This window comes from Salmo salar, chromosome ssa23, assembly GCF_905237065.1.
Source record: "Salmo salar chromosome ssa23, Ssal_v3.1, whole genome shotgun sequence".
NCBI lineage: Eukaryota > Metazoa > Chordata > Actinopteri > Salmoniformes > Salmonidae > Salmo > Salmo salar.
The window spans coordinates 35,539,219-35,611,307 of NC_059464.1; the positions used below are offsets into that span (position 1 = coordinate 35,539,219).

General features: G+C 44.5%; 2 protein-coding genes across 4 annotated transcripts; both read right to left on the bottom strand.

The window, feature by feature from the left end:
• Nucleotides 1-9,341: 9,341 nt before the first annotated feature.
• On the bottom strand, nucleotides 9,342-53,660 carry LOC106584496 (fibulin-1). 2 transcript variants are annotated; one of them, XM_014169869.2, is made up of 17 exons: nucleotides 53,385-53,660; nucleotides 48,673-48,781; nucleotides 45,768-45,900; nucleotides 44,473-44,620; nucleotides 44,070-44,135; nucleotides 43,844-43,936; nucleotides 43,532-43,669; nucleotides 42,843-42,980; nucleotides 40,902-41,045; nucleotides 40,494-40,619; nucleotides 40,120-40,245; nucleotides 39,692-39,811; nucleotides 39,413-39,544; nucleotides 38,854-38,977; nucleotides 34,289-34,434; nucleotides 32,640-32,777; nucleotides 9,342-10,299 (listed from the first exon to the last, which is right to left on the bottom strand). In XM_014169869.2, exons 1-17 carry the CDS (start codon nucleotides 53,437-53,439, stop codon nucleotides 10,160-10,162), a joined length of 2,076 nt encoding a protein of 691 aa, XP_014025344.2. In that variant the 5' UTR covers nucleotides 53,440-53,660; the 3' UTR covers nucleotides 9,342-10,159. The 2 variants fall into 2 exon arrangements, with proteins under 2 accessions (XP_014025344.2, XP_014025345.1); XM_014169870.2 differs by lacking the exons at nucleotides 9,342-10,299; nucleotides 32,640-32,777; nucleotides 34,289-34,434 and adding an exon at nucleotides 37,479-38,248.
• A 2,418-nt stretch (nucleotides 53,661-56,078) lies between these two features.
• On the bottom strand, nucleotides 56,079-69,227 carry LOC106584497 (transcription intermediary factor 1-alpha). Of its 2 annotated transcripts, none has more exons than XM_014169871.2 (18): nucleotides 68,277-69,227; nucleotides 67,870-67,988; nucleotides 65,621-65,768; nucleotides 65,244-65,376; nucleotides 64,923-65,039; nucleotides 64,645-64,759; nucleotides 64,074-64,220; nucleotides 63,787-63,901; nucleotides 63,064-63,464; nucleotides 61,874-62,023; nucleotides 61,278-61,377; nucleotides 60,893-60,947; nucleotides 60,641-60,776; nucleotides 59,990-60,348; nucleotides 59,536-59,674; nucleotides 59,302-59,376; nucleotides 58,519-58,674; nucleotides 56,079-57,269 (listed from the first exon to the last, which is right to left on the bottom strand). In XM_014169871.2, exons 1-18 carry the CDS (start codon nucleotides 68,605-68,607, stop codon nucleotides 56,997-56,999), a joined length of 3,069 nt encoding a protein of 1,022 aa, XP_014025346.1. In that variant the 5' UTR covers nucleotides 68,608-69,227; the 3' UTR covers nucleotides 56,079-56,996. The 2 variants fall into 2 exon arrangements, with proteins under 2 accessions (XP_014025346.1, XP_014025347.1); XM_014169872.2 differs by having other exon boundaries at nucleotides 68,346-69,226.
• Nucleotides 69,228-72,089: the final 2,862 nt, after the last annotated feature.

A 72,089-nucleotide genomic window follows, 5' to 3' on the forward strand; every position in this document is an offset into this window, starting at 1 on the left:
CAAAGGTTGACAACGCCAGCCCTATCCCTGCGTGGCGGGCCTTCTGAGGCATGAGGACATGTGAGAGAGCACAGTGGGTCCGCAGTGGGAGGACAGTAGGGTGTGTGTATGCAGCCTCAGACAAAACAACACACTGACAGACATAGCAAACTCTACAGTTGTTTTCACTACACGGAAAACTTAAACTTTTAGGATCAAGAGGTCAGTGATGTCAGGGGAGTCTCAGTCGAGGCATGGCAGGGTGTCGCCATAGCGTCAGGGTTTATAAGCACTACTCTCATAGGATTCCTCAATGGACAAAGTGCAAATACTTACATTGCTCTCTGCTGTAGTGGGGCTAATGCTTTATTTTCCTGTCCAAAGATTACAGTTGATCAAAACCTATTCAATATATTGAACCTTGACTTTTGACTCAGCAGTCTTGTAAGGTGACGCCTTGTTATCCAGCAACTCACAGTATCCTTGGCGATAACTCTGCAGTTGTGAAACTGTAAATGTTTTCTGTATCACAGATCAATTGAACCAAAGATGAATATTTACATACTGTATAGTCGATTTCATTTAAATTCATAATTTTAAAAGTTTACAATGTGACCTTTATTTGACTGTCAACCTTGGAATGGGCCTCTATGCTGCTTTCCTGAATGCTGTTGATACAACCCCCCCCCACACACACACACACACACACGCACACACACACACACACACACACACACACACACACACACACACACACACACACACACACACACACACACACACACACACACACACACACACACACACACACACACACACACACACACACATATATAAGAATAGGCCTTTCACATTTTAAGAACCCAGGCTACAGAGAAAAAAAAGGCTTTGGAGGAATTTTTATAATTTTCAACAGACAGCCCTTTTGAAGTGGCATTTCCCATTATTGGCTATTTACAAACCTCGCAGCCAGTATGTCATTTGGCACATGGTTATTTTCTTCAATAAACAATGTGCTTTTATTCTTATGAAGAACACATTTGTTTTAAATGTCACCGCGAGCAATAAAAGCAGAATAAATACGCATCCGTAATAAATAAAGTCATGCTAAAGCCATCCATCCTCTCACTCCATCATCCCATATGAAAAGAGCCACTTTACAACCTGATGTCACTATCTATGTTAGGGTTGCTCACAACACTATGTACCACACAGACCATCTCCCATCCATCCCTCCCTCCATATGATATGCATCTAGTTAAGCCCCGCGAACGTCACTGTGCGTCTCTCCTCACAAAATAAGGAGCAGCGATATTCTGTTCTTTTCAGGAGCTACAACAACAGAGAGACTGTGCTCTGAATTTTCATGAGTCCGGCACAACTCCCTACTCCCCGATGTGATTGATCCAGTGTGTACTCTGGCATCAGGGTGAGTTCAAGGTTGTCGGATGGTTAAGTCAGGAGCAGTAAGTTATGGAGGGTCACAACTCGGGTATTTTATGTTGTTCTTTGGGGTCAAGGTGGATCCCAGTGTCTAATTGATCCACTGTCTATAACTCAAAACCACAAAGCATTTCATTGATCACATGAGAAGCGATATTGGGAGTACCACGTCCGGGCTCCATAAAGGCCTGAAGAAAGGAATTAGCTCCATTTGTATTGAGTTGGTTTACCATCATGGTAAAACAGTTCATTCCTGGTGACAGCAGAAGACTGGGGTTCAGTGTGGCTCAGTTGGTAGAGCATGGCGCTTGCAACGCCAGGGTAGTGGGTTTGATTGACAAGTATGACAAACGTATGCACTCACTGCTGTAAGTTGCTCTGGATAAGAGTGTCTGCTAAAGGACTGAAATGTAGACAGTGTGTTGTGTTGTATATGTCTGCCATCTATTGGACAACTGTAGAAAACCCATGAGAAGATGGGTGAATTGTATGTGCTGTACTGTTTAGTTAGATTGAAATTGATCTGTTGGGGGACTTTTACTCCAATCAGTCAACTCAGGTGTTATACTTACTGTAAATTAATCCAGGTTTACAAAGCTACATTTCGTAGTAGATACAACCACACGGAATTAGGGCATCATATCACTGGGTGTCAGTCACTACGCAAAAGTGTCCAAAGTTGTGAGCAATATATCTGAATGAGCTGTCAACCAAATGCCTTCTTTTTTAAATCATAACAATTAACCTGTCATCTTCAGAATGGATGAAAAACTACTGTAAGGTCTAGTAACTGAAATATAGATGAGGGCAGGACATTGGCATTCTGGTAGTATCCATCTAACAGCAACATTTTTGTGTTTTCTGTAATGAGAAACAGTGGTTTGCAATCTTGAGAAAAAATAAAGAAATACCCCAACATTTATTAAAAGAACTCACTTATATCCTATAACATGTGTTGCTGTGGTGGCCAGGGTCGGTCGCCAGGAAAAAGCGGGATCAGGCGAGTGCAGGAGTCAGCCCTAGCACGTGTCTCCCTGGGCCCTTGTGTCTGTCCTGGCTCCTGCCTCCGCCTTTCTTCCTCCACTGAGCCCTCCAGACCGGGCATCAGGTCACCTCAGCCCCCGCGCCTCTTCCTCTCTCCTCTATGAGCCAGACACCACCATGACCACACACAGAAAGCCCTGACCACCACAGTGCCACAGCAGAGTACACAAACAAACAGGCCAAACCAGTCCAGTCCACACAGGTCTTCCCTGCTGCTCTGCTCCCCTGCCATTATGTCAACTCATCAGGCCCACGGCCCATGCTAGCTGGTTAGTCATAGGATCTTCGTCTTGGCTTCGCAGAGGGAATCTGGCAAGAGATGTTTGCTCATTTGTCCCCACACATGTATGTGGTTTTGTAGTGCAGCAGTGCAGGGAGTAGGGACTGCTGCCCCAGCCTTTCTTACTGTCCAGACTATTCAGCTTGTTGGAATCTATCCTGTCCTCCTCCTCCACATTATACTCTGTCCAGTACCCGCTGTACAGCCTATTATACTGTACATGTTCGGCTATACTCTCTTGCAGTCCATCTACACAATGTGTCTGTCCAATGCGTAGTCCTTCAAATAGTCCCCACATCCTTTAAATAGTCCCCACGTCAGACGGTTTGTAATGTCCTTCCAGATTGGCTAAATGCCTCTACCTCTGTGGGCACGTCTTTATAGCTTCTTGTGTCAACCATTTTGTTTCACTGTGAAGCCGCTGGTCCAGGGGAGAGGGAAAGTTACACACACACACCTTGGCCGCGGTCCAAACATGTAAAAGACACACCCTCCTCCACTTACCCTCGCCTTATCCCCTTGGGGGAATCCCCGTGGCCATATTTGCTGCTTGTCCAAACCATTAACCAAACAAGGGAGATTGGCAATGTCAATCCCTCAGCCCTCGTTTTTGATCGAGAGGGCGAGTGTACTATTATGTTCACTCCGGGGGCTGAAACGCCCAGTAATTCAATTTGCAATGATTGTACATACGCTAAGAAAAGTCAGCCAAAACTTAATACCAACATCAAGAAATCAACATACAAGTGTGAGTAAAAACGAATGTAAATAAGTTGGAAATTGTGGTACTAATGCACGAGTGCACAAACACATCTCGTAAAAGTAATATGATGTTTTTGTTTGGTTAGCTTTTGGAAATTGTAGAAATAACACATTTTCCTTCAGATGATCCAGCTAGGCAGGCTAACGTCATCTAGCTAGCTATTTCCTTTACTAGCTATCATAGAGCAGACGTATATATGAATAATTATATAGCTAATTTAAGTAGACATATGATCATATCCCCCAAGGTTAATTGTATTGTGTTCTGTGTACAACATGGTCAGGAGAGGAGACCAAAACCCGCATTAACCTTCGAGCAGCAAATGAGAAGTTGTTCACAGGGAAAAGGAATGTTGAAAGCTGGGCTGGGAGTTAGTGGAAGAGTGGGATGGGAGTCAATACTAATAACTTCAAATTAAACTTTTAACACAATAACTAATAAGTCATGGATTAGCAGTGCGCTATAGTAACCAGGACCCGGTTTCGCTTCCCTGCCCTGTCGTTTGTTACACTGGTGTCTGAAGTGGGATGGTAGCCGTGAGCCACGTTACAATTTTCACCAATTGGTGCGATGCGTAGGGTGTTTGCCTTTTATGCCAATCGACCCGGGTTCGCTTGCCTGCCTCGAAGTTCCCTAAAATATAATATTTGTTCTGTTTGTTAATATGTATGATTAATTAATATGTGCAAATGCTTTGTCATTATTTACAGGACAATTGTTCAGAGGATGGTGCTGGAGGGAAAGCTCACAGGTTGGCAGGCCTCAAAGAAGTGGGAGAATTTAAAGAATAAGTACAAGGTAATAAACATTGGATGGGTCATGGAAACCTTAGTGTAATTGTAATGTCATTGTTGTTTTATAATCTGCTAAACTCATTGCTTTTGTTCTCCAATATTATTGGTTCAATTAATAAAATATTGAACCCAACTAAGATTCTCACTGTAAGTTACAAAGTTACATTTAAGAGAGGCCACTGCTGAGAACTGGAGGTGGATTAAACTACTGCACGAGACAATTGGAGCAAGGGCCTCAATTTCACCAACTGTCCTGATTGCCTCGTGCATTGTAGGTCCCTCCACCTCAGCAGCAACAAGAGGTAGAGCAGCCCCCCCTGGCCCTCCCCCCAGGCGCCAGGGAGATCCCAGCAAACCCTCCCCATCTACCCCAGTGCAGCACGACAAAGCATCAGATGATGCAGACAGCCCCAGCACCTCAACCTCCAAGCACGGAGCCCACATAATGTACACCATTACGGTTAGGGAGAGTGAAAAGGATGAAGGCGGATCACATGCCAGGAAGCCCAAACAGAGAGGCTCATAGGTGTCCTCTACAAAATGGCATATACAATGTAATGCAAAATGTAATGTAAAGTGTTGGTCCCATGTTTCATGAGCTGAAATAAAAGATCCCAGAAATGTTCCATATGTACGTATAAAAAGCTTATTTCTCTCAAATTTTGTGCACAAATCTGCCAAGATAATCCATCCACCTGACAGGTATGGCATATCAAGAAGCTGATTAAACAGCATAATCATTACAGAGGTGAAACTTGTGCTGGGGACAATATAAGGCCACTCTATAATGTGCAATTTTGTCACACAACACAATGCCACAGATGTCTCAAATTTTGAGGGAGCGTACAACTGGCATGCTGACTGCAGGAATGTCCACCAGAGCTGTTACCAGAGAATGTAATGTTAATTTCTCTACCATAGAATTTGGCAGTACGTCCAACCAGCCTCACAACTGCAGACCACATGTAACCACGGCAGCCCAGGACCTCCACGTCCCACTTTTTCACCTGCGGGATCATCTGAGATCAGCCACTCGGACATCTGATGAAACTTTGCACAACCGAAGAATTTCTGCACAAACTGTCAGAAACAGTTTCAGGGAAGCTCATCTGCGTACTTGTCGTTCTCACCAGAATCTTGACCTGACTGCAGATCAGCGTCACAACTGACTTCAGTGTGCAAATGCTCACTTTCGATGGCCACTGGCATGCTGGAGAAGTGTGCTCTTCACAGATGAAGCCTAGTTTCAGCTGTACCGGGCAGATGGCAGACAACGTGTATGGCGTCGTATGGGCAAGCGGTTTGCTGACGTCAACGTTGTAAACAGAGTGCCCCATGGTGGCGGTGGGGTTATGGTATGGGCAGGCATAACTACAGACAACAAACACAATTGCATTTTATCGATGGCAATTTGAATGCACAGAGATATCGTGAAGAGATCCTGAGGCCCATTGTCATGCTATTCATCCTCCACCGTCACCACACACCACGGCCCCGTGTTGCAAGGATCTGAACACAATTTCTGGAAGCTGAAAATGTCACAGTTCTTCCATGGCAATCAATAGCCTGATCAACTCTATGCGAAGGAGATGTGTCGCGCTGCTGAGGCAAATGGTGTTCACACAAGACACTGACTGGTTTTCTGATCCATTTTTTTAAGGTATCTGTGACCATCATCTGTATTCCTAGTCTTGTGAAATCCATAGATTTATTTACATTGACTGATTTCCGTATATGAACTGTAACTCAGTCAAATCTTTTAAAATGTTTAATGTTGCATTTATATTTTTGTTCAGTGTGATTAATGCCATTATCACTCAATCAATCAAATCAAATATCACAAAGTGCTATACAGAAACCCAGCCTAAAACTCCAAATAGCAAGCAATGCAGATGTAGAAGCACGGTGGCTAGGAAAAACTCCCTAGAAAGGGAGGAACCTAGGAAGAAACCTAGAGAGGAACCAGGCTCTGAGGGGTGGTCAGTCCTCTTCTGACTGTGCCGGGTGGGGATTATAAGAGTACATGGCCATTAAGGCCAGATTGTTCTTCAACATGTTCAAACGTTCATAGATGACCAGTAGGGTCAAATAATAATCACAGTGGTTGTAGAGGGTGCAACAGATCAGTACCTCAGGAGTAAATGTCAGTTGGCTTTTCATAGCCGAGCATTCAGAGGTCGAAACAGCTGGTGCGGTAGAGAGAGTCGAAAACAGCAGGTCCGGGACAAGGTAGCACGTCCGGTGATGCAGGGCTTTTCTGTTCATTATTTTCTGTTTACTGTCCTGCAAACACACACACACACACACACACACACACACAATTGACTGTATACATACAGTACAATAAAATTATTTTTGATATAGAATTGTTAATAACGCGTTAAAGTGTTTAATAGGAAGTACTTTTTTTTATGTGTTTAAACAACTAGTTTCCTTATACTTTATGTAAATCATGTTTTGCATACTGTAAGTGCCCAAACAGTTTAGGGAAAGACCTTTCCTGTTTCAGCATGACAATGCCCCCATGCACAAAGTGAGGTGCATACAGAAATGGTTTGTCGAGATCGGTGTGGAAGAACTTGACTGGCTTGCACAGAGCCCTGACCTCAACCCAATCGAACACCTTTGGGATGAGCCAGAACTCATCGCCCAACATCAGTGTCGGACCTCACTAATGCTCTTGTGCTGAGTGGAAGCAAGTCCCCGCAGCAATGTTCCAACATCTAGTGGAAAGCCTTCCCAGAAGAGTGGAGGCTGTTATAGCAGAAAAGGGGGTACCAACTCCATATTAATGGCCATGATTTTGTAATGAAATGTAGCAGGTGTCCACATACTTTTGGTCATGTAGTGCTACATGGTCCATACCTTTCTGTATGGACCTTGGTTTGTGCACGTGGGCATTGTCATGCTGAACCAGGAAAGGGCCTTCGATCAAACTGTTGCCACAAAGTTGGAAGCACAGAATCATCTAGAATGTAATTGTATGCTGTAGCATTAACATTTCCCTTCACTAGAACAAAGGGGCCTAGCCCGAACCATGAAAAACAGCCCCAGACCATTATTCCTCCTCCACCAAACTTTACAGTTGGTGCTATGCACCGGGGCAGGTATCGTTCTCCTGGCATCCGCCAAACCCGGATTCGTCCATCAGACTACTAGATGGGGTAGCGTGATTCATCACTCTAGAGAACACGTTTCCACTGCTCCAGAGTCCAATGGCAGCAAGTCCAGTCGATGCTTGGCATTGCGCATGGTGAACTTAAGCTTGTGTGCGGCAGCTCGGCCATGGAAACCCATTTCATGAAGCTCCCGACGAACAGTTATTTTTCTGACGATGCTTCCAGAGGCAGTTTGGAACTTGCTAGTGAGTGTTTTATGGGGTACACTTTTCAGCACTCAGAGGTCCCGTTCTGTGAGCTTGTGAGCCCTACCACTTCGCAGCTGAGCCATTGTGGCTCCTAGACGTTCCCACGTTCCCACAATAACAGCACTTCCAGTTGACCGGGGCAGCTCTAACTGACTTGTTGGAAAGGTGGCATTCTATGACGGTGCCACATTGAAAGTCACTGAGCACTTCAGTAAGGCCATTCTACTGCCAGTGTTTGTCCTTGTAGATTGCATGGCTGTGTGCTCGATTTTATACACCTGTCAGCAACGGGTTTGGCTGAAATAGTCAAGTCCACTAATTTGACGTTGTGTCCACAAATTTTTGTATATATACTGTTTCTCCCCCCTCCTCCTCGGTACCTTTAGAGCTGTCAGTGTAGACAGGCTTTTATCCTGTAGATGGGCTGTGATCCTGTAGACAGGCTTTTATCCTATAGATGGGCTGTGATCCTGTAGACAGGCTTTTATCCTATAGATGGGCTGTGATCCTGTAGACAGGCTTTTATCCTATAGATGGGCTGTGATCCTGTAGATGGGCTGGGATCCAGTAGACGGGCTGGGATCATGTAGACAGGCTGGGATCTTGTAGACGGACTGAGATCCAGTAGACGGGCTGGGATCCTGTAGACGGGCTGGGATCCTGTAGACGGGCTGGGATCATGTAGACGGACTGGGATCATGTAGACAGGCTGGGATCTTGTAGACGGACTGAGATCCAGTAGACGGGCTGGGATCCTGTAGACGGGCTGGGATCATGTAGACGGGCTGGGATCCTGTAGACGGACTGAGATCCTGTAGACGGACTGGGATCCTGTAGACGGGCTGGGATCCTGTAGACGGGCTGGGATCCTGTAGACGGGCTGGGATCCTGTAGACGGGCTGGGATCCTGTAGACGGGCTGGGATCCTGTAGACGGGCTGGGATCCTGTAGACGGGCTGGGATCCTGTAGACGGGCTGGGATCCTGTAGACGGGCTGGGATCCTGTAGACGGACTGAGATCCTGTAGACGGACTGGGATCCTGTAGACGGGCTGGGATCCTGTAGACGGACTGAGATCCTGTAGACGGACTGAGATCCTGTAGACGGGCTGGGATCCTGTAGACGGGCTGGGATCCTGTAGACGGACTGGGATCCCGTAGACGGGCTGGGATCCCGTAGACGGGCTGGGATCCTGTAGACGGACTGGGATCCTGTAGACGGGCTGGGATCCTGTAGACGGACTGGGATCCTGTAGACGGGCTGGGATCCTGTAGATGGGCTGGGATCCTGATGGATGTCCCTCCTTCCTCCATTGTCTTTGAAGCATTTGGAGGCTCTGCCTGGGCCTCAGCCACACTGATGATTACAGCCTCATCGTTAGACAATTACTGACATCTGCTCTGTTCCACTGCTCTGTCTCATGTCCATTAGCCTGACATAGAGGGAATAGAGTAGAGACCCCTTCTGGTTCAGTGACAAACCTAATTGGGGATGTGGTCCCTGGTTCCTATGTACCCCTCCTCTCTCCACCGACTCCCCCTTTTTCAACACTCTCAACCAATGTACCCATAATGAATTTTGTCCCACTTTCCCTCCAAACGTACACAAGTTAAATTCATCAACCAATCTGAAGCTTTCACTTACCAACACACAAATAAAATGCTTCACAAATAAAAACAAGATGGTTTATTTAGTACCGAAATACCTTTCGCAATGTATACAATAAGAAAGTGAAATGTAATACACATCATTACTCATGGGTTAGTGTTACATTCAATTGTTGAATCCTCCAATGGTTTTTCACATCTCCATGTCTACGCATGCACTTTCAATTCACAATCACATTCTATAGTCTTGGGCATGACAGCATGCTTACATTATATGATACAGTTTATGAGTCTTCACATCAAGTTCTGTAGGCCAGATGCATGCATCCACTCATGGCTTGGCTTGTTACATCAACTTATATTACAGGTAAACTTACTGGGAAGTGCTTTAGTGTCATACAATAACAAAAGCAACTAAGCAGCTAGTGGTCTGTTTATCTTCATCGAAAAGGAACGAAAGTTAACTAAAGTTAGTAAAATGTGTGTTGGTTGTATCAGGAAATCCCTTTATTGGACCCTCCAATGGTATTCATATCCTTTTAGTTATACACCTAAATAATCTTCATTTTCTCCTCCATGCACTCAGCAATCTCCTTTCTCTTCATGCTAGGAGGGTAAAGTTATAGGACTGTGGTAATACTGTGTGGTAGTAGTGTGTAAGTGGTAATACTTTATGGCTATGTGTGGTGGTGTTGGTCGTACTGTGGTAGAACTGTGTGGCTATGTGTGGTGGTGTTGGTAGTACAGTGGTAGAACTGTGTGGCTATGTGTGGTGGTGTTGGTAGTACTGTAGTAGAACTGTGTGGCTATGTGTGATGGTGTTGGTAGTACTGTGGTAGAACTGCGTGGCTATGTGTGGTGGTGTTGGTGTGTGTCCTGTACTCAGAACCAGAACTCGGAGACGAAGATGTGGACGCTGACGATGTTCCGATGAGACACCACCCCAGAGGTGACGTAGTTCATAGCCAGCTTCAATACCATGTTCAGTGGGCCAATCAGAGGCTTCACTTGTCGGACCACACCTAAGGGAGACAGAGGGATAGTCAGAGAGAGAAGGGTACCAAAGGTATTGAAGGAGGATGTAAAGAGTGATGGCTCACCATCAAATTAGAATAATCAAACTATTTTATTTAGCTAGCAGTCGTCTTTACAGGGGATAGGAAACATTTTACGGGGAGTAGGAAACCTTTTACAGGCGGTAGGAAACATTTTACAGGGGTAGGAAACATTTTACAGGGGGTAGGGATCCTTTTACAGGGGGTAGGAAACGTTTTACGGGGGTAGGAAACCTTTTACAGGGAGTAGGAAACGTTTTACGGAGGTAGGAAACCTTTTACAGGGGGTAGGAAACCTTTTACAGGGGGTAGGAAACGTTTTACGGGGGTAGGAAACCTTTTACAGGGAGTAGGAAACGTTTTACGGAGGTAGGAAACCTTTTACAGGGGGTAGGAAACCTTTTACAGGGGGTAGGAAACGTTTTACGGGGGTAGGAAACCTTTTACAGGGGGTAGGAAACCTTTTACAGGGGTAGGAAACCTTTTACAGGGGGTAGGAAACGTTTTACGGGGGTAGGAAACCTTTTACAGGGGGTAGGAAACCTTTTACAGGGAGTAGGAAACGTTTTACGGGGGTAGGAAACCTTTTACAGGGGTAGGAAACATTTTACAGGGAGTAGGAATGACAAGTGGTGGCAGGGATGGATGGATATTGTTTTCTTCTCATCATGTGCAGCAGTACTATTATTGGAATCTAGTGACGTGCTGCGCTCGTATACCATGATTTCTACAAGCACAGGTGACATTCAGGTCCAACATCTGTGACATGGGATGTTTGAAAAAATCCGTTGGGGTAGTTTGACAAATATTTTGTTTGATTTCCATCGCTTCATGTACAGCCTTTGATGTTATTGATCATACATTGTTACTGAAGAAACTCACTTGCTACGGCTTTACATCACCTGCCATCACATGGTTGGAGAGTTATTTATCCAATAGAAACCAGAAAACGTTCTTCAATGGAAGCTTCACTAACATCAGATATGTACAGTGCGGTGTCCTTCAGGGCAGTTTCCTTGGGCCATTACTCTTCTCTGTTTTCACACATGATTTGCCACTGGTCTAACATAAAAGCTAGAATGACTATGTATGAGGATGATTCCACACTCTACATTTCAACACCCAAAGCCAGTTAGCTCAGTGAAATAAAGAGTTACAGTCAGTATCAGAATGGGTGATTAAAAATAAACTGGTCATAAATACATCTAAAACTAAAAGCATTGTATTTGGTTCAAAACATTCTCTAAGACCTAAACCTCAACTGGAGTTGTACATAAAGGGTGTGACCATTTGAGCAATTTGAGGAAGCTATACTCCTAGGCATAACATTGCATGGTCAATTAACATGGTCAAATCATATTGACAAAGTTGTTGTGAAGATGGGGAGAGGTATGTCCGTTATAAAAATATGCTCTGTGTTTTTGACACAAAATGAACTCTACTAGTTGTTCAGGCTCTGGTCTTGTTCCTTGTTGATTATTGTCCAGTAATATGGTCTAGTGCAGCAAAGAAAGACCTAGCAAAGCTGCAGCTGGTTCAACACAGAGCAGCACGCCTTGCATTTAACTGTACATACAGACCAACATCAACAACATGCATGACAGTCTTTCCTGGTTGAGGGTTGAGGGTTGACGAGAGATGAACTGCTTCTCTTCTAGTTTTTTATGATAAGTATTACTGTGATGAAAATTCCAGATTGTCTGCATAATCAAATAACATACAGCTCAGACACCCATACATACCCCACAAGACAGTCCTCAAGTCCAAAACGAACTAATGGCAAAGCACAGTATTATACAGAGCCATGATCGCATGGAACTCCCTTACATCTCTAATTACTCAAGAAAAACAGCAAAATGACCTTTAAAAAAAAAGAGTTAACATTTCATGGAATGGCAAGGACTGTGAGGGGACGCACAGAGACACTCTAACACACATTATTTGTTAAGTTGTTTGTATATCAGTGTATCAGTGTTTTGTTACTTGTCATGTTGTGTGTTTTTTGTGGACTCCAGAAAGAATAGCTGTTGCTTCTGCAAAAGCTAATCAGGATCCAAATAAACCAATAAACCTCGTATTATGAGAGGAATGTCAAACCTCTTCATGTGAATCTGGCTTTTAATTCTCTCCTCCATCCTTCTCTCCCTCTATCCATCCACCCGTCCCCACCTTCCTCCTTCCACCCTTCCCTGGAGGACAAGAGAGAGAGCGAGAGACTCTCCTGTCACTGTAACAACGTGGGGAAAACACACCACGACCACTGCGGACTGAGACCCAAGAATGACCGAATGCACATGGAATTTGTTGGAAGCTCTTTTTAAGTGAACATGCGATTACAGGGTGAAAGAACGACACTGTTTATCCAGGCTGTCAGCGGGCCCTTTTCTCTGTGGAGGGCTGGTGACATTTCAGCTCAGTCTTGTTTGAACAGCCATCGTCCAGCGTGCAGCCAGGCAGCACAATCACTGCACTGTCCTTTCACTGTTTTCACTGTTGTCTTTCTCTCTCTTGTTCTCTCTCTCTTGTGCTCTTTTTTCTGTTTCTCACACACAGGGAGACAGGTATTAAATGAAGTAGGTATTGGTCTCAAAGTACTAAAATAAATTGAATGCTATAAAGTCCATCAAAACTACAGCACAATGAATCATCTTAAATTAAATCAACAAGATGTCACGGCATCATTCAGTGTGATCCATGAAATGCCTTTGTACCACATTGTCATAAACCAGTGAGAGACATTTTGTCATGTTCACCACAGGGCAAACTATGATGATCAAGTGTGAGCTGGTTTCTGCAAAATGTCCTCTGGGATGGACACTGACATGGTGTGATGCTAGAATCAAGATCCTCTCTCCCATTCTTTTCTCTTCTCCTCTCTTCCCTTCTCTTCCTGAGGGGGCCTGCCTGATGTTTGTGGCACCATCTTTGTGGCCCGCGAGGGTAAATTAGTCCCATGTGTTGGATGATGGGGAGCGGAGCAGTCTCAGTCACGCAATACAGCCATGGAAGCAGGCAGGCATTCTTTCAGGGATCCATCTTTAGGATTCAGTTAGAGGAGCTCAACCAGAGTCAGTCTCACTGAGCCTCCCCTCTTCCCTCACCCGTCTCACAGTCAGTCTGGATCCCTGCGGCCACACAGAAGATTCCAGAAGATTCCAAGAGATAAACGCCTGAAGAGTGTGGAATAGGACGCTTTTTACTAGGGTTGCCCCCTTGTTTTGGTGTTTTGGGACTCTGTTGCATAGTGACACAGGGCTGAGGGGCTGAAGGGAGGGGGATGAGGGTTTTATTGTTTCCAAACCGTCAGCACCATCAGAGAGGAGAAACCTCTGCATGAACTCAATGACAGTAATGTTCAGAAAAATAAAGGACATGGAAAAATAGATTGGGGCTTTGCATATGAAAAAAAATATGATCATCACTAGCGAATGAAGGTGCCATGCTGATCGGTAATATGGCGCCATATATTCACTCAATACAAAGAGATCATTCGGACATAAAGTTGACTGAGTTTGGGAGTTTTGGTCCACTGCATGTGAGTAGTTGACATACAACAAGATATACTACCAATGCAATATATGCACTGTGTGAGATGCCTGTGAAGCAACAGAGTTCATAAAGTTCAAATTCGTTCATGTAACTTCGAAGTCAATCAGTTCACAGAAGACCCAATGAAGATGAGCGAGGCGAACAAAATGAAACATATCATTATAAATACAGTATGGAGCACCACAATATGGCCTGGATCTCCCAATAGCCCTGTTTTATTGGGAATGGAGCGATGGTTTCAGATCATAAATGTGACCCGAATCCAATCGAGGCTCTAGATGTTTTCCATTACAGGGGTCAGCTGGGGCCAAGTTCGCTCCTGCCGCAAACAATGTCTCACGAGGACAACGTTTCAATTCAAATCAGAGGGACAAACAAGCAAAAAAAAATCATAATTTTTAATTTCCATTATACAAAGATATACAGTTGAAGTCGGAAGTTTACATACACCTTAGCCAAATACATTTAAACTCAGTTTTTCACAATTCCTGACATTTAATCCTCGTAAAAATTGCTGTCTTAGGTCAGTTAGGATCACTACTTTATTTTAAGAATGTGAAATGTCAGAATAAAAATAGAGAGAATGATTTATTACAGCTTTTATTTCTTTCATCACATTCCCAGTGGGTCAGAAGTTTACATACACTCAATTAGTATTTGGTAGCATTGCATTTAAATTGTTTAACTTGGGTCAAACATAGCCCTCTACAAGCTTCCCACAATCAGTTGGGTGAATTTTGGCCCATTCCTCCTGACAGAGCTGGTGTAACTGAGTCAGGTTTGTAGGCCTCCTTGCTTGCACACACTTTTTCAGTTCTGCCCACAAAATGTCTATAGGATTGAGGTCAGGACTTACTGATGGCCACTCCAATACCTTGACTTTGTTGTCCTTAAGCCATTTTGCCACAACTTTGGAAGTATGCTTGGGGTCATTGTCCATTTGGAAGACCCATTTGCGACCAAGCTTTAACTTCCTGACTGATGTCTTGAGATGTTGCTACAATATATCCACATCCTTTTCCTCCCTCATGATGCCATCTATTTTGTGAAGTGCACCAGACCCTCCTGCAGCAAAGCACCTCCACAACATGATGCTGCCACCCCCGTGCTTCACAGGTGGGATGGTGTTCTTCGGCTTGCAAGCCTCCCACTTTTTCCTTCAAACATAACGATGGTTCTTATGGCCAAACAGTTCCATTTTTGTTTCATCAGACTGGAGGACATTTCTCCAAAAAGTACGATCTTTGTCCCCATGTGCCATTGCAAACCGTAGTCTGGCTTTTTTATGGCAGTTTTGGAGCAGTGGCTTCCTCCTTGCTGAGCGGGTTATGTCGATATAGGACTTGTTTAACTGTGGATATAGATACTTTTGTACCTGTTTCCTCCAGCATCTTCACAAGGTCCTTTGTTGTTGTTCTGGGATTGATTTGCACTTTTTGCACCAAAGTACGTTCATCTCTAGGAGGCAGAACACGTCTCCTTCCTGAGCGGTATGACGGCTGCGTGGTCCCATGGTGTTTATACTTGCATACTATTGGTTGTACAGATGAACGTGGTACCTTCAGGTGTTTGGAAATTGCTCCCAAGGATGAACCAGACTTGTGGAGGTCTACCATTTTTTTCTGAGATTTTGGCTGATTTCTTTTGATTTTCCCATGATGTCAAGCAAAGAGGCACTGAATTTGAAGATAGGCCTTGAAATAAATCCACAGGTACACGTTCAATTGACTCAAATTATGTCAATTAGCCTAACAGAAGCTTCTAAAGCCATGACATAATTTTCTGGAATTTTCCAAGCTGTTTAAAGGCACAGTCAACTTAGCCTATGTAAACTTCTGACCCACTGGAATTGTGATACAGTGAATGATGAAAGTGAAATAATCTACCTGTAAACAATTTTTGGAAAAATTACTTGTGTCATGCACAAAGTAGATGTCCTAACCGACTTGCCAAAACCATAGTTTGTTAACAAGAAATTTGTGGAGTGGTTGAAAAACGAGTTTTAATGACACCAACCTAAGTGTATGTAAACTTCCGACTTCAACTGTACAGTGACAAGAAAAATAATGTGAAACCTTTGGAATTACCTGGATTTCTGTATAAATCGATCATCAAATTTGATCTGATCTTCATCTGGGCGGCAGGTAGCCTAGAGGTTAGAGCATTGGGCCAGTAATCAAAAGGTTGCTAGATCGAATCCCTGAGCTGACAAGGTAAAAATCTGTTGTTCTGCCCCTGAACAAGGCAGTTAGCCCACTGTTCCTAGGCCGTCATTGTAAATAAAACTTATTTGGGATCGGTGCACCTTCAATGGGACTGTTGAGCTAACGTAGGCTAATGCGATTAGCATGAGGTTGTAAGTAACAAGAACATTTCTCAGGACATAGACATATCAGATATTGGCAGAAAGCTTAAATTCTTGTTAATCTAACTGCACTGTCCAATTTACAGTAGCTATTACACTGAAACAATACCATGCTATTGTTTGAGGAGAGTGCACAATTTTTACCATAAAAAGTTATTAATAAACAAATTAGGCATATTTGGGCAGTCTTGATACAAAAGTTTGAACAGAAATGCAATGGTTCATTGGATCAGTCTAAAATGGTGCACATACATTGTTGCCATCTAGTGGCCAAAATGTATATTGCATGTAGGCTGGAATAATACATTATGGCCTTTCTATTGCATTTCAAAGATGATGGTACAAAAAAATACAAAAGAACGGTTGGTTTTTTCATTGTATTATCCTTTTACCAGATCTATTGTGTTATATTCTCCTACGTTCCTTTCACATTTCCACAAACTTCAAAGTGTTCCTTTCAAATGGTACCAAGAATATGCATATCCTTGCTTCAGGGCTGAGCTACAGGCAGATAGATTTGAGTATGTAATTTCAGGTGAAAATTGAAAAAAAGGGGCGGATCCTTATTAACTGACTTGCCTAGTTAAACACAGGTTAAGATAGAAAATATCTAAGTCACAACAATAGACAAACACAGTGCGCTTAAACTAATATTTTTCTTGTCTATATTGAATGCATCATGTAAACATTCACAGTGTAGGTTGGAAAAAGTATGTGAACCCCTCAGCTAACCTGGAGTCCAATCAATGAGACGAGATTGGAGATGTTGGTTAGACCTGCCTTGCCCTATTAAAAACACTCACAAAATTTGAGTTTGCGATTCACAAGAAGCATTGCCTGATGTGAACCATGCCTCGAACAAAAGAGATATCAGAAGACCTAAGATTAAGAATTGTTGACTTGCATAAAGCTGGAAAGGGTTACAAAAGTATTTCTAAAAGCCTTGATGTTCATCAGTCCATGGTAAGACAAATTGTCTATAATTTGAGAAAGTTCAGCACTGTTGCTACTCTCCCTAGGAGTGGCCGTCCTGCAAAGATGACTGCAAAAGCACAGTGAGTGCTCAATGACGTTAAGAAAAATCCTAGTGTCAGCTAAAGACTTAAAGAAATCTCTGAAATATGCTAACATCTCTGTTGACGAGTCTACGATACGTAAAACACTAAACAAGAATGGTGTTCATGGGACGACACCACGGAAGAAGCCACTGCTGTCCAAAAAAACATTGCCGCACGTCTGAAGTTCGCAAAAGAGCACCTGGAAGTTCCACAGCGCTACTGGCAAAATATTCTGTGGACAGATGAAACTACAGTTTTGTTGTTTGGAAGGAAAAAAAGGCACAGCACACCAACATCAAAACCTCATCCCAACTGTAAAGTGTGATGGAGGGAGCATCATGGTTTGGGGCTGCTTTGCTGCCTCAGGGCCTGGACAGCTTGCTATCATCGACGGAAAAATTAATTCCCAAGTTTATTAAGACATTTAGCAGGAGAATGTTTTGCGGTCTGTCCGACAATTGAAGCTGAACAGAAGTTGGGTGATGCAACATGACAACGACCCAAAACACAGATGTAAATCCTGTTGCTCAGTTGGTAGAGCAAGGTGTTTGCAACGCCAGCATGGTGTGTGCAACGCCAGGGATGTGGGTTTGATTCCCACGGGGGGCCAGTACAAAAAAATAAAACAATTGAAAAAATTTATGAAATGTATGTATTCACTACTGTAAGTCGCTCTGGATAAGAGCATGTGTAAAATGTAAATCAACAACAGTGTCACGGATCCCCCCGGAACTCTCATTGCGCACACCTGGCCCCAATTCCCACTGATTGTATTTGTATATATGTGCCCTTTGTTCACCACGGTGGTGTTGATTATTGTTACTATGTCCATTGGTGCGTGTGAGTACCTGTGCTGTGTTTTGGGCTTTTGTGCCCTTGTGGATTGTGCAGATGATTATGGGTCTCGGCCCGCGTGATAATCATTGTGCGCTTGTGTTATTTATTCGAGGTACTCCTCGCTCTTTTGTTTGGGTTTCAACCCTGTGTTTTGTTACGTGTTTGTTTGGTCTTCGTCCCCTTGCCTTTATACGGCACGCCGTAATTAGACAAGCATTACTGTGCTTGTCTCCCGAATCTTCTCATACCAGCATGACAGAATAATCAACTATTGAGGGAGACAGTGGGAATGACCCGTCCAACGACGCTGTGACTGGTCCGTCCGGCGCTGCCGCAACTTTGGCAGCTGCAACTTCGGCAGCTGCAACTGGGTCGTCCGACGTCACTACAACGGGTCCGTTCGATGGCACAACTTCAGCAGCTACAACTGGTCTGTCTGACGATGCCACAACTGGGCAGGTATCGTCCTCGAGGCTGGTGTTGTTGCGCTGCTTGTTGGGGCGGGGGGTACTGTCACGGGGGTACTGTCAATGTAAATAGTCTGGGTAGCCATTTGAGTAGCTGTTCAGGAGTCTTATGGCTTGCAGGTAGAAGCTGTTTAGAAACCTCTTGGACCTAGACTTGGCACTCAGGTACCGCTTTCCCTGCGATAGCAGAGAGAACATTCTATGACTAGGGCGGCTGGTTTCTTTGATAATTTTTAGGGCCTTCCTCTGACACTGCCTGGTATAGAGATCCTGAATGGCAGGAAGCTTGGCCCCGCTGATATACTAGGCAGTACGCATTACCCTCTGTAGTGCCTTGCGGTCAGAGGCCGAGCAGTTGCCATACCAGGCAGTGATGCAACCCGTCAGGATGCTCTCAATGGTGCAGCTGTAAAACCTTTTGAGGATCTGAGGACCCATGACAAATCTTTTCAGTCTCCTGAGGGGGAAATCGGTTTTGTCGTGCCCTCTTCACGACTGTCTTGATGTGCTTGGACCATGTTAGTTTGTTGGTGATGTGGATGCCAAGGAACTTGAAGCTCTCAACCTGTTCCACTACAGCCCAATCGATGAGAATGGGTGTGTGCTCAGTCCTCCTTTTCCTGTAGTCTACAATCATCTCCTTTGTCTTGATTACGTTGAGGGAGAGGTTGTTTTCCTTGCACCACACAGTCAGGTCTCTGACCTCCTCCCTTTAGGCTGTCTCGTTGTCAGTGATCAGGTCTACCACTGTTGTGTCATCAGCAAACTTAATGATGGTGTTTGAGTCGTCCCGGGCTGTGCAGTCATGAGTGAACAGGGAGTGCAGGAGGGGACTGAGCATGCACCCCTGAGGGGTCTCCGTGTTGAGGATCAGCGTGGAAGATGGGGTGTTACCTACCCTTAACACCTGGGGGCGGCCCGTCGGGAAGTCCAGGATCCAGTTGCAGAGGGAGCTGTTTAGTCCCAGGGTTCTTAGCTTAGTGATGAGCTTTGAGGGCACTATGGTGTTGAACGCTGAGCTGTAGTCAATGAATAGCATTCCCACATAAGCGTTCCTTTTGTCCAGGTGGGAAAGGCAGTGTGGAGTGCAATAGAGATTGCATCATCTGTGGATCTGTTGGTGTGGTATGCAAATTGGAGTGGATCTAGGGTTTCTGGGATAATGGTGTTGTGAGCCATGACCAGCCTTTCAAAGCATTTCATGGCTACAGATGTGAGTGCTATGGGTCGGTAGACATTTAGGCAGGTTACCTTAGTGTTCTTGGGCACAGGGACTATAGTGGTCTGCTTGAAACATGTTGGTATTACAGACTCAGACAGGGAGAGATTGAAAATGTCAGTGAAGACACTTGCCAGTTGGTTAGCGCATGCTCGGAGTACACGTCCTGGTAATCCATCTGGTCCAGCGGCCTTGTGAATGTTGACTTGTTTTAAGGGCTTACTCACATCAGCTGCGGAAAGCGTGATCACACAGTCGTCTGGAACAGCTGATGCTCTCATGTATGTTTCAGTGTTACTTGCCTCGAAGCGAGCATAGAAGTGATTTAGCTCATCTGGTAGGCTCGTGTCACTGGGCAGCTCTCGGTTGTGCTTCCCTTTGTAGTCTGTAATAGTTTGTAAGCCCTGCCACATCCGATGAGCATCGGAGCCAGTGTATTACAATTCGATATTAGTCCTGTAATGACGCTTTGCCTGTTTGATGGTTCGTCGGAGGGCATAGCGGGATTTCTTATAAGCTTCCGGGTTAGAGTCCAGCTCCTTGAAAGCGGCAGCTCTACCCTTACCTCAGTGTGAATGTTGCCTGTAATCCATGGCTTCTGGTTGGGGTATGTACGTACAGTCACTGTGGGGAAGACGTGACTGGTGTACTCCGCAAGAATCCCGGGACATATTCCAGTGCACTTTTTTATAGACCGAGTCACTGGTGCTTCCGGCTTTAATTTTTGCTTGTAAGCAGGAATCAGGAGGATATAGTTATGGTCATATTTGCCAAATGGAGGGCAAGGGAGAGCTTTGTACGCATCTCTATGTGTGGAGTAAAGGTGGTCTAGAATTTATTTCCCTCTGGTTGCACATTTAATGATTAAATTTCGCTGCTTTAAAGTCCTCGGCCACTAGGAGCGCCACCTCTAGAGGCTCATTGAGTACAGTTTTAGTGCCAGCCTCAGTCTGTGGTGGTATGTAGACAGCTCCGAAAAATACAGATGAAAACTCTCTAGATAGATAGTGTAGTCGACAGCATATCATGAGATACCTACCTCAGGCAGCAAAACCTTGAGGCTTCCTTAGATATCGTGCACCAGCTATTGTTTACAAATATGCACAGGCCCCCGCCCCGTGTCTTACCAGAGGCTGCTGTTCTGTCCTGCCGATAGAGTGTATAACCCGCAAACTGTATGTTCTTAATGTCGTCGTTCATCCACGACTCTGTGAAACATATTACAGTTTTTGATGTCCCGTTGGTAGGATATACGTGCTTTCAGCTCGTCCCATTTATTTTCCAGCGATTGAACGTTAGCTAGCAGAATGGAAGGCAAGGGCAGATTAGCCACTCGTCCCCTGATCCTCACAAGGCATCCTGATCTATTTCCACGAAACCTTTTCCAGCGAATCACGGGGTCTGGGCCTGGTCGGGTGTCTGTATTATATCCATCCCATCCGACTCATTGAAGAAGAACTCCTCGTCCAATTTGAGGTGAGTAATCCCAGTTCTGATGTCCAGAAGCTATTTTCGGTCATAAGAGACGGAAGCAGCAACATTACGTACAAAACAAGTTACGAACAACACGAAAAAACAAACAAAATAACATGGTTGGTTAAGAGCGGATAAGACGGCAGCCTTCCCCTCCGGCGCCATCATGTGACATCGGAAGAACAGTTGAGGCTTGAAACACAAATCATGTATGGGATCATTCAGCAGACGCACACGATGAACGCAAGCCTACACGTGACCATGTGAAATTAACTCTCACAGTGAAAACTTGGTCCCACAGAGAACAAGGCCTTCTTCCATAGAAAGTTCTACCTACAACCCTTACATAACCATGACCCCCCCCCCCCCCCCCAAAGACTGCAATTGTGCTAGCCAACTGTCCTTCCGAACAACCCATTGTGACCTTATAGGGATGCCCTCTGTTTAGGTTCAGCTTCCTGTGGCTATGGGAAGTGGCTTAATTCATTCTCAACATGGTTCATTCTCAACCCTCTGTGGAACAGTAAATTCAGGGCATTGTTAAAGAATGTACATTGTGGGCCTTGCATTGTATGGAGGTGAAAGGGGCATTTCTGAAGGGTTAAAAAGGTTGCATGTTGCTAAGTATTCCATATTTGTTACCAGAGGATGATCATGACCCGACACATGAAATGTGAATTCAATTGGCCCAAAAGCATTTTCGCCCTCCATTGGACACAATGATCTTGAAAATGTAGAAACTAAGAGCCTTATAAAGAGGATATCGTTCACAATATTTTAGATTGACTTGATGAAACTGTTTGCCTGCCTGCCTGTCTATGAGTGTGTCTGTCTGTCAACCCTGTGACACTCAACTTTTCCCAGTGAATGCCATATATTGACAAAAACATCATACTGTAATGTTTTAATTTTTGCAAAAACGTGTTTTGAAGCTGATGCTGGGCTGCTCAGTCCTTTCTCAGGTACTGTGCTCAGTTCTACTGTCAGCAGCTTACTTGTAGTCATTGATCAGTGAGGTGCAGCAGCTCTCTGAGCTGTAGATTCTAGTTGTTCCTCTCAATCACCCCATGTTTTAATTGCGCAACCAGAGCAGTTCAGATTTGTCACCTGAAGAGGAGCCTCATAAGGGCTCTGTCCGTCAGCATGTTTCACATCCACAGCACACAGAGTAATGTATCCTCCATGAACGCAAGGCATCTACAGTGACAACTGGAGCTCAACATACTAGCTATGAACCTGATGTGAAACCAAACCACCACAGCCACATAATCATTGCAAACATTTCACTCCGTCACGAGCTGTGGTGAGGTGAAAGCCTAACCACAAAGCTAACAGGTTTCACTTCGATGCAATCATATCGTCATTACTTGAGGTGCAGGCCTGTACAAGTAAAAAAATGAAAATACCAGATCGCTCACTGATATCATCTCTCCTCTACTTTGTGTATGTAGTTCATTCCAGGATCTGATGGTAGGCTTACAGTACGGCTGAAAGCACTCTGCTCCGGTATCCCTGGGAGTCGGGATTGCTTCGTTCCGTTGCTGAGGTAGTGTATCTGCCGCAGGGTGCAGAGGTGACCCCACCATGTTCCAACCTCCATCAAACACACAGCCGCACAAACCCCCTGTTCCCCAGAACATTCCACCACACCATAAAATAGGCCGTAATTATAAAATAACCTTAAATGCATGGTAGAAGCGCGATACGACACTGCCACAAAACAAAGTGAAGCAAATGCCAGAAGGCATTTGTCATACTCTATGGCTGCGAGGGCTACAATATTGAAGGGTTACATGTAAACAGTACAATTTCGGGGTTTTCTGGTTTCTACAACTCGGCGAGGAAGTGTATGACAAAATCCTAAATGAACGGGTTTAACACAAGGAAACAAATGAAAGTATGCGTCGGCCTCGCCACAGTATTGTATAATCACACGCTGGCCGTGGTGCGATGCCTGCTCAGTGCTGTAAAACCATTGGAAAGGGGCCAGGCAGAGCACGGCTTTTCCCAGGGCCAGGCCCAGTCCGCTCTGGGGGAAGCCTAGGATTAGCATACAGGCTCCTTGGGGACCGGACCATAGGGCACGGGCCTGACTAGCTTTTCTTGTGTGTTTGGTATAGCTCCTGATCACAACCAACTGGCAGATGTTTGGGCAGTCCAGCCAGGCTGTCTAAACAGTCCCTTGACCACTCCAAAGGGGACCTGAGCGCTGCACACCCCCGGTCTGAAAAGCGAGCTTGTGTAGTTTGGTATTTCAAGGTAAATTAGCGATGCCTGAGTCATAGTTACAGATCTCTCCCAAATGAACCGTGGGGCCGTGCTGGATGCATGGAGTCCTTCTCCACTGTTGTGACATCATTGAAAAAGTTGCTAGCTGGAAGGAAAAGGATTTAGCTTTTCTTGGACTTTCTATTTTCAGTGTTTGTTTGATGAATGAGTAACATTGATGATATAGTAGCATATGGGCAAATTTCAAGGTAACAGAATGATGCTGAGACAGATGCAAAGTTCGGTAACAGAACAAACCGCACAAACTGTCATTCTGTTACCAAACTTTACCAAACCAATCTGCACTGTTCTTCAGGTAAATGTGTTTTTGTACATTATTATTGTAATTATTATTCACTCCGTTTCCGTGGAATTGCACATGTAGCATTATCTTCATCGTGACCTTCACATCGTAATAAAAGTGACCTTATACAGTAACCTAACCACCGGACAGAGTAGACGATAGCACTCAATCTACATCTCAAAACACTGCATTAAAACATCCAATGTCAAAGATGATGCTAGATTTGGTAGACTTGGAAACAGATTCCTCAACACGCGTATATCCTAGTGAACGTTTTTTTGGATCCATTTTTGATAAACAGATACGTCATGCCAGTATCTCCTGATACCTTTTATCTGTATTGGTCAAAAAGACATACAGTGTAGATAAAGTGATAATAAAACTGAAAAATGTAGCAGCGTGGCTGTGGAGATACTAGGGAGGGATGATGAACAAGTCAATACAAATCAAATGGAAAGCAAAGGGGAGGAAGAAAAGTACATAGCTAGCTATGTCTGGCAAACTATTTGAATACACTTACAGCAAGATTCCATGGTGTGTCAATGTGTGTGTACAGTATGTGTGTGTGGGGGCGGTGTGTGTAGGCACACAGTGTATGTGCATGTGTTTTCAGAGGAGTGCAAATATACAAACAGTATATTCAGAAAGTATTCAGACCCCTTGACTTTTTCCACATTTTGTTATGTTACTGCCTTATTCTAAAATGTATTAAATACGTTTTCTTTCTCATAAATCTACACACAATACCCCATAATGACAAAGCGAAAACAGGTTTTTAGAAATGTTTGCAAACTTATTAAAAATAAAAAACAGAAATACCTTATTTACATAAGTATTCAGACCCTTTTCTATGAGACATCCTGTTTGCATTGATCATCCTTGAGATGTTTCTACAACTTGATTGGAGTCCACCTGTTGTAAATTCAATTGATTGGACATGATTTGGAAAGGCACACACTTGTCTACATAAGGTCCCACAGTTGACAGTGCATGTCAGAGCAAAAACCAAGCTATGAGGTCAAAGGAATTGTCCGTAGAGCTCCGAGACAGGATTGTGTCGAGGCACAGATCTGGGGAAGGGTACCAAAAAATGTCTGCAGCATTGAAGGTCCCCAAGAACACAGTTGCCTCCATCATTCTTAAATGGAAGAAGTTTGGAATCACCAAGACTCGTCCTAGAGCTGGCCGCCTGGCCAAACTGAGCAATCAGGGGAGAAGGACCTTGTTCAGGGAGGTAACCCAAGAACCCGATGGTCACTCTGACAGAGCTCCAGAGTTCCTCTGTAGAGATGGGAGAACCTTCCAGAAGGATAATCATCTCTGCAGCACTCCACCAATCAGGCCTTTATGGTAGTGGCCAGATGGAAGCCAGTCCTCAGTAAAAGGCACATGACAGCCCACTTGGAGTTTGCCACAAGTCACCTAAAGGACTCTCAGACCTTGAGAAAGAAGATTCTCTGGTCTGATGAAACCAAGATTGAACTCTTTGGCCTGAATGCCAAGTATCACATCTGGAGGAAACCTGGCATCATCACTACGGTGAAGCATGGTGGTGGCAGCATCATGCTGTGGGGATGTTTTTTCAGCGGCAGGGACTGGGAGACTTGTCAGGATCGAGGTAAAGATGAAAGGTGCAAAGTACAGAGAGATCCTTGATGAAAACCTGCTCCAGAGTGCTCAGGACCTTAGACTGGGGCAAAGGTTCACCATCCAACAGGACAACGACCCTAAGTACACAAGTCTCTGAATGTCCTTGAGTGGCCCAGCCAGAGCCCAGACTTGAACCCGATCTCTGGAGAGACCTGAAAATAGCTGTGCAGCCATGCTCCCCATCTAATCTGATAGAGCTTGAGAGGATCTGCAGAGAAGAATGGGAGGAACTCCCCAAATACAGGTGAGCCAAGTATTCATACCCAAGAAGACTCGAGGCTGTAATTGCTGCCAAAGGTGCTTCAACAAAGTACTGAGTAAAGGGTCTGAATACTTATGTAAATGTCATATTTTTAATAAATGTGCAACAATGTCTAAAAATATGTTATGGGGTATTGTGGTTAGATTGATGAGGGGGAAAAAACGATTTAATCAATTTTTGAATAAGGCTGTAACGTAACATAATGTGGAAAAAGACAAGGGGTCTGAATACTTTCCGAATGCACTGTACATTCTGTGTGTGCATGTGATGTGTAACACTATCAAACATCACTGTAGACCACCCCGGGAAGAGAAGGCCTTGTGTGTGTTGCTATGCTGTGGGGTTGTCGGGTGGAGAAGACACTGTTTTGATTAGCTGTACTAATCCCCTCAGTGACAGGCAGGCAGGGATTCCTCATGGGCTTGGCCCGCTCTGGTGGGCCTGCTGATTCCATGTCATAATTCATGATCATCCCCTGACAGACAGACAACCTCTCTCTCTCTCTCTTTCTCTCTCTCTGTCTCTCTCTCGCTCTCTCTCTGCCGCGAGGAGGCTTTCTCTGCTTATCACACTATATAACCTGCAGATTTCTGTCCTTAGCTCCCTTCATTCTAATACACTCAACCACAAGTTAGAGTTTGTCTGACATGTCACCCTATTCCCTATATAGAGCATTACTTGTCTTTCGATCAGGTAACTAATAGGGCGCCATTTAGGAAGCACACCAAGACTAGAGCCTCAAGCCCCACTGTGTCCTTAACACCTGCTCTAACACACCAGGCCCAAATTCCACCAGCTGCTGTGAACGGCTCCACCAGCACATAAAGTACCTGACCAGACACAGACAGTGAGCTCACTCCTTCATTCATGGAGCTAACGGACACGGTGAGCCTGTCACCTCTGTGCCAATGACATCGTAAATAGGCCTTTCATATTGTCTGTGTATAACTCAGAACCCCAGAGGCATATTTCTACCTGCGTTCTAGAATGGTTGGAATCTTGCTGTGGCGTCTCAGTCTTCAGTCCAGTAAGTGGCCCATTGACGGAAGGTTTGATTTACTAACGGAACATACCCGATTCACCAAAGGATGAGGTTTAGGAACTTGCCTGTGATGGTTTGCTCACTTCCCCACTCTCACGGTGGCCAGAGGAAAAAGTGTTGCCCTTCTGTGAAGAAGATTCTACTTCTTCTAGCATCCATCCTTATCCTTATTCTTCTCCCACATATTTCACACGATGCTACATTAGCCTCAGCCCCATTCCCACCCACAGTCCCAGCCTCAGCCCAAGTCCCACCCACAGCCCCATTCAAACCATAGCTACCTCTGCCTGCTAACAGGAGCATGACGTGAGCTCAGTCCATCCACACCATGCGTTCACTGGGAGTGTTGTTAAGACAATATTTATCCCACTGTGAAAGCGTGGCCAGGCAGACGAAGTCAAACAGGGGGAACCACCAACACCATGGAAGACAAATGGAGAGACCACCACCAATCTGTAGCACGCCACACACACACACACACACACCACCACCACCACCGCATGCTGCATCACAGGAAAGCCCCTGATTCCGGACCACCTGCTCCTCGTGCTGTAGACCACAGAACTGTTGTTTTTAAAGGGAGTAGCTCTGCAGTTCTGGCTGGCTGCCAGAATCAATCATCCTATTATCATCATGTCCCTTCAAACAGACGTCGTCGTCAAACAGTCTGCCCTAATCAGAAGTGCATGGATGACAGTGCAAGAGAGTCTGAGTAATGCATACCTTTTCCTTCACTGTTTGTCTTTCCGAATATGCATCATGTGATGTGCCAGAGATGTTGTCTTAGTGATGACATACCACCAAGCTGGATCTCCTTCAGCTCTACCTGGAGGGCTGTAAGACTCAGTAAGACATCTGCTGTGTGGTCCTGGCTGTACGTGGTGCTAGGCTAGTCACTGGGCTCCAGGACGTTGGATTCTGTGAGTGTATGATTGGTTGTTATCATGTTTTCCCCAAGCGTTGAGGGGCTGTTGTGTTTGCACAGATGCGGCTGGCTGTCAAGGCTGTCACCCAGACGTGACAGAGCTGGGAAAACCTCTCGCGTGACACTGATGGATGACTAGGGAAGAGTGGTGCGGCTCTCTCGCAGTGTGTGGCTCGTTGTATAGCCAGTGTGTGTGTGTGTGTGTGTGTGTGTGTGTGTGTGTGTGTGTGTGTGTGTGTGTGTGTGTGTGTGTGTGTGTGTGTGTGTGTGTGTGTGTGTGTATGGGTGAGACTGTGCGTCAGTGTGTGTGTGTGTGTATGGGTGAGACTGTGTGTGTGTGTGGGTGAGACTGTGCGTCAGTGTGTGTGGGTGAGACTGTGCGTCAGTGTGTGTGTGTGGGTGAGACTGCGTCAGTGTGTGTGTGTGGGTGAGACTGTGTGTGTGTGTGTGTGTGTGGGTGAGACTGTGCGTCTGTGTGTGTGTGTGTGTGTGTGTATGGGTGAGACTGTGCTTCAGTGTGTGTGTGTGTGTGTGGGTGAGACTGTGCGTCAGTGTGTGTGTGTGTGTGTGGGTGAGACTGTGCGTCAGTGTGTGTGTGTGGGTGAGACTGTGCGTCAGTGTGTGTGTGTGTGTGGGTGAGACTGTGCGTCAGTGTGTGTGTGTGTGTGCGTCAGTGTGTGTGTGTGTGTGTGTGTGTGTGTATGGGTGAGACTGTGCGTCAGTGTGTGTGTGTGTGTGTGTGTGTGTGTGTGTGTGTGTGTGTGTGTGTGTGTGTGTGTGTGTGTGTGTGTGTGTGTGTGTGTGTGTGTGTATGGGTGAGACTGTGCGTCAGTGTGTGTGTGTGTCTGTGTGGGTGAGACTGCGTCAGTGTGTGTGTGTGTGTGTGTGTGTGAGACTGCGTCAGTGTGTGTGTGTGTGTGTGTGTGTGTGTGTGTGTGTGTGTGTGTGTGTGTGTGTGTGTGTGTGTGTGTGTGTGTGTGTGTGTGTGTGTGTGTGTGTGTGTGTAGGTGAGACTGTGCATCAGTGTGTGTGTGTGTGTGTATGAGTGAGACTGTGCGTCAGTGTGTGTGTGTGTGTGTGTGTGTGTGTGTGTGTGTATGGGTGAGACTGTGCTTCAGTGTGTGTGTGTGTGTGTGTGTGTGTGTATGGGTGAGACTGTGCGTCAGTGTGTGTGTGTGTGTGTGTGTGTGTATGGGTGAGACTGTGCGTCAGTGTGTGTGTGTGTGTGTGTATATGGGTGAGACTGTGCGTCAGTGTGTGTGTGTGTGTGTGTGTGTGTGTGTGTGTGTGGGTGTGTGGGTGAGACTGTGCGTCAGTGTGTGTGTGTGTGTAGGTGAGACTGTGCGTCAGTGTGTGTGTGTGTGTGTATGGGTGAGACTGTGCGTCAGTGTGTGTGTGTGTGTGTGTGTGTGTGTGTGTGGGTGTGACTGTGCGTCAGTGTGTGTGTGTGTGTGTGTGTGTGTGTGTGTGTGTGGGTGAGACTGTGTGTGTGTGTGTGTGTATGGGTGAGACTGTGCGTCAGTGTGTGTGTGGGCGAGACTATGCGTCAGTGTGTGTGTGTGTATGGGCGAGACTGTGTGTGTGTGTGTGTGTGTGTGTGTGTGTGTGTGTGTGTGTGTGTGTGTGTGTGTGTGTGTGTGTGTGTGTGTGTGCGTGTGGGTGAGACTGTGCGTCAGTGTGTGTGTGTGGGTGAGACTGTGTGTCAGTGTGTGTGTGTGTGTGTGTGTGTGTGTGTGTGTGTGTGTGTGTGTGTGTGTGTGTGTGTGTGTGTGTGTGTGTGTGTGTGTGTGTGTGTGTGGGTGAGACTGTGCGCCAGTGTGTGTGTGTGTGGGTGGGTGAGACTGTGTGTCAGTGTGTGTGTGTGTGGGTGGGTGAGACTGTGCGCCAGTGTGTGTGTGTGTGTGGGTGGGTGAGACTGTGCGTCAGTGTGTGTGTGTGTGGGTGGGTGAGACTGTGCGTCAGCGTGTGAAACAGAGAACAAACTCAATCATTCTCCCAAAGTAGCAGTGTACCAAACTTAAACGGCTTACCCTGGTCAAAGTGGTCAGTCTATTAAAAGCGCTATTGGTGAATACAAAGGAGGATTTTCCTCTTGTTCGTAAAGTAGATTCATATGCAACTCTTACAGATAGTTTACACGTCAGCTAGCTACAGAGCTAAGCCACAGCCACCAGCCAAAGGAACCAGCGCGCAGCACCACCACTGAGTTGAATAAACCAAACCCTATAGCTGATCACGACATGGACACCAGACTTCACAGCAGACAGTCACTGACCAAAGCCTCGTCAGCAGAGCCACTCAACATGGACGACTATGGCTAACATGCAAGAGCTGCATCCAATAAGCACCCCAAGGGTTTGGGAGAGAAGAGCCTCCTCACAAACAAGGCAGCGAAGCCTTTCATGTGGTAGCCATTTAAAGTGTTCTAATGCTCGACGAGACACTGAGGGCTGGTGTGGGGAAATTGAACAATACATTTAACCACATGAATCACTAGGGCCCAGGATTACTTCTGCACATATTGGTACACACACTCTCTTGCACATGCACGAACACACGCACACACACACACACACACAAACACACACACAGAGACACACATATACACAAGCATTGGTCACACACATTCTCTCACAAACATGCACACACGTTAAACTTCTGAGGATGGGTGACGTAAGTCCCAAGTACCAAAGTACCAAAGGATAGCTCAATTATACCTCCTCCACCCCCCACCCCAATTATAGCCCTTCTCCCCTCCCGTTACCCCAGTAACAAAATGATAACCACAAAACTCAATAGATGGTATCTGTACTCTACCCACTGGGCACACACTGGTTGAATCAACGTTGTTTCCACATCATTTCAATGAAATTACATTGAAGCAATGTGTAATAGACATTGAGAATTGACATCTGTGCCCAGTGGGTATTGTATGGTTGTTAGACTAATAATCTTTGTGTACACTCACCACTTTGTTTACTCTCTCTTTCTCCCTCTCCATTCTGGGAAGAGACAGATGTATGTTGCACAAGAGGTTGGTGGCACCTTAGTTGGGGAGGACCAATTAATTTGCGGTAATGGCTGGTATGGCAATTAGTGAAATGGTATCAAGTACATCAAAAACATGGTTTCCATGTGTTTGGATGCCATTCCATTGACTCCGTTCCTGCCATTATCATGAGCCGTCCTCCCCTCAGCAGCCTTGTGTGGTACGTAGTGACAGGCCATCCTTTCATCCATCAGCACAGTGTGTATCTCTCACTCTCTCTTTCCACTACCCGCATCCCTCCATCCTCCCATCGCAGAGCCAAAACAATAACATCCAGGCAGGCCCAACTATGCGTCATCCCCGGGCCGAGTACACCCCCATCCTCCTGGAGCCAGGCTTCGGTTCATCTCCCCCAGACACAGTGAGCAGCGCTGGATCCTCACCAGACCAGTGGAGGCTAAAGGGATGTGCTCCTGCACTACAGAGGCTCCACATGCAGTCACACCCACCAAGGCTCCTCTCTTCTCTGTTCTACAGCAACAGACTTGGATCTGATCCTTGATTGCCGGGTTAAGTGGGGTACCATTACTATCTCAAAGTCTGTATAAGGACTAGCGTTGCACAGCTACCGGTAATTTACCAAAGTTCCCGGAATATTCAGTAATTCTGGTCATTAACAGAAAATCTATGTCAATCTATCATAACTTTGGTAATTTATACTTGAATAACTTTTAAAAACGTTATTCATATATAGTATTCGTTTGTTCTATCTGTGTCCATATTGTCAATGAGTTTCTAATATATAGACCACATGGTTCAAGAATAAATAGCCTAATTAATGAAAAAAGCATCTAATCAATAATTGCATTATTTTCAATGAACTCTGCAACTTTTCCAACTATTGACTGTGTTCACAACTGCCACCAGTTTGGCAGCAGAACATTGACAACAAATACATATTGACATGGTGAAATAAAGAAGTGTGTAAAAAGGATATTTCATGCTGAAACCCTCATATCAAACGTCAATGGTTTTCACTAAATTGATGGTTTGTAAATGTAGGATAATGTTTTACAGCTCTGGCATTATATATTTTTGTTATTTTAAAATAATATTATTTAACTATTTCATATATTTTGCATGTGATAAGGCAACACAGAGGGCCAGAGATTATTACAGACACCAGTAATAAATCCTCCTTTTGCAACCCTAATAAGGACTGATTATCGTCATATAGATTAACATACACACATGAAAATATATTATGCCCATCCAGACTGCTTGATATGCAAAAATATAAGCCATCTCTGTACATCATAGCCACAATGATCTGTTGAGGAGAAGAAGGGCTTTTTTGCTTAAGGAATGGAAAAAACATGGCGGTCAGTAAGTGAATTAAATGGTGCAGAAAAGTGGGACAAACTGATGCCAAATGTTTTGTGGAGAAAGAAGAGAAAGCTGTCCTTCATTGGTCTCCGAGGACAACCCAAAGGACAGCTCCATAGAGGACGGAGACATGAAGGGCCACAGCTGCCACCAGGGTGCAAATGGCATTGGAAGTGTTTGTCAGATGTACTTGTGTCACGGGAGCATCCTTATGATGGAGAATTTCATACTTCTCAAACCAAAGCTTCTCTTTCTTCTTCTTCTTCTCCCCACTCAGCTCTCACATGGAGACACACACATGCGTTTGGTTTGTACGTATAAAAAACGCAATGCAAAATTAGGTCAGAAAACCGCTTGTTTGAACATCTATCCAGGGAGGCCTCGGGACTAGTGATTGCCTGCTATTGTTATTTGGCCCTTGTGACTTGATGAGTTACTCAGACCTCAACTCAAGTCAAACGACGTATGGCTTAGCTAGCTGCATCCCTTCGCTCCTTCTTTCTTTCCACTCACCCACGATTATGCCGTGCTCCTGACGTTTGACGATGTCGAAGGAATTCTGGACATTTCCCTCCAGGATGTCGAACACGATGTCGGAGCTGATGTGGGGGGAGGAGTACGCCAGCGACATGGTTCTCAGGAAAACTATCTCTGTTGGAAGAAGATAACAATTAGAGACAAAAGAGCTTTACAGGGCTTTAAACCCTTATAATCAGGCTGGGATTGAAACGGCCAGGCTCGTGCCAACTTCTCGGAGGAGGAAGACAATTAAATGGGAGGCAGCTGAGCTCTGGGTTAATTGTGTGCAGAGGGGGTCATGACAGGGATGATGGGTGTTCAGTGCTGTTGTTCAGTTAGAGGCCTGCAAGTCCTAAACACCCCGACGAGAAGCTTATGAGAAACAACAAGGACTTAGCTTCCCATGAAGTTGAGGATGAGTGTGTCTGAAACATGCACCACATGTAGGACTAAGTTTGTCTCGGTTTGTATGGGTGTGATTACAGTGGTCAGTCAGTCAGATCCATTAAAAATGTGACACTTAGACATTGGTTTTGGGCTTGCGGCTTGGCAATACTTAATGGTGTTACCAGTACACCAACCTTGTCCCCCAGGGTTTGAATGCACACAGCTCATATATATATTGAAAGTTAAGGAGGAAGTGTCTGATGCACGGATTACCACTACACTGTCAACAACACTCTTAAAGAGCCACTAATGTTGCCCATTAGAGAAACGAGATTTTAGTCTTGGAGGTGTGTTTTCTGACCGATTCCGCATTTGGTTAATGATATTTGTCCCCCATGAGACCCTGTAGACGAGGAAGCCTATTTCACTTTCTCAAAATCCCCAGAATCAATCTAAGAAATCTTAAGAAATCTGTTATAAATGTTTACGGTTTTGCTGAGGATGTTCTAGTTGTGCAATTTTACATCTAACTAAGGTGTTTGGTGCAGTATTTCTCAATTTTACATCTAACTAAGGTGTTTGGTGCAGTATTTCTCAATTTTACATCTAACTAAGGTGTTTGGTGCAGTATTTCTCAATTTTACAACTAACTAAGGTGTTTGGTGCAGTATTTCTCAATTTTACAACTAACTAAGGTGTTTGGTGCAGTATTTCTCAATTTTACAACTAACTAAGGTGTTTGGTGCAGTATTTCTCAATTTTACATCTAACTAAGGTGTTTGGTGCAGTATTTCTCAATTTTACATCTAACTAAGGTGTTTGGTGCAGTATTTCTCAATTTTACATCTAACTAAGGTGTTTGGTACAATAACTGTTTCTGACTCATAATGATGTCACATAGGTTGTTTTCAAAGGAATTTGTTGATTTTTAAAGGCAGTTGCTCTTTAAGCGTTAGCTGATTTTGGGCAAGTAAATAAGTAGCCTTGCAAGAGCCTTGGATTTGGGCTCATAGGAGCAGGAGCCTATCTCCTCATTATGTAGCGTGAGGCAGCTTGATGTATAAGCACACCACCTGGACAGGAGGCTAGTCTATCACAGGCTTTTTTGGGCAAGAGATTTTGGACAACAAGGTAATATAAAAAGGAATATACTTACAAGTATGTTTTCACATAACATGCTGGCAGTGAAAAAAAACATTGGATATGAAAAAAAGTGTGTTGTAATCTAAATAAGTGCATGAGAGATCACCCCCTACCTTCAGGCCTGGTGAACTCCCTGAAGGTAGGCATGGAGATGACAGTGTGGGAGACGGAGTGTACAGGGTCCAGGACACAGCTGATGTCATTGGGCTGGCACGACTTCACACAGCGGACGGTGTCTGAGCGCTCCACCCTTGCCCTGCTGAGAGAGGACACACACACACACACACACACACACACACACACACACACACACACACACACACACACACACACACACACACACACACACACACACACACACACACACACACACACACACACACACACAACCTCTGACCTTTAGTGAGAGATTATAAAAAGCCTAAGGCACAAACTGCCTTCAGTTCCCCCCTGAAGCTCAAATGACAGGGCATCCTATTCCAAGGGAGAAGTGCACTGCACAATCAAGAACTCAGCAGACCCTGTGAAACAACCGCTACACAAACACGATCTCTCCAACTACAGCGGGGATGCTGGGTAAAGTATTCTACATCAAAACATCGGTACTGTATGTGGCTAGCAAGAATGATAAAACAACGACAGCCAAAGATCACACAGTAGCCAGAGTGTAGCTGGCTAGTAGAGGCTCTGGTAGGCATTGATGGTTTGGTTTCTGATGCACTGGTTGTGTTGTGTGGGAAGAAGAGAAGTGAAATATGGAGGAGATGGGAGAATGATGCATGAGTTGCTCGCAGGAAAATATTTGGATTTGTTGAGCGTGTCCCGGCTTCATATCAGATCATCTCTTGAGGAGAATTTATGGGACGAGGGGGGTTCTAAAATTCTCCTAAATTGTGAAGAACATGACTAGACAACTCCCCAAGCGCTCCGAGCTGCTCTCATCCCATTATTTAAGACTCTGTTTATTTCACAATCTAATCAGTAGCAGCTTAGGGTGAGGGGAGACCTCGCTGAAACAAATGCCACCCACCCACATGCCTACAGCAACAGGGCTGCTACGCTGCCAGGAACCTGTCTTGGAATCTGAGAGGAACTGCTTCTCAGCAGGCTTTCACCCACAAGCACCAGGGACAGAGACCCCTATTTAAATCATCAATGTCCTGGGGGAGGTCCTGGTTACGAAACATATCAAGACAAATTCTACAACTCAACGTCAGCCATAATCTCCTCTGCTTGGTGGGGATGTGCCATGCTCTACCGAACGAACTCTGCTTCTCCATGAGCCTATTCTAAAAAGACAAGATACCATACATGCAGCTTATACAGTTGATAATGTCTGGTGTGGATGGGCTTCAAATGGAAGGTTATGCAAGGTAATGCCAACAGACAAGTAGCTGGCCAGTGCATACATGATTTGGCTCTGGTTCCCAAGAGTACCATGTATAGGGTCCAGTGAACGTCCACCACTGCTCCAGTGTAATGTATAATACAGCTACATCATGCCTCTCTGTCCCTCCTCGTGGGACCTATAGGCTGCAGCTCAACCACAGGCCAGAACCCCAGGCCAGAACCCCAGGCCAGAACCCCAGGCCAGAACCCGGCTCGGGTTGCACAGCTCCTTTCATGGAGAGAGGGGAAAAGCCCCTGACAAAAAGTCAAGCCGCCATTGTGTAGGGGCTTGTAATTAGCAATTAACGCCAGCGTACAAGTTTTGCTTTGGTTCAGGCCAAAGCCGCAAATGTTCTTCTAGTTTATAATACCTCAGCCTGCAGCAGCAGCAGCAAGAGGAGAGAGCAGGGCCTGGAGGATGGGGTGAACGCTCTGCTCCACTAGGCCACAAAGTGAATTTACAAGATTATAATGACCTAGGGTGAACTGGCCCTCACACAGAGCAGGGTACATCAAAGACTAGACAGCAAGTAGAGAGAAGGGCTAATTATGCCCTTTGTGTGTGTGTGTGGGGGGGGGGGGGGGCACAGGAGGGCCCTTGTATTCCCCTGTCCTCTCATCTCTCTTCACCTCACGTGGCCCAGAGAGACGCAGCCCTACAGAAAAAAAAACAATACTTCAAGACCAGAAAGAAAAACAGACTGTTGGATGGAATGGAAGTCCTCTGGTCAAGCGCTGCAAAGTCCTTTTATTTTTTGGGTAATTATTATTTATAGTCAGTAGATTGATAACGCCCCAACACAAACACTGCAGGGCATCATTCATTCTTCGAGCGGTGATGTTGCTCCGCCACAAATTGTTCAGACCACCGGCCAGAACCCAGATCCCCATAACTCACTGTCAGAGTAGAGAAAAAAGCGAATTGTTCTTTACAGATGTATGATCTTCATTTGAGCCAGTTTGCTACAGAAGGAAACTAATCTTGCAGCAACAGGAAATGTGAATTATTTTGTGGATTATAATTAACGGACATTTTTGAAGGGGTTGATACATTTTTCACAAGGAAAATTCAAGTCTGAAATCTCAAAGTGGAAATTACAAACTTCAGAAGCCTTTTTAAACCTCAAATACACTACAGGTTTTACATTTCCTGAGTTACAGGAAAGTTCTCCTGCAACAGGGTGATCAAATTAAGATACTATATCTGTAGCTGTGCACAGACCACCATGTTTTATTTTATGGATGTCCCGACTAGACAGGTGCATCCTTACTGCCCTGACAGGTCGGGAGGAACCTGGGACCCATGGTTAAATTTACAGTTATTGTAAGCAGCAGCCCAGGCAGGCTCTGACTAGTGGCCTAACAACATGTTTCGGCTATTTATACTCTATCTCTGTGCCTTGCATATTTCCTAGTCTTCCACGACTGCATCCCATTGCCTGTCACTTACTCTGGCTTGCCTTTGAGTCACTGTCTGCTTGATTTTACACCCGCAGTATGCAGTGGAATATGTGCATTTCACATTATTACTAAAATATCAAGTACGCTAGGTCAGGATGTGAGACCACATTAGAAGGATGTGGATCCACCAAATTAACTGCTTCCACCACATCAACTATGACTTGACAGTGCTAATACGCTGTTTAAAATGCTATTTAATATGCTATTTAAAACACTGATACTCACCTACTGGAATATCACAGTTCTATTCAAGAGATGTACCTATGCCACTGAAAATATGTTTTCACAAACCACATAAACTTACCCCAAACATGAAGTGCATTCTTGTAAAGCATCCTGCATGCTTTACAGGTCATAGTTCCCCCAGCTATGTAATATTCAAATAAAAAATGAGATCTCTGGTGCTGTCCACAAAACATATGTTCAAAAAAATATATCCGGATTGAACGTCTATTGTGTCTATTCCAATTTTAATAGAAAACATTTCATTAAACAAATCAACCATAAGATACTGTAGGACTCCAGACTACACCATTACTACAGTAATCAATAGGCATCCCCAGGCCACTACCTCAATACCCTGCCCTAGAGTGCCACCTAGCTGCTATTCAAACGCCGTACCTCCAAGTGAGTACATTACATTTGGCCTATTTTGCGGGGCTATACTTAGCTACAGTAATCACAAAAACTACAATAACACCAAAAACAAGGAGACAAATTACAGAAAATGCTGCTTCTGGTCTATGTCAACTGTGTTTGTGCTTGCTTATCATGGCAGTGTTTGCTCTTTTTTGGCTGTTATTGTTGTTGCCGTATTCTTGTTGCTATATGCTACTACCCTCTACTCAGGGATGGCGTTATATGGTATGATGGGCTGCTCCTGGACAACAAACACCAGGACTTTGGCTAGGTAGGTGCTGGTGGTGCCATAACGCAGCAGTCTCATCTCCAGAGACAGCTCAAAGTCCTGCGGCTCAGTGATGGGCCGCGTCACAGCCATCTCGCCACCAGAGGGCACTCTCTGCATGCTGAAGAAGTCGCCCTTGTTGCCGCCGATGATGGCAATCTGGACATGGTCTCCGGGCACGGTGTTGGACGGGCCCATGCGGAAGACGTTGGTGGGCACGGGGATGTTGGTGGGGAAGGTGAGATGGTAGTAGGTTATTCTCAGAGGCGAGGCCAGGCACTCGCTAGTCTGATTGCAAAGCAAGCGTTCACAACGACTGTAAGGAGAGACAGGGGCCAGAGACAGGACAGGACAAGACAAAGACGGACAGATAGAACAAACAGAGAACAAAAGAGAGGTATAAGTTTGATTTGCCGTGCATGGCATGCTGCTAGCTGGGTGGGGCTAGGTGGGTAGGGACAAAGTCAGCCTCATGTGTTTCTGTGGACCAGCATGTGTCACACTGCCCCCTGTAGGGTCATGCAAGAACATCTCAAGGAAAGGATTACATTTCGTCATTCGACTGCCTGCACAGAACATGCTTTGACTGAACCCTACAACTGAAGCCATTAAGAGTCAACATTGGGCATGCACAGCTTCAATACAGAGCTAGGGGATATTTTTCCTTTCACATTGCGGAGCCAGGCCAGCCCAGTAATGCTCGCCTTGACTGCACTCTGTTTGGCTCAGTAGTGTGAAGAGAGTTGTTCTCCTGATTAACAAGGAGTTACATAAAGTCATCCGCCTTGGTCAATGACAACTTAACTGAGAACTCCATACCTGGCGACCTTGGGATACTGTGAACTAAAAACAGGTATACCGTATAGCCCCAGTACTTGAGAGACAGTCCTCAGGTAGGTAGGTAGGTAGGTAGGTACTCACTTCTCTCCTGCTCGGCGATAGTTTGGCGGACACTCGAAGGACAAGCATCTGAATCCACCCTGTACATTGAAGCAGCTCTCTGTCTCAGAGCAGGTGTGTGTCCCTGTCACACACTCATCAACATCTGGACAGGAAGACAAATGAATCCATTCAGAACCACAAACATTTTAAATCCTATATATTAAACATGAAACCTAGGTTCAAACCTCGGTCTACTCTGGGAGATAATGCAAGTCTTCAGGTATCAGGCAAGGTTACTCATTACGGAAGTTTGGTTCACAGAATCATCACTGTTACATTTTATTCACTCCCGCAGACGCTCTTATCCAGAGCAACTTACAGGAGCAATTAGGGTTATGTTGCTTGCTCAAGGGTACATAGGGTACATCGACATATTTTTCACCTAGGGATTCAAACCAGCAACCTTTCAGTTACTGGCCCAATGCTCTTAACCGCTAGGCTAGCTGCCATCTTTACTGGTATTTGTCTTCTGATCTGAAGAATGACCATAACCCCCATGCTGAGGACCCCTACATCCCGATAAGGAGCGAGGACTTACCCTGGCAGCTGCGTCCATTGGGGGCCAGAGTATAGCCGGTGGCGGGGCAGTTGCAGTTGAAGCTCCCGGGGGTGTTGTGGCAGCGGTAGGAGCAGATGTGACCCCCGGTGGGCAAGGCACACTCATCAATGTCTGGAGACAAGGTCAAAGATCAGAGGTCAAACAATAGAGGATGTAAAGGGTACTGGAAGTCAAATGAAATAATACCTGTGTAATGGGGCTCCTGATTAGGTTACACCATAGGCTATGGCTCATTAGATGCGTTTTAGCGTCTCCTACCTTCACAGTTGATGCCATCCCTGTCACTGAGCTGGTAGCCACGGCGACAGTAGCACTGGTAGGAGCCGTACACGTTGGCACACTCTTGACTGCAGGGGCTGCTCTCACATTCATTTAGATCTACACACAACAATGTAACTCAGTTAGATAAAACTAGTCATCTATACACAGGAGAGAGACAGAGAAAGAGAGAGAGCGAGAGAGTGAGAGAGACAGAGAGAGAGACAAAGAGAGAGAGACAAAGAGAGAGAGAGACAAAGAGAGAGACAAAGTGAGAGAGACAAAGAGAGAGAGACAAAGTGAGAGAGACAAAGAGAGAATACATCTAATTAAACAAGTGACCACAAACTTCAGTAAGGCAAAACAAGAGATGGCCAATGAGAGAAGCTCAGATTTAAACAACTCTTAACATTGGAAGGCCGCCTTACCATCACAGTTCCTGCCGTCGCTGGCCAGCTTGAAGCCTTGGGTGCAGCTGCACTTATAGGACCCCACGGCATTCTCACACTTGTGGGCACAGAGGCGCGCAGGGTAGTGCCTGCACTCATTGATATCTAAGAAGAAAGAAAGGGAAGAAGAAAAGAACACTAAGTTGAATATCTACAGCAGGGTTCCCCACTGGCAGTTCATTTTTTCAATATTTTTTTAACCCTTTGTCATAAGACCTACATAACGCTGTGATTACGATGACATACCAGATGTCATAAACAGTCACGACTGTTGGTGTCCTGCTTATGTCAACTGACACGACACTGTCCTGTAACTACTAGGTAACTACAAGGAGTAGGAAGTCAGTGTGTACCTTCGCAGATGCGGCTGATGCTGTTGAAGATGAAGCCAATCTTACACTCACAACGGAACGATCCTACCAGGTTGATACAGCCGTGGCCTGCACACGCTCCATCAGGACCTTTACACTCATCAATATCTACACCAGGGCAGAGAGAGAGACCACCAGATATTACAGGAAGAAAAAACACATCGGTATGCAGAGGGATAGCGAGGCCACGAGAAATACATGGAAATGTAGGCTAAGGTGTCAGGTTCCTAATGCTAATCAAAAGAGGTGAACGTGGTAGAGAAGCAAGTCTATCAGTGCTGCGGTGGTTCCAGGGGATGTTCAGGCTGTCTACTATAGCCCAGGACAGGAACCTTCTGGGGGCCTTATGCCCAGACTGGCGCGATGAGGCCTCAGTGCGGCCGTACGTACCCACGCAGCGGTTGCCGTTGTCGTTTAGGTGGTATCCCCGGCCACAGTTGACAGAGTTCCTCTGGCAGGTGAAGGAGCCCACCGTGTTCATACACGACTGGCCAGGGTGGCAAGGCCCAGTCTGGGCCAGACACTCATTGATGTCTGGGGTAGAGGTCAGAGGTTATACATATGTCATGTACAGTTGAAGTCGGAAGATTACATACACCTTAGCCAAATACATTTAAACTCAGTTTTTCACAATTCCTGACATTTAATCCTAGTAAGAAATCCCTGTCTTAGGTCAGTTAGGATCACCACTTTACTTTAACAATGTGAAATGTCAGAATAATAGTAGAGAGAATGATTTATTCCAGCTTTTATTTCTTTCATCACATTCCCAGCGGGTCAGAAGTTTACATACACTCAATTAGTATTTGGTAGCATTGCCTTTAAATTGTTTAACTTGGGTCAAACGTTTCGGGTAGCCCTCCACAAGCTTTCCATAATAATTTGGGTGAATTTTGCCCCATTCCTCCTGACAGAGCTGGTGTAACTGAGTCAGGTTTGTAGACCTCCTTGCTTGCACACGCTTTTTCAGTTCTGCCCACAAATGTTCTATAGGATTGAGGTCAGGACTTACTGATGGCCACTCCAATACCTTGACTTTGTTGTCCTTAAGCCATTTTGCCACAACTTTGGAAGTATGCTTGGGGTCATTGTCTATTTGGAAGACCCATTTGCGACCAAGCTTTAACTTCCTGACTGATGTCTTGAGATGTTGCTTCAATATATCCACATCACTTTCCCTCCTCATGATGCCAACTATTTTGTGAAGTGCACCAGTCCCTCCTGCAGCAAAGCACCTCTACAACATGATGCTGCCACCCCCGTGCTTCACGGGTGGGATGGTGTTCTTCGGCTTGCAAGCCTCCCCCTTTTTCCTCCAAACATAACGATGGTCATTATGGCCAAACAGTTCCATTTTTGTTTCATCAGACCAGAGGACATTTCTCCAAAAAGTACGATCTTTGTCCCCATGTGCAGTTGCAAACCGTAGTCTGACTTTTTAATGGCGGTTTTGGAGCAGTGGCTTCTTCCTTGCTGAGCGGCCTTTAGGTTATGTCGATATAGGACTTGTTTTACTGTGGATATAGATACTTTTGTACCTGTTTCCTCCAGCATCTTCATAAGGTCCTTTGCTGTTGTTCTGGGATTGATTTGCACTTTTCGCACCAAAGTACGTTCATCTCTAGGAGGCAGAACACGTCTCCTTCCTGAGCGGTATGACGGCTGCGTGGTCCCATGGTGTTTATACTTGCATACTATTGTTTGTACAGATGAACATGGTTCCTTCAGGCGTTTGGAAATTGCTCCCAAGGATGAACCAGACTTGTGGTGGGCTACACATTTTTCTGAGGGTGATATCTTTAGATTTTCCCATGATGTCAAGCAAAGAGGCACTGAGTTTGAAGGTAGGCCTTGAAATACATTCACAGGTACACCTCCAATAGACTGAAATTATGTCAATTAGCCTATCAGAAGCTTCTAAAGCCATGACATAATTTTCTGGAATTTTCCAAGCTGTTTAAAGGCACAGTCAACTTAGTGTATGTAAACTTCTGACCCACTGGAATTGTGAGTCAGTGAATTATGAGTGAAATAATCTGTCTGTAAACAATTTTTGGAAAAATGACTTGTGTCATGCACAAAGTAGATTTCCTAACCGACTTGCCAAAACTATAGTTTGTTAACAAGACATTTGTGGAGTGGTTGAAAAACGAGTTTTAATGACCCCAACCTAAGTGTATGTAAACTTCCGACCTCAACTGTATGTATGTATGTCGAGGGCCCTGTGGACTGTACTTTGAAGTTACTGTGTTTGGGGGTATATGTGGGATGGATGGGGTGATGTGCTGTCCTGGTGATGTGTTGCCATGGTAACGGGGTTCTGATGCTCACCGATGCAGCTGCCCAGGGCATCCTGGATGTATCCATCGCCACACTGGTTCTTGGGCCGACAGCGGAACGACCCCTGAGTGTTCTGACACATAAAGTCCGGGGCGCAGTTGTGGGTGCCCGACTCACACTCGTCAATGTCTGGGGGAAGAAGACATGTTGTACGAAAGCATCAGCAGATTTACATCATATTAAAATGTGTGTGATTCAAATGTATTCTTATAAATACTCAACAATAGCTTCATAGTCAAAGTCAGACGTACTGTAGATCAGATAGATAGATAGATAGATAGATAGATAGATAGATAGATAGATAGATAGATAGATAGATAGATAGATAGATAGATAGATAGATAGATAGATAGATAGATAGATAGATAGATAGATAGATAGATAGATAGATAGATAGATAGATAGATAGATAGATAGATAGATAGATAGATAGATAGATAGATAGATAGATAGATAGATAGATAGATAGATAGATAGATAGATAGATAGATAGATAGATAGATAGATAGATAGATAGATAGATAGATAGATAGATAGATGGATGGATGGATGGATGAATGGATGGATGGGCGACAGATAGATAAAGTCTGTATACAGTTTATCATGGATGTATGAATCATACATATGATCTTTACATGTTCCCTCTCCCCTGTAGGAGGCGTTGTGTTGCAACCTCTGACCTTTGCAGTTGTTGCTGTCGGTAAGCTCGTAACCGGTACCACAGCTGACCTCTCTTTGGCAACGAAATGACCCCAGCGTGTTGATGCAGCGCTCGCCTCCTCGGCAGTTACTGGCACCCAGCAGGCACTCGTTTATATCTGAGCGAGAGAGAGAGAGAGGGAGAGAAGGAGAGAGGAAGAGGAGAGGATAATATGGAAGGTGTATCTAAGAAGTAAGATATCCTAGTCCTGTGGAGATACTAGACCGATAGGGATTTATTCCAACTCATTTACTATTCAACAAGATATGGCTGCTGCCTCCTGTCCACTCACCTTCACAGTTCTTCCCATCTGGTTTGAGTTTGTAGCCTTTGAAGCAGGCACAAGTGCCGTTGCCCACACATTCCTGTGCACACTTCGCTAATCCTGTTGAGAACAGAAAATGTGCACATTAAAGTAAATAGTTTTTTTCTGTTAGAGTACCTATGTTTCTGACTTTCTCTGTGAGGACAGTCAGCTAATAACATGTCACAATAATGTGTGAAGGGGAAGTTAGTACCGTTGCTGCACTCATTCAGTAAGGGATTATCCTTGCCAGTGAGGGCCTCGTTGTCTTTGTCAGAAACTGTGGGGGATAAGAAATAACATATTGACCAGTACAGGCAAAAACTGTTTGCAAACAAAGAGTGTTGAAACTATTCATCATGACAATGGAGGTCTTTACTAAAACTACAGTAAGAGCCATGTCTCCTAATGGCCACCAGATGGCAGTGTAGCACTAGATGAAAAATAGTCCATATAGCTTCTCTACTGTACTCCATCTTTCCCCTCCTCCCTGCCCTCTCTATTACAACACCTCCCATTCCTCCCTCTCTCCACCCTCTCCTCTATCTTCACCCTCTCCCCTCTCTCCACCCTTTCCTCTCCCTCCACCCTCCTCTCCTTCTACCCTCCTCTCTTACCCAGAGTGTTGGTCTTCACATCAGGGGCTCCATCATCGCAGCAGGCCCGGGACACCAGGCCACACTGGTAGCCCAAAGACAGGCTGTGGTCACAGGGCAGACCCTTCTCCTGAGCAGCCCGGCCCAGCAGACAACAGTCACAGCACATCTGGAGGGGTCAGATCATAGACATGATTACTCAATGTGTTAATATGCATCATTTGGCCAGACGGACATACAGAGGGAAATTACACCACCACTTCACAACTTCACCAATCACCATCGTCTGAAAGGGAACTGTCTGGGCTTGACTCGGGGGAGGGGTCGGGTTTCCACCAGTTACCACAGCCACAAAGTCAAAATTGGCTATATTGTAAAAATGTATCATATCAAAACATAACTTTTTGGTCTTAATTTAAGTTTAGGGTTAGGCATAAGGTTAGCAGTGTGGTTGTGGTTAGGGTTAGGTTTAAAATCACAAATAGGCAGGGTTTATGACTTTGTGGCTGTGGTAACTAGTGACGACCGAGGAGTCTAGTCTGAGTGTGTCTGTATCTTCTGTGTGTGTATGTCTTGAGGATGTCATAATGTGGGTATTGGGTGGTGGGGTTGTAGTCTGGTAGTGTACTGAGAGATTTTAGAGGGAGCTAGAAAATGAGCATGCTATGGTTTATCCCCCATTCTAAACTCATCCTGTACCTCTTTTCTCCCATTCATAAAATGCAGCACACCTTAATGCAATCAGCCAACACCTGCATTTCAGGGAGGTGGAGGTTCAAGTTAAGACATGTTGCTGGCTGCACTAACAACGATCTCATTCTTCTGGGCAAATTTACTGTGGATCCCTTGGCAAAGCTCTGCAAGGGTCTTGACTGGTGCCTTGATGTGCTGTAGTATGTTGTAGTGATATGGTGGCGTAGGATCCTGAGGAAGAAGACAGCTGGGTGTAGAGCGCCTATCTTGGCAGAGAGCCTGTAGTAGACAGTATCTTATGTGAATGTATAATCTACCTGATAGCAACAAGCTCCATTCCTCATTTCTCCCCAGAGTGACATGTTTCATCCTGCTCAACAGGATCGCACACACACACACACACACACACACACACACAATCACATTCACTCTCCTGCAGAAATTGCACGTTGGTGCTCAACATAAGGTTTTTGAAGCAGACAATGAATTCTTCTCTGACATACACACTTTTTATACACACACACACACACGCACACACACACAAGTATTTGTGCAATGTATGCACATATGCACAAACACACACACACACTCTCTCACACATACTCTCTCACAGACACACACACCTTTGCGGTCTTGGTCTCGCAGGTGCTTCCAGGAAACTGGGTGTCACAGCCCCCCTGGTCTTTGGCCATGTTGATGCCGTTGGTGCAGATGGTGTCCTCCAGTACCGTCGCGCAGCACTGCTCCTGTACTATCCTGTCAAACAGGAACAGGAAAGATACAGAGAACACAGTTTATTCTCAATTCCATCACTGGGCTCATTAGTGGAATAGAGTGCTGTCTCAAAGTGCTTCCTGTTAAGAGCCCTGGGCATGCCTAATAGGGATCTATTCATAGTCCTGCCTGCTGCAGCTGCTGTACGTGGTTGAGTGATAAAGGAAGACCCTGTGTGAGCTCAAGGTGGATAAAAAGTTGTTTATGTATAAAATCTTCAATTTAACAGTTGGGTAAATGCACCACTGTGTCACGACTTCTTCCGAAGTCGGTCCCTCTCCTTGTTCGGGCGGCGATCGGCGGTCGACGTCATCGGGCTTCTAGCCATCGCCGCTCCACCTTTCATTTTCCATTTGTTTTGTCTTGTTTTCCCGCACACCTGGTTCACATTCCCGCATCAGACTAAATGTATATTACCCTCTGTTTCCCCCATGTCAGTGTGTGGAATTGTTCTTTGTGTAGGGTGTTACGCTACAGGCTGGCTTGCGCTAGGTTTGTTTCAAACCTAGGTTTGTTTGTTTTGTTTAATCCAGTTCATGTTACCGTGGTTGTGCTTTGTGCTGCCTCGCCTGTGCCTTTGGGCCAGGGTGTATATTAAAGTTCTCCTGTTATCACCCATCTCTGCTCTCCTGTACCTGACTTCCCAGCAACCAGTCACTCACCCCGTTACACACTGCCTTCATTTGACTTACCACACACCCACTGTTATGCGTACAGTGAAGCCAACTTAAGAATCGATTATTTACCGTGACTATTTTAACCAACCCACCTCCCCATTGGATGTTCCTCCCCTGATTGACACAGAGGGGTGCAGAGCTGCAACACTTCCTGGATAAGGTTTGAAAATTTTTACTTTCCCAAAATTCCCAGGTTTTCCAGAAATCCTGGTTGGATTTTGCATCCCTATTTCCTGGACAACATTACTGGAATTACATTCCTCTGGGGGATGGCCAGGCTGAGTCTGGAGTGGAACCAGCCTATCTAGGATGCCTGAGCACTTCCAGACAGTTGGAGGACCAGTGATATCCACCTCTCTGACCAGTCTGTCCAGTTGGAGTGGCTTGATTAGCCGTTTTACAGTAAAACCAGAAACGGTTGTTGTACTGCAGACAAAAAGCTGCTGTAAATAATCAGATCTGAAATGAGAGTGAGTGCAGGCAGCACACCTCTTTACTGTAGACAAGCTTTATCAGACCATCAACAGTCTGGGGTTCCTATGCTTTGCCTTCAATGGTCTGCTCCTCTGAGGGAATTTAATAAGTTAAGGGCTGTTTGTGTTTGTCTGGTCTGTCTCTGGTCTGTCTGGTCTGTCTGGTTTGTCTCTGGTCTGTCTCTCTGTCTTTGGTCTGTCTCTCTGTCTTTCTGTCTGGTTGTCTCTGGTCTGTCTGGTCTGTCTCTGGTCTGTCTGTCTTTCTGTCTGTCTGGTCCATCTGTCTATCTGTCCTGTCTGTCTGTCTGTCTGTCTGTCTGTCTGTCTGTCTGTCTGTCTGTCTGTCTGTCTGTCTGTCTGTCTGTCTGTCTGTCTGTCTGTCTGTCTGTCTGTCTGTCTGTCTGTCTGTCTGTCTGTCTGTCTGGTCTGTCTCTGGTCTGTCTCTGGTCTGTCTGTCTGTCTGTCTGTCTGGTCTGTCTCTGGTCTGTCTCTGGTCTGTCTGTCTTTCTGTCTGTCTGGTCCGTCTGTCTATCTATCTGTCTGGTCTGTCTCTGTTCTGTCTGGTTTCTCTGGTCTGTCTGTCTGTCTGGTCTGTCTGTCTGTCTGTCCTGTCTCTGGTCTGTCTGTCTGTCTGTCTGTCTGTCTGTCTGTCTGTCTGTCTGTCTGTCTGTCTGTCTGTCTGTCTGTCTGTCTGTCTGTCTGTCTGTCTGTCTGTTTGGTCTGTTTGGTCTGTTTGGTCTGTCTGTCTGTAGGGAGGGAGTGAAATCCATTGTCTGTTTTACGAGTTTGAGTGTATATACAGTACTGTACAGCACTTAGATCCCCTCTCTACTCCACTCCTGTAACTGGCTCCATGTCTTTATCAAACCTCTTACCAGAAATGATCTCTTTTTCCTTATAAACTACAACCACACTCACGCCGCCTCCGCAGGACCTTTTAAGGGCACAACCAGGCTCCTGTTTTTCTTTTCTCTTCTTCTCTTTTTTCAGTGTCTGAAATAATCCCTCTGATTTCCTGTTCTTCCCCCTCTCCAGTCCTCTCTTTGAGTATAGTTTCACCTCAGTGGTATTTCCTGGATTTGGCAATACCCCCTCTCTCTAAACCCTAAACCCAACCCACCACTCAACCAAAAACCCTCACCCTTCCCCCCCTCACTCTATAATTTGAACAAATTCTCTATCACTTGGGTAGCCAATGTAAATACATGTGCCACCAGAGAGCAGATTGAGCAACAGATCTCCTCCTTACCGGGCTTGAACCTGTGGCAACACACCTTCTAATATTACTACCAGAGCTGTTATTACTGTCATTATTACTAGTGTAATGTACCCTGCTCTCACATCAAGTCAATAATGTGGCTGGGGATTTATGACCGGGGGTAAGGTAAAGTCATCTCACATTATGGCCTACCACCATACATATTGCCCTATAGTCTATCTTTACAGCTTTAAATTAACCCATGGGACTAATACTGAGGTAAGCACTTCCCACTATGGGCACAGAGGTAAGACCATAGAAATACAATCCATGTTCTATCTATTGTAATCATTACATTTCTATGGCTAAGAGAGCCCAGTAAGTACAGTAGTGGGGCCGCAATCACCTGCATGTGGTGGACTCGGAGATGAGAGGGAGGGCTGTGCAGTCCTGGTTATCAATGCCTCGGTCCCGACCATCCTTACAGCACTCCTCTATTGACATCTGCTTTCCACCTGTGGTTGGACAAAACCACAAACAAACAGTGGGTTATAGGCTTATGTTGTGTGCTGTAACTGGCCCTAGTGAAGAGTGGGGTGGCAGGTAGCCGAGCATTGGGCCAGTAACCGAAAGGTTGCTGGTTTGAATCCCCGAGCTGACTTGGTGAAAAATCTGTCAATGTGTCCTTGAGCAAGGCACTTAACCCTAATTGCTCATGTAAGTTCTTCTGGACAAGAGTGTCTGTTAAAATGTAATGTAGCAGATTGCTTCAGTGTGGGAAATCTAGAGACCCCAAATGGAGTAGGACTATAGCTGTTCTATGTCTATGGTTTTAGCCTGCTGAGAGCTAACGTTAGACTTCAGGGCCCAGGCAAGGTAACTCATAACGCACAGAACCACCTTCCATGTTACATAAGGTAACAGTCAATCTAAGGGATAAGAAACTCTCTAACATTACTTAGAACTACACTGATAGAGCAGAATACATGGAGGTTTCAAGTCCTGTTTAGCATACAATGGAGTCTATTCTCTTGCATGAACAATACAACATTATTTAGAATGATTATGCAAAGCATGTTTACCAAACGTGCAAAACTCTTAGCCAAACAAAAATATATTGTTTTACCCAAGTCCACTCACACTCCCCAACTATTAACAATGTGTCTTCCAAGTGATTGGAAATGAAATTCAGAGCTGTTATAGGAATGTTTTGCCAGCGATACTGAATGATGGATCTGTTGTGTAGAAATAAGAGAGGCTTTACGACTGGAGCTGAACCAACTCTATGGCGCTCCGTCTGTTTTTTTCATGTGGATTAAAGAGCTCGGAATGCCTCAACTCTGTAAACAATTCAGCCATCGCAATCAGATCAAATACATTCATTTCCATGTGGTTACTGTGATTTGCCAAACGTGAAATAACTCTGGCAGGTTGGCTGGTCCTTTCTTGCCTTAGGCATAAACAAAGCTCTGCCTTCCAAATTGGTACTATCGATATAAATCCTCCAGAAGAACACTCAAAGTAAAGTCATCTTAGTTCATCCAATAAACCTGCTGTTGATTCGTAGCCTAGTCGGAGACTAGAGGAATAATAGTGAATACAACAACTGAAAATAATAACAGACATCGTAGAGGATCATAGGCATGTCTAACTTCTAATTCTAGCTTGGCAGACGAGTCAACAAAATAGGATCCGAAGTTTCAACTAAGGGAGGATGTGTCACCTTTAATTTATAGTTCCATAAAAAAGTAATAAAATAACAATTTAGAGTTCCAATTATTTCTGCCAGAGGAGCTAGGGAACTTGTTTTATATCTTTGAATATGGGAAGTACAGATACGGGCCAAAGGTGTGAATAAAAAGTGACTTAATGTAAAAAGAATATGGTCATTTATGCGAAGGAAATCACAAAACTGTCAACATTGACCCTGAGAGAAACAGATATGATAAAGTTAATTTGGGCAGATTCATAAAAAGTAGTTAAATTATGTAGCAACCACGCAGATAACTTATGCTGAAAATCAAGAGTAATGTGTATCATCAAACAAATACAGACTAGGTAGTCAAGATGGATTATCATGCCAACAAACACTATTTTGCTGACTCATTGAACGAGCTTGTTGTGACCAGCTAGACTAACAACTGCAGCAGTCGAGCTCCTCATCCCACCATGTCCTAACTGAGTCATAACCCACTGGTCACAGACGTCAGTCCAACGTTTTGATTTACATTCACTAAGGTGAATTCAACATGAAATCAAATCAAAATGTCACCATGTCATTAGATTTAGGTTCAAAGTTGGGTGGAAAAAAGTCAAAATTCACTTATCTTGATGACTTTTTTTCAAATCCAATCAGTTTTCCCACGTTGATTCAATGTCATCACAGAATGGGGTTGAAATTTCGTGAAATCAACATTGATTCAAACAGTTCTTGCCCAGTGGGAAAGCGTTTAGTAAAATACTTCACATGGGCCTCTGACTAGACTAGTGCCACTCTCTTCAACAGTGATAAAGTCTATCTCAGCTTTCATCTGAGGGCTGAAACCAACACCAGGATGCTCTTGGAGAGTGACAAAAGTGTTGCTTGGAAAGAGAACTTAGTTACGCATATATAAGTGAAGAAAATACATTAGCTGGAAGAGCGGGGAATAGTAGGAATGGTCAAAACCTCCTGTAGTGAACAATTCTCCCTGCTCGGCTGCCCCACAGGCCAGTTTTGGCCGGTTTGGCCTTTTTTCTTTTTCTTGACCATTACCACTGGCATTAACTGACGTCTCATTGCCAAAACACCCTGGAAGCTGGGACCCTCACTATGTCTTTAGAAAGAGCAGACAAACCCCCAGAATGCATCTCGCCAGCTCCCACAAAGCTCCATGAGGTTCCCTTCCCAGCTCAGAGGAGGCATAGCATGAGAATGTCATAGAATCTCAGTTTCATCTGATGGGAAGAGGTGGTCACATGACTCTCGCTTCCTGCAGTTCTGGTGTATTCTCCCTCCACTCTATACTGATAACTAATCCTAACCCACAGTGCATGACAGGACCATTCCATAGCCACCACAGTCCGCAGCCTGCCCCCTTTCCCAACTAATTGAATGAGCAGAGCGTCTTAAATCTACCCTCTATTATTGTATCAAACGAGGAAAACCCAGCGGTTGCAGAGGAGATCTAGCAGTCTACCCGCCTGCCTGTCCGTATGATGCATTGTCTGTCTGCATAAAAGGCTGATTTCCATCTTGGAATGTGTTGCTGGTGGTGAGGGCTGTCATGACAGAGCGAGAGAGAGAGAGAGTGAGAGAGAGAGAGAGAACGTCTAGACTCCTCATGTAAACGCTGCTTAATGAGCTCAGTGGAGCCCCAGTCCCTCAGCCCACAACAATGGCCCATCAGACAGAGCCAGACATTGCATCAGAACAGTCCACTTCCATGGGCCACATCCTTTAACTAACACACTTTAGTCAGTTTACCTAATGGCATCGTAGTTGCACAAATTACCTTATAAGTGCTGAGAACCTGTCACAAAAGTCTGTCATTGACACATTTCACTCAACCTAATACGTATTTGGCTGATGGTGGAGTCTATGATGGTTGAGCTGATACAAAAATGTCTGAATGAGTGATTAATGTACATGGATGTTCCATAACCTGGTCCTATGGGGCCATCTTCAGATCTTCAGTCAGTCCACTCTGACCCCATACCATGACTCTCTCCTGTGGAGCATGGAAGCTGAGAAGAGGCGCGAGGGGTGCTGATAGGTGTTGGGGGAGGGTATAGCCCCCGTGCGACATGCCCAATGACATTGGATTCAATGGAGATGGGGTGATGTCAACTTATTTCCTAGGCACACCACTGTCAGGAGCCCGGCAGGCTGTGAAAGTGGCCCCATGAGTGGAATTGGCCCCATGTGTGTCCAGTGGACCCTAATCTGGGGTATATGGGTCGTCCCAAGCTTCTGTGACCCCTGGAGGGGCCCTTAAAGGTCTAAATCAGAGCTCCTCCCCCCTGACCAGCAAACGCTCAGTGGGGTACTGCTCAGTGGGGTACTGCTTAAGTGGCTCCAGACTCATTTGACACACCGTCATAGTGTAAGGAGAAACCTGGCCTGCATCTGGCTGGCTGGCTGAGCATCAAGCCTCTTGAGTACATCTCTGTACTGCGTATTCTAAACTTTAAAGCCTTGTTACTGTTAGAGCTTGGGCAATAATTTCCTTCTGTAATATTGTAATCGGCAGGTAGTCTAGCGGTTAAGAGCGTTGGGACAGTAACCAGAAAGCTGCTGGTTTGAATCCCTGAGCCAGCAAAATCTGTCAATGTGCCCTTGAGCAAGGCACTTAACCCTAATTGCTCCTCTAAGTCCCTCTGGATAAGAGGGATGTAAAATGTAAATAGCATACTGACCGCTCACTGATTACAAATATCAGTCCTGGCAGTAGTCTGACCAATCTCTACCAACGAAATGAGTCCATATTAAAAACTATGCACAATGCATTTCATCACTGCCAAATCACCTTAGGACAAGTTGAGAATGTTGAAACCATCCTTTAAGCTTGTAATCATGGGCAGATGTTTCACTGGCAAGATACACACAAACACACATGGCACACACACTCACAAATCAAATCAAAATCAAATGACACACTCTGAACAGCATGTGACACAGTAGGCTACATATTTGTACTGTAATATAACTGACAAAGTGTTCATAAAATGACATGTAAAACTTAATGGAACCGTTGGTTATCTCTAGTGGTACCCGACTTCATCTCTGTCCACACAGTGATACTGCAGTAAGGTGGTAAGCTTGAAATATCTACCATGCCTATGTGTACTTACAGGAGTATTTTGTCTACTGTATGTCTATACCAGTGGAGGCTGCTGAGGGGAGGACAGTTTATAATAATGGCTGGAATGGAGTAGATGGAATGGTATCAAAAACATTCCATTCCATCCATTATACTCCATTCCAGCCATTATTATGAGCCGTTCTCCCCTCATCAGCCTCCTTTGAGTCTATACAGTATGCGGTACATCACGCATGGGCATGGATTGATTCTCATGGCTAGAATTACATCTTGACACAGTAGGCTACTACTATCCTGAAGCAGAAAGATAACTTACCTTGCCCGTTGAGAACTCCGAACAGAGAGAATAGTAAAACTATACCGGGACCCATTGGAAGGAGGAGAGATTCTTGCTCAACTAAAGAAAGTGTACAACAGTCAGATCTGTAATATTCTGCTTTAGGTGTGAAACAACAGCACAGTTTCTCACGGACACGCAGATTTTGTAGCGAAAGGTAGACAGACTGTGAGCTCACGCTGGGCAGGAGTATGCGTGTGGGTGATGTGGCTGAATGAATCGCAGCGTGACTGTCTCGGAACGAGCGTCTAATTATCTCGCTCAGAGGGGCGGGTGGGGGCCATCGCAAGTGACGAGTAATACTTTCTTAAATCAAAAGTTCAGATACCCTAAATGGAGTGTATTGATTTAGACATTACATTATTATACTTCCTCTTATTAACTACCAGGTTCTTATATGACACAATTACATTTAATTCAAGTCGTTTTAATGACTTCCATTAGCTAGGCCTACTGACAGATTTAAAGTAGCCCTAAATATCATTTTCTTCTGACTGAATAATACGACACGTAATGGCGACATTGATTGACACTGTCCTCCAACCTCGTTTACTTTCATTCAGACGTCTGTCTGTGGCAGAACGATCACACTTAAGAAGACCTGGACTCCACTCCGTAGTGATTCTGTGGTTATCTAAAAATATGTTGTGGCCATTTCCAGACTGCAATACATAAAATCTTTAGAATTTGTAGGTATATTTTTTTGTATGTTTTTTTGATCTAATGCATATTCCATATTTTGCAACATTTACCGCAGACAGACTTGATATTGGAGGTTGACAAAATTGCTCCTCAGGAAAATGATTGATTTCATTGAAGCGTATGTTATTTCATCCTCTCAGACTGTCACAGACGTGGGGTTTCTTTTTCACCAAATGGTGAAACAAAGCACATTCCGAAGTGGAAGAGATACTGTATATGGACTATTTCCTCTCGATCTGAACTGCCAGTGTTAGCCTACTGTTCTGTAACAGCCAGGTGTTGCGTAGAGGTGGTGACCTCAATGCATGGATTGCTAATTAGCTTATAAGGGGAAAAATGCATTAAATGATTAGTTGATTAGTTTACATGCTAAAAATCATAACATGTAATTGCGGCAGAGGCTTTTTTTAAGTGTGTTCACCACACATTTTCTGAATGACTAATTATTTCATTTTCCACATAATGCCTGTGGACAGCTTGCCATGGGCACTTGATTAACCACTCATTAGGTTTCTCAAACTGTTAGAGGGCACAATCCCTTTGAAAGCTACTCACACGCGCGTGCGTGCGTGCGTGCGCCCGAGCGAACATAAACATACACACACACACACACACACACTGCCATGTGCCAAAATTTGCAAGGAGGTAAATAATTGATGGATGGCATTATAAACCTTTTATACCAAACTAAGTCTTTCTGCAAATTCAATCAGTCATCTGGCGTTGGGTATGCATGGTGAGAGAGCCAAGAGTAAACAATCATCTAATCAGAGCCATGTGTGTCCCCCCTCCCCCTCACACACACCACATCACACAGCCCCTCTAGAAACATCTCCGAGTGGCCATGCATGGCTAATACTAGCACTCTACTGGATGGGCCTCCCTGTGCTGCTAAGGCTAGTTACTATCGAAATGCTCTGGACCCTTGCTGAAATGAGGAGTGTTGGAAGTGTCAACTAAGTGCATTCTGTCAACTTTTTTTTTTTGGGGGGGGGGGTACACCAGTACTGTCATCTTGTAAAACAATTAGTTCTAAACAAGTATCTTAGACAGCAGTGGGAAAATATAGAAGCAAGTTTATGATGCACTGTTACACAATAAGAGTATCACGTTTCCACAGACTGCATTCACATCACTCAGGAAAGTAGAGCACAAACTCAATTCATCTTTAGATATCAACAAGAAGGTAACACTTATACTGCTGGTATATCGCCTTATCTTATCTCCTCTCTGGGTTAATGTGTGTGGGGTGGTGGGGGTAAGATCACAGGACCAGTGTAAAGATAGGGCCATAAAAGGCCATATGATGAGGACCAGTGTAAAGATAGGGCCATAAAAGGCCATATGATGAGGACCAGACTCAAACCCAGATCAGTGGGATTTATTTGAGATACTATTCAAGCAGGTAGAGTTTCATACGTTTTCGGAAGATGAGCAGGGACTCCGCTGTCCTGACATTATGGGGAAGCTTGTTCCACCATTGGGAGCTTTGACTGGGCTGAGCGGGAGCTGCCCTCCAGTAAGGGTGGGAGGGCCAAGAGATCACACACAGCACTTTCCCCTCTCCTTTTCACCCTTTAACGAGAAACAGCAGCTCAGGACAAACTCAGATCTCTTAGGTAGAGGAAATTAGTGGCTGAGGTCACTTTTAAATGGTGCTAATCTTCTAGAGGGCGCTGAAGTCCTTTTGAACCACAACCAGACTTGTCTTACACTCTCCATGTCACCCAGCGTCAGGCCACTAACATATACTGTACTGTTGGTTATCTGGTCCTGCCCTTTGGGGCCCCATGTCATGATTAATTACTACAGTAAACTTATAGAGGATTAGCTATTATGCCAATATTAAACTATTCCGACAGATATATTCATCACCAATAGATTACATTTCCTTCACCCCATAAAACATGTCTTACTGTAAATGCTGAATGAATACCACACAGACCCCAAACAGCAATAAGAATCATAAAGTAAGATATTGGACATTGTTTATTTTACCCTGTAAACAGCTGCAAGTAAACTTGCATGCAAGAAGTATTTTTTATGAATAAAATATTTTGGTTTTCATAAGTAGCGATGGTATGAAGTCATGAGAAAACATGGCAAATGAAAGGTTATTTGGGACTGCAAGAGAAACAAAATGCATTTTGTTGAATATTTACTTGCCTGGTTTAAATGAATCATCGTAAATATTTACATACATTGCATAAAAATCACTACAACAATGTGAAATATAAATACATGACACATTGAATGGCTCAATGACAAAACAATGAGGGAACAACGATGAAGTTCTATTGTTGCGATTAATAAAGTAGGCCTCGTGTCATGCTACCAGCCATCACACTGTAAACTAGAGTCAAGGCTACCGTAGGCCTGAACAACTACACCTCGCACAGCTGACATGTTCATGAAACTAACACTTCATACAGTCTTGCAATAACAACTGAAATAGTCTTATGTTTTATCAGGCTGATTTGATACCTTTGACGTGTTTTCACTTTACTAACCTGGATTAACCTTGTCACAGTTCTTATTCCCCAGAAGGTACACAAACCCTGTTACAAGATCCATATCCACACAGGCTGCTGGATAATCAAACAGCTTCTGTTTTCATATTTGATACTCAGGTTCTTTAGTCATAGCAACACTATATTAGTACAGCATTAATGTAAACCAGTCTTAAGCAGGTATAGTAGAAGGAGGAAAGGGTTTTGGTACCCTGCTTCACTGTTCTTTTGTGTAAAATGATTCGATCACAGAACATGGAGTATTTTGGCACATCTAAGAAAATCAGACTTTCTCAGAGAATAAGATTAATTACTAGTATAGGCTAGTACTGGCAGTGTTATTGACTCATAAAAGTTGATGAGATGACGATGTGCGCGCTTATATGGCCTCTTCCTCTCCCTTTGGTGAGCTTAGCTGAGCAGGAGTAGGAGTACACAACTCCTGGGTCTCAGAGCACCTGCGCTGATGCTTTGCATGCTGGGAGCTCTCCTCATCAGTGGTTGTGGGAGGGGGAGGAGAGACGGGAGGGGTCACAGGACTGATGACCTCAGACTTGACCTTTGGAAACATTCGTTCAGGGTAGAGGAACTTCAGCTGCTCCTCAAAGAACCTCTCCAGGTTTCTCCCTGCAGTGGCAACCTCAGTGTCAGCCTGGCATGGGAGGAAAGAGATGACAGATGTATGTGGTTGTTTAACCTACCTTAGTTGAATGCACTGACTAACTAATTCTGGATAAGAGCATCCACTAAAACTAACATGTAAATGACAGAAACATTGTAAAAACAGTCCATCCACACACACATTAACTTCGGGTAGGGGGCAGCATTCGGAATTTTGGATGAAAAGCGTGCCCAAATTAAACTGCCTGCTACTCAGGCCCAGAAGCTGGGATATGCATATAATTGGTAGATTTGGATAGACATTTTCCAAAGTTTCCAACACTGTTAAAATAATGTCTGTGAGTATAACAGAACTAATATGGCAGGTGAAAACCGGAGGAAAATCCATCCAGGAAGTACTATTATTTTGAAAGGCTGTTTTTCCATTGAAAGCCTATCCACCATACAAAGACTTAGGACCCAGTTCACGATCTCTATGGCTTCTTCTACATGTGGCCAGTCTTTAGGCATTGTTCCAGGCTTTTACTCTGAAAAATGAGGGACACAGCACTTTCCAGACATGAAGCCAGTGCGTGATCGGGAGCGCGCCTTTCTTGTTTCTCCTTTTCTATTGATGAAGCTTTTGTCTGGTTGAAATATTAGTGATTATTTATAACAAAAACAACCTGAGGATTGATTTTAAACATAGTTTGACATGTTTCTACGAACTTTTATTGTACTTTTTTGACTTTTCGCCTGGGTGTTGAGAGTGCGCTTTGTGCCTTTGGATTACTGAACTAAACGCACCTACAAAACTGAGGTTTTTGTACAAAAAGAGGGACATTATCGAACAAAACGAACATTTATTGTGTAACATGGAGTCCTGGGAGTGCCACCAGATGAAGATCATCAAATGTTAGTGATTCATTTAATCGCTATTTCTGACTTTTGTGAGTCCTCTCATTGGCTGTGAAATGTCTGTATGGTTTCTTGTGGCTAGGCGCTGTCCTAACATAATCGCATGGTGTGCTTTCGCCGTAAAGCCTTTTTGAAATCGGACACTGTGGTTGGATTAACAAGAAGTTTATCTTTAAAATGGTGTATAATACTTGTATGTTTGAGGAATTTTAATTATGGGATTTCTGTTGTTTGAATTTGGCGCCCTGCAATTTCACTGGCTGTTGTCGAGGTGGGACGCTAGCGTCCCAATGATACCAGAGGTTTTAACAGCTTAATTAACACATCTGTGTAAACTAAGATAAAAGGACTCTTCTGGAAAACGTTAGTGCTGTCTAGTCTACCTCATTGAATGCTGCACAGTTCCTGAAGATGAGTCGGATGTCTGATACAAACTCAGAAGGTGTCTGGTAGCAGGGGCTCTGCCTGGATTCCAGCTTGCTCTTCACAATGGACAGAACCATCGGCGTCTTTGGGCTCTCCTGGTTCTCTGGCATTATCTACAGCAAAAGACAGAGGCTATCACAATATACAAAACAACAAAAAGTGTTTCTCTCAATGTCCCTCATCATGGCTATACAGTGGATGATAAACCAAGGAGACATTTCAATCCATGTCCCACCCAGCTACCTTTGCCACCACTGCTGAAAAAAATCCTAGGTGAAACACTGTTCAGTATGTGACTTAAAACTAGGATGTTTTTTTCCCCTGTGTGTGGTTAGTCAAGGTGGGGCCAAAGCCTGTGTTGTCAGTGTGCTGCTGTGGAATTCATCTGCATTTCATGCAGTGCAGGGAAATTATTAGCAACAAAAGAGTGATCAAATTTAAATTCTCTTCATCTCCACATGGATGTAAAGGTAAGAAGATCATTTTTGCAATTGAGCATTAGTGTCTCCACTCACCAAGGAGGATCTAGCCTGGGATTGGGCATTAGTCTCTCCACTCACCAAGGGAGATCTAGCCTGGGATTGGGCATTAGTCTCTCCACTCACCAACGGAGATCTAGCCTGGGATTGGGCATTAGTCTCTCCACTCACCAAGGGAGATCTAGCCTGGGATTGGGCATTAGTCTCTCCACTCACCAAGGGAGATCTAGCCTGGGATTGGGCATTAGTCTCTCCACTCACCAAGGGAGATCTAGCCTCCTGGAAGTCAGCACTGAGTTCACTGCAGTACATCTTCAGCAACAGTCTCTCACATTTCTGCAGAGAGAGAGAAATACAACACACCTTTACATTATATCAACCCCAGAGCTGATGTATTGTAATAAGATAAAAGTAACACTTTATACAAAGATAAACACCTCAGGTAGGCCTGAGAAATTATTGTCTCTTTCAAGTACAGTACAGCACAATACTGACCCGTTTGTCCACAGGGCAGAATCCTCCCTCAGAGTCTGGTTCCTCCTTCACTGTTCTGGGCTCTAATCTGCTGATGTCACAGTCATACACCACCTCAGGCACTGACAGGTCACGGCAGAATGAGCAGAACCACTCCCCACTGAAAGAAAAACAACAGCAGGCCAATAGAAACTTTAGTTTAATAACAACATTATAGCATCAATTTCAGTTAACCGATCCATTTAATTTAATCCCATTTTAGGGCAGTGCATTAGATACAGTAGGCAATCTCACCCAGTGAGGGCTGTGAGCCTGATGTGCAGGCTTTTGCTCCAACCAAGCAGAAACACACCTGATTCTAATAATCATAGTATTTACAATCATGTGTGTTTCTGCATGGATGGAGAAAAGGCCTGCACAGACTCAGGCCCACCAAGGGTAAGATTGTCCACCTCTCTCCTAGGGCCTATAGTACCTGGGTAATCTGAAGAGGGTGGGGATGTGGCAGGAGAGGTGGAAGACTTTGGGACACTTGTCACAACACAGCAGCAGCTCTCCTCCATTCTGACACACAGCACACCAATCCTCATTAGGGTCCTCTTCTGGAGCTGGGCCCTGACTGCCTAGCTGCTGCTCTGCCCCCAGAGAGTGGCTCTGCTGTGGGGCTTGACTCAGGTCCCCTGAAGGCCCTGGAGGCTGTGGTGGGGTCTGGGCCTTTTGCTCTGTGCTCTGACGAGATATCTGGACTTGTTGTTCCCCTCCATCTTGCTGACAGGTTTGGGCCTGGACCCCCGTGCTACTGTCTGGGAGGTTGGCTCTCAGGTTACCCTGTACCTGAAACACACACAAACACACTTACTTAACAGAACACTCAAAAACAGAACAGTGACCTCTCAGGGACCACCCAACAGCAATCCTGGTATTGAACACTATTACAACATCACAGTATATCATTACTGTGCTGTTACCATCTATAAATACCGTGGCTCAAAGACAAATAAATCACCCATACCATTTCAAGTAACATGCAATACGATGTACATGTAATCATTATCATAACTTTGTAATGATCAGTTATGAACATTTGTCTATCATTTGTCTATTTATAGTCCATCCGTCCTCTTACACAGCTGATGTCGTCCTCTGGCTCGTCTTTGATGATGATGATGGGTCCAGGCGATGACCTTCGTCTCCTCTTGGCAGCTGATCCCCCAGCTCCATACGCCTTCTGCTGCGTCTCCAGAGGTTTCCAGGAAACAGTCCTTCAATCAGCCAATCAGAAGGAAGGTGAGAGAAAGAGAAATATAAAGATTTTTTTTATTTATCAAAATGCCATGCCTGTATAGAATTCCCGAAGAATGTGAAATCATTATCTTACCCTGGTTTCTCTTCACAGGATATAGCAGTTAGTCCTGCATGATGGTGTCCTTGTGCTAAAGGAAGATAAATTGTATTCCTCATACATATTATACAGGGATGGAAATTAATCTAGCCTGCTTGACCGTGGCTAGTACTTTTCAGACCGGGCTAGTAGAAAATGTGCCAAACTAGCCTGCTGACTAGTGAAAGTTTTTTATTTTCAAATATGCCATAGAACAGATTTTGAACCCGGGCTAGTAAACATTGACGTCTACTAGCCTGGCTGGACAGTGTCCAAAATCCTGAAGTTCCATTCCTGGTCATATATATAAGAAGCATTGCATTTGTTTTCTTATATTTTGTTGTGTAGTATTAGTAGTGTAGTACACAACACCAATACATACCAGTTCTGTATGGGAGGGAAGCTGGTAGGGTCTGAGGGAAGTTGGGTCTTATTATCTGGACAGGGCCTCCAGGGTGCTTGTTGTGATATGCAGACTCCATCTAAAACGTTTCACAACATCAATTAAGCTGCTAACAATCTGATTCTTAACAACATAATGCTACAGATTGATATGTGGATGTGAAATGGAGCTACAGTTGTGCTAAAATATACTGCCACCCTTGCACGATTCACTATTTCTTCTCAAATAAGTTGACATTTTGAAAATGTTTAGTGTTCTTCACATGTATATTTTGGATTTTCACCTGCACAGGGTCCCCCCCCCAAAAAGTATCTAAACTGACATTTAGATTTTTCAATTCAAAGTTTGAAAAAAATTGCCTGGACTAAATTATTCAGAATTCAAATGAATAGGTTGGAGGCAGGTGATTGTCCTTTACTGTGGAATTTATATCACCTGTGGTAAGTGGCAGGTGCCTACAGGGTAGAAATAGCCATTCAACTCCATTTTGAAGAGAGAAAACAGAACATTCTCCTCCATTACACTCCTTTGTGAAGTGCAAGGGTGCCAGTATATTTGAGCGCAGCTGTATGTACCTGTTGCTGTCGCAAGTGAGGAGAACTGAGGCTGCCGTTGCTAGGCAGTGGTGCATTGTGGGAGAAGTGAGGCATTGGGTTGAATACGTCCATGTGTTTGAGTGCATAGCTGCTGGGGCTGCTCACCAGGCCTCTCAGTGATTGGACAGCCTGTAAGTGAAAGAGACAGACAGTTGGAGACAGAGTCAGACAGAGCTATGCCATCAACAATCAATGTCATATCTATTCTTATGAGTCAATGGTGGTGACAGACAGATGAAATGGTGTGTCGTCAGTCTGTAATTGGTTAAGTCTGGGATAGTAGCCTGTGATTGGTTATGTCTAGGATAGGAGCCCCTTGGCTTTCACAACACAGAGCAGAACAGAAGACAGAACACAAACAAGCCACTTGTAAATGTTCCAGAATGCTTTACTTAAGCACTTTGTTTTGAAACAGCCTTCTTTGTTTGGTCTAGATCCAAGCCTGCAGGTGCAACGGTCAATGGTGAACAGTTGTTACTTTGGGGGAAAAATGCATAGAAACTGGAATTTTGAGTTCCACAGACAATATGATAAGGGGTTATATAACTAAAGATGTTATACACCGTTTTGTCAGAAATGTACTCATGAAATAATGAGACTAGACATTGCCCTGACCAACCATTCCCTCCTGACACTGTATATAATTCAAAACAGTGATGACACATTATAAAGTCAAACTAAACACAAGGCCTAGCGTATTAATGATCCATAACGTGGCTGTTGAAAAGAACAGTGCTTCCAGGCTCCACCTCAACAGCTTGTTCACATCAGCCATGACGCAACTCTTGTCTGAAATCTACAGGCCAGTGGATTGTCCTCTTGATCTGCCTGTATTTTAGAGCCTGTATAAAACAGCCTCAACCTCAGACTAAACACTGTAGAGCAGACATATCCATCATCATCTCTGGAGGCTTTGGGCCTGTTCTGTATCACGCATGAGCAGCTGCACTGAGATTTAGCCCTTTTTTTATATACGTGTTTTATTTATATGGTACCTTATGACTCAAACTGATCTTGACAAGTCAAGACATAAATTGCCCAGGATGTGAAGGCTGTCTGCTCCATTTGGGAAGACGTCATCCACTGTCTGCACCTGTTAAGAATCCCTGTCAATCAAACTGACACACACACACACACACACACGCAAGAGCGTGCACACTCTTTCCCACCTGGGGAGGATATCCAGGACTTGGCAGGGTACTGGTGGGACTGAGATGGATTGCAGGGGGGGCAATGAACCTCCGGCCCTGCTGGTGCATGGGGGGGAGACTCTGGGAGGGAGAGCCACCCTGGAGGGGCCCTGGAGGTGGTCTCTGGAGCCGCATGCTCTGGTACCAGGCCCAGGGTGGGGTCTGGGGCTGCCAGTGAGGCTGTTGGGCTAGTTTCTCCACCTGCATCTGGAGCTGAGCCAGGGTGTTGTGGTTGTGGGGGGCCAGGCGGGGCTGGGAGAGGCCTGGGGGCAGGCTGTTGGGGGAGCCTGAGGGGCCCTGCCCAGGATGGGGGAGTTGATGAGGGATGCCCTGGAAGCCGCCCAGCTGGGGGCCTGGGACATTCTCCACCACTAATGAGCCTGAGGGAACAGAAAGAGAGACGGCTTCAGCATAACGGAAGAGGTAATACACTGACCTGGTAAAGATCTTTTATTTCAGGAACAAACTGCGCCATACCAAACACATCCAGTATAACTAAGATTATTACAATACTACTACCTCAATTAGTGCACACTGCAACTGCTCATTTAAAACCACTACAATAATAACTACTACTACTACTACTGCTCCTTGTCCAACAGATCATTTTCTCCCCCAACATAAAACACTCCAATTTAAATGTTTCAATTAAATAGAATTGTAAGATTTCAGTGTAGCCACTCATTGTGCTTTCTATCTTACCCAGATCGACATTTGAAGCCCAGAAGCCTGACCGACACTGGAAACGCACAGTGCTCTGCGGTACAAACGAGGTATTGCATTTAGCCCGCAGGAGGTTTCCGATCTGAAACAGAATCTGCAGCAGAAGGGATGTTATTAATAATTTGGAGAAACTGAGAAAACACAAGGCATATGTTCTGCATTTCATCTATGCTTTACACCATGGGCTCCTGTCTGGCTTTAGGGATAGGGGATGCCTGGGAGTCAGCGGACTGAGGCTGAGGGAGAGTCTGGGAGGGAGGCCTTACCAAACGTTTGCAGTACAGGAGAGCTGTGCCGCCGTTCCTAGCTGTCGCCCATTTTGTGAAGTTGATCACGTGATCCAGGTGTCTGGACAGATAGCCAATATCCTCCTTCTGCTTCTTCAGACCGCTCTCATGATCCTTTGTCAGGCCCTTCGGGGGATAGGAAATAGATGGAGAAGTCAGAATCTGGGGAGAGGCTATAAGGACACTCCTGACCTCTAAAACGACTAACCAAAATCTAAAACTGACCCCTACTTTAACCAAATCCTAACCTTAACCTAATTTTAACAAATTCTGGAATGAAATATTGTTTTGCAGGTCAGGAGTATCCGTATAGCCTTTTCCCAGAATCTGTGGCATTTTAACACTGCCTTCAGGGTAAGCTCCTGTCATGACTTTAGGGCACATGACAGTCAAAACATTTGTAGGCCTTGCCATTTCCTCCTGCTCTCTGCACTCATAATGAATACAAAGAAACCTGACAAATCCTAGAGTCGGAATAGCTATGGAAACGTGAGAATATACAGAATCATCCTATCCTAATGTTAGAGATGTGATTGTGATCATACTGTACCTCAAGCTGATTGACAAGAATCTTTCCCTTTCTGTTGATCTCTAGTATCAGACTACAGATCGACTTCTTGATTTCATTGTGAACTGATATGCGGTTCTCATCAACTTGAAGGAGTCTGAGAAACATGAAAGACAATAGACATGAACAAATTCATCTTACTAAACACAAAATGTATTTGGATACACGAGGGATGGACATAGTCTTCACATTTTATTATACATTGTGTACATATACAGCAAGCATAGATTCTCTGATGCTAAAGAATATGCATTGTTTACCCATTGTTTATGGAGTTTGACACATCTTCAATTATCTTCTTTTTTTCCTGCAGTTGACGATTCATATCCTCCATGTAATGTTTGTGATTCTTATAGGCATCCTCCAGAAACTGGTAACTAAGTAACATACCATAGTTAGTTATTTAATTGTTACAAAATAATTCAAATCCACTCAAATATAGTACAGCTTTAGTCACTATCAATCAATTAATTAATTCATATATAAATCAATATTTATTTAAATAGCACATTTCATTCAAATAAAATGTGTTTTTAGATATATCTTTTTTAAATCAATAGTGGCACATCAGTATTCCGTACTTGTGGTCCTTGTGCTTGAGTAGCTGACAGTCTCGACAGGTTGGTAGATCACAGGTTTCACAGAACAGCTTCAGGGGCTCCTGCTTGTGGACTTCACAGAACACTGGCCTATGAGTGGAAACACCCACAGACTCTGGAAAACCAATAGGAAAGCATTTAAAAGCCAGAAGTTAATCTTTCTGTAACCAATTCCAATCTGTCAGCTACAGTACAGGTATGCATTTTCTCTCAGGCTTTTTGTACTGTGTAGGAGGATGTGAATGTTATTATCACTGAATCAACAAGAATATAATGTAAATAGAGCTTCTGCTTGTTGTACTGTAGGTATTTCCTTGACAATCGTTGCTGCCTCAGTCAGACTGGAAGCTGTACTGTACCTTGAGATACATCCCCCTTCTGTCTGATGGTGTGGTCTTTGGTGAACTTGACCCTCTGGTGGGCCTCCACGCAGGTGGCACACATGAACTCCACACAGTCCACACAAAAACCTGTAGTCTCTGTGTTATCCTCACAACTCATACACAGCTACGTACAGGGAAGAGAGTCCAGTCAGACATATACATCAACAGAGAGACAGGTATACAGACCAGACAGACACATACAGTGGGGGGAAAAAGTATTTGATCCCCTGCTGATTTTGTATGTTTGCCCACTGACAAAGAAAGGATCAGTCTATAATTTTAAATGGTAGGTTTATTTGAACAGTGAGACAGAATAACAAAAATATCCAGAAAAACGCATGTCAGAAATGTTATAAATTGATTTGCATTTTAATGAGGGAAATAAGTATTTGACCCACTCTCAATCAGAAAGATTTCTGGCTCCCAGGGGTCTTTTATACAGGTAACGAGCTGAGATTAGGAGCACACTCTTAAAGGGAGTGCTCCTAACCGCAGCTTGTTACCTGTAAAAAAGACACCTGTCCACAGAAGCAATCAATCAGATTCCAAACTCTCCACCATGGTCGAGACCAAAGAGCTCTCCAAGGATGTCAGGGACAAGATTGTAGACCTACACAAGGCTGGAATGGGCTACAAGACCATCGCCAAGCAGCTTGGTGAGAAGGTGACAACATTTGGTGCGATTATTCACAAATGGAAGAAACACAAAAGAACTGTCACTATCCCTCGGCCTGGGGCTCCATGCAAGATCTCACCTCGTGGAGTTGCAATGATCATGAGAACGGTGAGGAATCAGCCCAGAACTACACGGGAGGATCTTGTCAATGATCTCAAGGCAGCTGGGACCATAGTCACCAAGAAAACAATTGGTAACACACTACGCCGTGAAGGACTGAAATCCTGCAGCGCCCGCAAGGGCAAGGTCCCCCTGCTTAAGAATACATATACATGCCCGTCTGAAGTTTGCCAATGAACATCTGAATGACTCAGAGGACAACTGGTGAAAGTGTTGTGGTCAGATGAGACCAAAATGGAGCTCTTTGACATCAACTCAACTCGCCGTGTTTGGAGGAGGAGGAATACTGCCTATGACCCCAAGAACACCATCTCCACCGTCAAACATGGAGGTGGAAACATTATGCTTTGGGGGTGTTTTTCTGCTAAGGGGACAGGACAACTTCACCGCATCAAAGGGACGATGGACGGGGCCATGTACTGTCAAATCTTGGGTGAGAACCTCCTTCCCTCAGCCAGGGAATTGAAAATGGGTCGTGGATGGGTATTCCAGCATGACAATGACCCAAAACACACGGCCAAGGCAACAAAGGAGTGGCTCAAGAAGAAGCACATTAAGGTCCTGGAGTGGCCTAGTCAGTCTCCAGACCTTAATCCCATAGAAAATCTGTGGAGGGAGCTGAAGGTTCGAGTTGCCAAACGTCAGCCTCGAAACCATAATGACTTGGAGAAGATCTGCAAAGAGGAGTGGGACAAAATCCCTCCTGAGATGTGTGCAAACCTGGTGGCCAACTACAATAAACATCTGACCTCTGTGATTGCCAACAAGGGTTTTGCCACCAAGTAATAAGTCATGTTTTGCAGAGGGGTCAAATACTTATTTCCCTCATTAAAATGCAATTGACATGTGTTTTTCTGGATTTTTTGTTGTTGTTATTCTGTCCCTCACTGTTCAAATAAACCTACTATTAAAATTATAGACTGATCATTTCTTTGTAAGTGGGCAAATGTACAAAATCAGCAGGGGATCAAATACTTTTTTCCCCCACTGTACATAGCTACTGACAGACAGGTAGAGGGACCAGTCAGTCTTATTACTTTCCACGAAAGTTAAGTCGAATGTGAACTTGAACTTATTGTGCCTCAGAACAGAGAATATCGGTTAGAAAGTAAACATTACAAATCTGAAATCTGCCAAAGACAAAACTGTGTGTCTGTGGTAGTGACATTGATGTTGGAGATAATGCCAGGCTTCAGCTTTACATCTGTATAATGCTCATGGGCTACTAAGCTGAAAAACACCCGGCATCTTGGTGAAATTGCTTGGTAAATAACTGAGAGATCCAGGCGGCTGAACAAGCTTTGCTTGGGTTATCCATAGTCTCTTCTTACAGGGCAGCCATGAGTCAGGCAAGCAAGACTATGTCCAATAATACAAAATGGAATGTACAATCCAGCAGTAACCTACATTGACCAGTATTTCCACCCACCTGAACAGTCCTCTCCACAGTGCTGCTGGAAGCCTCCACTGAGTCCCTCACAAAGAAGTTCTCCATCACGTCTACCTCCATACACTCCTGTCTGCACACCGGACAGCGAATCACATTCACTGTAAATGGGTAAATGGGCAGACAAACACAGCATGCATACATATTGAATGAAGTTGCACACACACAACTGTAATGGTTAAATATCTCCAAGAAAGCACAACATGAAATAAGACTCACTCCCTCCCTCAAACCCCACTCATCACATGTCTGAAATTGTAATCTGTGCATTAAATTCCTCTTGGTAGATGCAATGACTTCCAATACAGATTCATTGTTTTAAATACATCACAGACAAGTGCAAATCCCACGATAGCATCCTGTCTTGCACAGACTGCAATTTTACACACCCGGATGCACCTCCCCATTTGGGATGCACTGTCTCGCGTATCTATAGTTTGTAAACATGAGCAGCTCACGTGGTTTCGTCGAGCTGTTAGTGTCTGGCATGGCCAAATTCCTGGAAGCCGACGGCAAACACTTCTTACAAAATGAGTGGAGACATGGCAGAAGTTTTGGTTCTCGACTGTGAAAGTTTAAATGACACACGGGACAAGTGTCCAGAAAATTCAAGGTGCCTGTCCGCTCGTTGCAGGCGTTCGTGTTCTCCTGAACTGGCATGCTCTCTGCTTCGTTCTCCACAATAATGACAGCATCATCGGACTCTGCACCTTCATCCATCGCTGCTTCACTTTTATTAAAACAACACAGATAAAGAAGAACCCCTGTCTATCTATGTCACCTGACAGAGAGCTATCCAAACAAGCAGGTATTCCCAAAAATGTCCATTCAAAAGAATAGAACTAGTCTAGACATCCTTCGTTCTCGTCGGTGTTGTGTTGCCTCCGGAACACTCCAATGTCTTCTTTGGTCAACATCCGCGTGCAGATGAGATCCTTTTCGTCAAATGCTTTCAGATATTCAGCAGCACTACGCATTTATAACTGAATTAAATCCCTCGTTTGCAAACACACAACAAATATATAAGCAATTTCTATGATTGTTTACAGGCTACAGTACTGCACAACAGCGCGTATGAATTAAATCAAATCCAGATGCTGCTTGTATATTTGTCCCAGACTGCTCCTCGGCGCGCAAGCTGCGGTATCTGAGATGGGTGGGGTCAGGTGCAGTAAAGCACTGTGATAGGAGGGAATTGTGTGCTCCTTTCAAGCGCGCGCTTGTTCCAATAAATTGAATTAAATTTAGGGACAGCTCCATCACAGAATTTCTAAACCATTGTCTCGCGTCTGATAGCGCAAGGGCCGTCTGCACTGATGACGTGTCGCGTTAGAATGACGCCATCTGACGGACGACAGTGGAGACCGTTCATATGTGGGAGGGTTTTGTTTTTATATTGGTCATAGAGGAGAAGGCTCTGTACATGTATGATGTCCCTGGGACATTGCACAATATAATGTAAATACAAATGAAAATATAATAATATTGAGCGAATCACCCTCAACGGCAAAAGTTTATTCCATAGTGTAATTTTATTTAAAAGGTAGACTCAGCAATAAGACATAGGTGCAGAAAGTAAACAGCATAGTGGGGCAATTTCTGCAACAACTAAGAGTGTGAGGCTCAACTTCTCCGCTGTTTTGGTGCGTGAAGGGAACCTGTGCACATGCGCAGATACTGTGTGAGAGCTAAGACTTGCATCTCGCTCAACTCAATATCCGCTGTTCTGATGTGGCAGCACCGTCATTTAGCCGAGTCCACCTTTAATAAGGCCTTCCGACACTGTACATATTTTACAATTATTACATGACACACTGTACGCTGTTACCAAATTCAAATCTTGATATCAACCTGGCCAGATTGTATGCTTTGCTTCAGTTTTGTCATTGAAGACTGCAATTGGCTTGTGAGGCTAGCTAGAGTGTCTTCAGAAAGTATTCATACCCCTTGACTTATTCCACATTTTGTTGTGTTACTGCCTGAATGCAAAATGTATTTTTTTTTATGTCTCACCCATCTACAAACAATACCCTATAATGACAAAGTGAAAACATGTTTAAAAAAAAAATATCATTTGCATAAGTATTCACACTCCTGAGTCAATACTTTGTAGAAGCACATTTGGCGGTGGTTACAGCTGTGAGTCTTTTTGGGTAAGTCTCTAAAAGCTTTGCACACCTGGATTATACAATATTAGGCCATTATTCTTCATTGCTAGACAGCCATTTTCAAGTATTGACATAGATTTTCAAGCCGATTTAAGTCAAAACTGTAACTAGGCCACTTAGGAACATTCAATGTCGTCTTGGTAAGCAACTCCAGTGTAGATTTGGCCATGGGTTTTAGGTTATTGTCCTGCTGAAAGGTGAATTTGTCTTCCAGTGTCTGTTGCCTGTGCTTATAGCTGTATTCCCTATTCATTGCCGATGACAAGCATACCCATAACATGATGCAGCCACCACCATGCTTGGAAATATGAAGAGCGGTACTCAGTGATGTGTTGTGTTGGATTTGCCCCAAACATAATGCTTTGTATTCAGGACAAAAAGTTCATTTCTTTGCTAATTTTTTTTCAGTATTACTTAAGTGCCTTGTTGCAAACAGGATGCATGCTTTGGGATATTTTTATTCTGTACATGCTTCCTTCTTGTCACTCTGTCATTTAGTTTAGTATTGTGGAGTAACTACAATGTCGTTGATCCAGCCTCAGTTCTCATATCACCACTGTAACTATTTTAAAATCACCATTGGCCTCATGGTGAAATCCCTGAGTGGTTTCCTTCCTCTCCAGCAACTGAGTTAGGAATGATGCCTATATTAGGGTTTAATATTTTCCCGGTATTTTACAAATGTTCCATCCCGAGAATAAATCACTTTTCTCCTGGGTGAACCAATATTTCCCGCCAAAACCAGAAGTGTCATTCAAAAGCATTATAAAGCATATAAATAAGTCTGGATTTGATTAGAGCTTTGGTCAGTATGAAAATTCAAACCTGATGCTACCTGAGCCTGATGAGCCATATATTAAATATATTTTATGAGCCCTACATTAATGACATTTAATTAGCCCAAGTCCAAAAAAGCCCAAATGATTGTGCCATTATCCAATACATACAGTATTGATATAGGCTACTGCACATTAAGCATGACAGAAAAACAGAAAAGCCCATAGATGTAGCTAGCTATAGCCTATGCTCTTTTGGGTGCATTTGGTCTTCAACAAGGTCCAGAGGGCCGCACTGAAAATATGTTATATTTCCTCACCTTTTTTTTACTCAAACCAGGCCGGATTGGACCATATGTTTGACACGCCTGCTATTATATTAATTTGACTATTCACAATAATCATATTGTTCCTATTGGTCAGTCAACGGGATCGGCTCCTAACACCAGCCACATTACACGATAAAGGCTCCAAATTTCTGACACTACCAGAACTTTGTCAGAGCCTACGAGCGCATGTAGTGGTACTTAATCAGCAGACCCTGTCACGCTGAACGAACCAAGACATCCGACAATCGTTTACGACAATGTGGCAATTTTTCCTGAAACTGCAAAATCGTGGCATAAGACGGCTAAAATCGTACAGGCTTTGCAGGCCTTTAGTTGAATAACCAAAAGTGTACTATGTCATCATTCACCCTACTTTGTGGGTTTTCTAGTCCATTTTGCTCTGAGTGACATAGAGAGCAGAGCACTAAGTGACACAGAGAGCAGCGCACTAGGTGGGTCATTTTGCACTGAGTGACACAGAGAGCAGAGCACTAGGCGGGTCATTTTGCTCTGAGTGACACAGAGAGCAGAGAACTAGGCAGATCATTTTGCATTCTGGATTAAAGGTAACTCAGTAGATAATACATCAGCCATTATGTTTCCTAGATAGGTAAGCCCCAGCCTCACCTCTCCCATAGTCCAGAGACCAGGGATGGGCAACTTTGATAGGGGTGGGGGTGTAATGGGAAATTTTAATTGTATGTGTCCACATAACTGAGTAAGTAAGTGACTAACCTTGTGAAACTGTCCTATTATAATCTCCTGTTCTTGGGAGTATCATCCTGTGTTGCAAACCAGCTTGCTCCTGTGCTCTTTTATAGAGAAAAGGAGAACTGAGAGTCCCACCAAGAAATACAACTCATCATGAGTGGCCACAGTAGCTTGCAGATCTGCGTACCCACATCCATACCTACACATGCAGTCAGAGC

Bases quoted from the DNA above. Each gene is read 5' to 3' on its own strand.
- LOC106584496 (XM_014169869.2), bottom strand. From the start codon at position 53,439: ATGGGTCCCGGTATAGTTTTACTATTCTCTCTGTTCGGAGTTCTCAAC. The intron at 43,937-44,069 runs GTACTAACTTCC...TGTTCTCAACAG, and splicing joins ACTGAATGAGTGCAGCAACG to GATTAGCGAAGTGTGCACAG. The intron at 40,620-40,901 runs GTACGTACGGCC...GCCCTGGTGTAG, and splicing joins CAACGGCAACCGCTGCGTGG to ATATTGATGAGTGTAAAGGT.
- LOC106584497 (XM_014169871.2), bottom strand. From the start codon at position 68,607: ATGGATGAAGGTGCAGAGTCCGATGATGCTGTCATTATTGTGGAGAAC. The intron at 60,948-61,277 runs GTATGTATTGGT...ATCTTCCTTTAG, and splicing joins TTCCCTCCCATACAGAACTG to CACAAGGACACCATCATGCA. The intron at 59,377-59,535 runs GTCAGTATTGTG...CTCTCTCTGCAG, and splicing joins TCTGCCCTGTGGACAAACGG to AAATGTGAGAGACTGTTGCT.